The sequence below is a fragment of the Amblyomma maculatum genome, chromosome 1 (genome assembly GCF_055883805.1).
Source record: "Amblyomma maculatum isolate TAMU_Amacu chromosome 1, ASM5588380v1, whole genome shotgun sequence".
In the NCBI taxonomy this organism is placed as follows: domain Eukaryota; kingdom Metazoa; phylum Arthropoda; class Arachnida; order Ixodida; family Ixodidae; genus Amblyomma; species Amblyomma maculatum.
This window is the reverse complement of record NC_139344.1, coordinates 265,163,391-265,235,479: the sequence shown is the minus strand read 5'-3', so window position 1 is coordinate 265,235,479 and position 72,089 is coordinate 265,163,391. Positions and strand designations below refer to the sequence as shown.

Sequence of the window (72,089 nt, the reverse complement as noted above, 5' to 3'; positions counted from 1 at the left end):
GGCCATCAAGCAGCGTAATAGTCTTGAAGCCAGGACGTTTACAGGAGGTAAAATTATACCTTATCAATTGTCGGGAATCACACGCGCGTCCATATTGAGCAGTAAATATTGTGCACAGTGTTAAATGGTGAACATTAATAATGCGTCTCAGCCAGCACAGTCTGAAAATGCGTTCGCCCTCTGCGCAAGAGAATAAGAAAAAAGTTTGAGGGGACAATCAGTTTGTAATCTATTCAGTTTTACAGAAAATGTTTTCCACTGAGAGCGCAAGAGAGGGAATTGGTAAAAAAAAATTAAAAAAAAATGAGTCGACTGCTGACGGTTTGTCGAAACGTTCTAGCCAATGCAGATAGTTAGGAGGGTGCAATAAATGAAATACGTGGTTAAATTAAACATTTTTTAGAACCTACACACCACACTATGAGCATTCACAGGACGTTTTTCGGCTGTCTACAAGCTCGTTGTCCCCAGCGATAGCGGGTACACCGCACCGTGCAGCCGAGTACTAGCGCGCCGAAAGCCGTCAAACCAGAAGGCCCGAAGGCCAGCGATGGCGGAAGGGTCACATGATCAAATATGGCAGCGCCCATGCGCTCGCGCTGTATAAGGTCTATAGATCAACACCGATCTGTGACGTAAGCGCGATGCGGTGGCGCTTCTAACGCTACCGTGATCCGACTGGGGGTGAAAAATAGGCTTACCTCCCATAGGAATACATGGAAGCGAAATATTCTAAAGCAGTTTTCTCATTTCACGGGTCATATGTGATGTCGTTATTCGGTACAAAGCAACCATGAACGCCCTGGAATAGATCGTGGAAGTGGGAAATCTCATTACCGAGGCGAAGTATTTTTAAAACACCGCGAAACGTATGGGGGTGCGAGTTGAGAGGGCGACCCATAGAAATACATGTAAACACAACTTACCGCAACATTTTGCTCGGTTCAGCAGCGTTGAATCCTTCTCATGTTTTGGTGAACGTTTTGCACGACGCCCCGACGACATGATGCATGACCCACTACATTCTCTTGCCAGTAATGCAAGTCTGACGACTTGCGGACCGCTCACAGCACGATAAACTGACCGCGCACAGTTGCAGACGACCACGCACCACCCGCGGTCGCTAGCAGACGCTCCGGAGCTGGAGGCGGCCGCGGCCATCTACGCTGTCGTCTGCTGCAATGCGCGAATCTCGTTCGGTTCATATTGTAGTATGGCGTTTGACAACTGCTTTTTAAGTGTAATTCTGTCTAGGACGTATCACTGGAGCGAGAGTATTATCAAGCTTATTTACCCTATGTGGCAACATATCAGACTGCTAGCAAAACTGTGCGATTCGCTACACCCAGCTTGCTTTTTGGCGGTGTCTGGTCATAACACAGGTTATTCAGGGAGTTTTAAAAGTAGACTGCCTCAGTAATGCCGCACCATACTTTATCATACACTTCTTCAAAGCGCTGGTCAACTTTTAACGACCGGCCACCACTTCTGATGCTCTGCGAAATTAGAAAAATGTTTTGGTAAGCTGTGGTTACATGTATTTCTACTGGTCCCCCACCCAACTCGCACCCTCACATGTTTCGCGGTATTTTAAAAATACTTCGCCTCGGTAATGAGATTTCATGTTTTGACGACCTGTTCTAGGATGTTCACACTTGCTTTGTACCGAATAACGACATCACAGGTGCCCCGTGAAATGAGAAAACTGCTTTGAAATATTTCGGTTCCATGTATTCCTATGGGCGCTAACCCTATTTTTCACCCCCAGTCGGCTGCGGCGCCGCGACCGCCCGCTTTGTTTCTAAACACGGTGTTGGTCTATAGACCAACAAGATCTGTGATGCGGTGGCGCTTCGGTTGCTAGAGTGGTCCGACTGGGGGTGAAAAATAGGCTTAGCTCCCATAGGAATACATGGAAGTGAAAGATTTCAAAGCAGTTTTCTCATTTCACGGGTCATCTGTGATGTCGTTATTCGGTACAGAGCAACCATGAACATCCTAGAACAGATCGCGAAAGTATCAAATCTCATTAACGAGGCGAAGTATTTTTAAAACAATGCGAAACGTATGCAGGTGCGAGTTGGGAGGGCGACCCATAGAAACACATGTAAACACAACTTACCGCAACAATTTACTCGGTTCAGCAGCTTTGAACCCTTCTCATTTTGTGGTGAGCGTCTTGTACGACGCCCCGACGTCATGTTGCATGACACACTACATTCTCTTGCAAGTAATGCATGTCTGACGACTTGTGGGACCGCTCACAGCACGATAAACTGACCGCGCACAGTCGCAGACGACCCGATGACCTTGCATCACCTGCGCTGTGCTGTCACTACCAGACGCTCCGGAGCTGGAGGCGGCCGCGGTGGGTATCGCCAGATACGCTGTCGTCTGCTGCAATGCGTGAATCTCGTTCGGTTCATATTGTCGTATGGCGTTTGACAAGTGCTTTTTAAATGCAATTCTGTCTAGCACGTATCACTGGAGCGACAGTATTATCAAGCTTATTTACCCTATGCGGCAGCATATCAGACTGTAAGCAAAACTGCGCGATTCGCTACACCCAGCTTGCCTTTTGGCGGTGTCTGGATTCAATAACACGGGTTATTCGGGGAGTTTTAAAAGTAGACTGCCTCCGTAATGACGCACCCTACTTTATCACACACTTCTTTAAAGCGCTGGTCAACGTTTAACGACCGGCCACCACTTCTAATGCTCTGCGAAATGAGAAAAATGTTCCGGTAAGTTGTGTTTGCATGTATTTCTACGGGTCGCCCTCCCAACTCGCACCCCAACATGCTTCGCGGTATTTTAAAAATACTTCGCCTCGTTAATGAGATTTCATACTTTCGTTATCTGTTCTAGGATGTTCGTAGTTGCTTTGTACTGAATAACGACATCACAGGTGCCCTGTGAAATGAGAAAACTGCTTAGAAATATTTCGGTTCCATGTATTCCTATCGGCGCTAACCCTATTTTTCACCCCCAGTCGGCTGCGACGCCGCGAGCGCCCCCTTTGTTTGTAAACACGGTGTTTGTCTATATCTATAGGCTTCTAAAGCACCGTCGAGCGGCGCTGCTGCTCCTGACAGGGAGCGCCATCTCTGACAGAACAATCGAAACTCCTTTCGCTCGCTCGCTTCCGCGCACGTGCAGACGTCTCGCGCTGCTTTGTCGCGCGGACAGAAAAGCAGACACTGGATGCCGCCGGCTCAGCTCGCTGCCTTCACGGAGTGCGCCGTGCGCTTTCTCTTGCACGAGCACGCGCCTTGACGCGCCCCCGCAGGCGCACCGCGACATGCCACCTGCATTCCATCTTGATTGGGCAACCTGACGCGTATTTCCATGAAGGATACTTAATTATAGGCGGGAAACTTTTTATTCACGTCTGCACTGTAGAGCAGACGGGGATGAGTAAATATTGATTGTGAATGCGTCCCACGTTAGCAAAACCGTAGGAAGTGTATCTCGAGGTAAGTCCGCTATGTAATTATATTGTCGTATATGATATGTTTAAAAACTGCTAAAGTATAATCAGTACTGTGAAATACAGTGGCCCGCTCGTTGATCATCGTTTTGGCCTTTAGCATGCGATCTATATACGGATTTGTTTTTTATTATTACGACGTTACCAAAGGAAATCTTGCAGTAGAAGAATAAGTATATAGTCCGGTCGAAGGAGGTGTTTCTTCAAAGACAAGAACGCTAGCAATCTCATAAGCACATGCGTGCTCCGTGCGCTGCACGCGACATAACCGGCTCTCTGGCTCGTAAGGCAGGTGAAATCCAAGCTTGTACTACATAGTGTTTTATTTCGGTTCTTATTAAATGATTGTGCTTCATTTATGATAATATTTGGTTTGCACTCACGAACCCTGTGACACGAATGGGGTGCTTCGTGCGAGTAGTGTCAGTCGAGCCATCGCTAGGATCACTTTTGTACTGCACTTCCGACATATCTTCGTTAATAAATAATAATAATAATAGTAATTGGTTCACTTATTGGCCAATTTGCGAAAATTTGTGAAAGCGTCTTAGCAAGGCATGTTTTCAAGTGCCGCCCTCACCCCCGAAAAAAAAAAAAGAAAAAGGCCTCGTTGCTAGATATTTTCTTGGTCAATCTAAAAATGAAAAGGCAGCTGTGGACACTTAGGGCACATTCACACACCAGTCTCGATCGCGGACGTCGCATCTGTTGATTTGGTTGCTTTCAGATCACTCACAAAGCAGAGAGAGAGCACAGAAAATCGGCAAAACTAGACACGCGAGGAGCGAAGAGCAAGATAATCTTCCATCCTCTTCACTTTTTACGCATGGTGTTAAACCACTGTACTTTTTTGATGCCTCTCCAAGCCATCTTTGTCAACTACCAACATTTCTCAGTTTACGAAGAAAGGGGAAATTGGCTCTTTTCGTTTCCACAAAGAACGCGAGACTTCTCAGAACGTTCATGCTGTTGGAAAACAGGTCTTGCGGACACGCTTCCAAAGGAATCTGCAAAGTTTCACACGTGAGCCTCGTCTTTTGGCGCTTAGCCTACTATTTTGGCTTCCCATGGCACAATGCTACTTAGTACATCCGTTTCGCATAAGCGGAAGCGTTTTTGTATCGCCAAATAACCGCCAGGCGCAACGCGATCGCCGCGCGTGCTACGGAGCGTCTGCTCCGGGGAAGCCCCATCGTTTCACATTTCGCCACCACGCCAGGAATGCGGCGCTGCCATCGCGCGGTGAAACTAGAGCTTGGGAGCGGAAACGCATCATGCGCCAGCACGAGGTGCGCTGCTTCCAGTTTTCTGTGGCTTCCCCTCTGGGAAAACCTTTGTTCCTTACCTACCTCTTCCTCCTTTCCGCACTTTTTAGCTACTACTTTTAAATAAATCTCCCGGTCCGGCCCGACCTGACCGACTTTGCCTTCGCTGCCCTTGCCAATACCAGCCTTAGCCACGTGGGCCGCACATGGGCTTTCCAACAGCGGTGTCGACCATTTTTCATTCCATTTCAGGAAGATGTTCCTGTATATAGTTTCCCAATATTGCCTTTACTATTTCCTGCTCTTAAAAAAAAAAAAAAAAAAAGAAATCTTCCGCACGCGACACTAGGATGGCGTTCTCTTGTTCAAACCTGTCTAGACGCTCACTCAGTACGCAGCACCGGCGCAAAAAGTCCGCCTCTTCTACTGATTGAAATAGCGTTTCTTTCAGATTAACCAGCCCCTCACTCTCCTCGTACTTGACCTTCTTTGGGTGGCGCGAGTTGCCTATTGTGCTAGTTGGTTCCTTGTGTCGTAGTGCAAATGGAGTGCGGAAAGTATGACAAAAAAGACACAGGGAAAAGAGCGCTGTTTTTCAACAGTCGGCGCTTTTTTCTCTGTGTCTTTGCGGCTGCACAAGGCATTTAAGGCCTATTACCACTCGAATCCGCGTCAGATTGGAACGACCTATCCCACTCCATCGCTGCCATCACCTGCCCATCATCCTTCAACGCCAACATTGAAATGCGTGTATCACGTGAAAATTTGTGAAAGAAGTGTAACATTTCATGATTATCTACCCCACCCCTCATGTAAGACTCCGAAAGGCGCCTTTAAGGTTAATAAATGAAATGAATAATTCTGCCACGAAATGCTTACACGGATTCAGAAGAAGAGATAACGACTAGCAGACACGCGTTCATATAATTTCTACAAAAGCGGATCACCTGGAAAAAGGTAACTATCTAAAAAAGTAGCACGATAATAAAATAGTTAACGCACGAATGAGCTCCGAGAATTTTAGCTGTTGGAACGAAAGCAGGCCGCTAGGACAATTAGCTAAAATCTATTCCTCAGCCTGCACCTAACCTAACTGGCCTAACTCTAACTCGAAATACAAAACATTAAAAAGGAAGAACTCATCTATTTCTGGTTTTCGCATAGCTCCCGTAGTCGTTGGTCCGTCCGTTTCCGGTCACCACGTGCAATCGAGGAGCGCTGAAACAACCGCCATGCTAACATGCGCGGTCGCATCCGCGGAACAGGAGACAAGTAGCGCACATCGGCATTTCTGAGGTTTCGCATTCAAAATTTCGAAAGAAAAAGCTATTCAACGGCAGTTAGGCCATTAGGTCAGAAATGATCGCCTACTATGCGCCTGATCGGGCTGGCCGAGGACTGCAAGCCTGATTAGAATGTTGAACTTTTGTATTGTTCAGAGAGGTGGTGACGTACCACCGGCCGCGAGGGTGGTGCAGCAAGCAGTGCAGAACACCTTTCGACCTACTTTTTACCCTTCAATGATTTCTAGAGACGGGCCACCGTAACAGTTTGAGCAGTGAAAGGAAGCGAATGTAGCCATTTTATGAGATTTTAGAAGCGATTCTAATCGCGCTACATTTGTTGGGCGCACCGATCATGCATATACTCCGAGCGGCTATTGCGTGGAGTTCTCGCAGCTCTACTGGGATTCTATCAATCAGGTTTCATTATCCATATCGAATTCATTTAGTCTATCCTAGGTCAATGCTGTTCGATAACAAAGCCGCCGCGTTCAAGCGTCCGTAGCACTGCCTATTTCGCGATCTGATTTCAGCATTGACTGTATGACTCAGCCATCGGCTTGCCAGTGCGTGCGGCGAGTGCGTGCGGCGAGTGCGAAGACTGTCGTCGACGGCGGGGCCTGTTATCCTGGAATTTCTGTGACAGACCTCTAGCTGCGTTCTTCTGAAGCTGTCTTCATCATGACGTCCGGTCAGAGGAAACAGAAAATGGACAATTGATCCTCATGGAGTAGTGACCTTATTTAATAATGCCCCATAATGAACTCAGGGAAAGTTGCTTTCATGAATAATTATATTATAGCCCATTTGTTGTCGCAAAATTTGCTTAAGGAACACTGTTAGCCTCATGACCACATTCACATGTATTATCGGTAGCAAAAGCTTGCTGGATTCATGTTATTTCAGAAAAAAAAAGTATTGTAGCGCTGTTTCACTCAATAGTAAGTTGACAACCAATTTATTAGGCGCTGTTATCTTCAAGCGGAGACAAGCACGTTCTTTCGTACCTTCATAAATTTCAGATGGCTGCGCAGAAACAGGTTTTATTCCCCAGACGGCACCTCGTAAATTTTTGCCACAAATAATATAACCCGCTTGTTGCCCAACTGCTGCTCGTAGCACGATATTCAGTTTTTCCTGTCCCTTTTCTATCAATAAAGCGTTTGGAACTCGCACGAAAGGCTGCCAAGGCTTTGAAACGCTTTCGGTTGGTGCTTGAAATTCAGAGGCCGTTCGCCTTCGCCCGATTGAAATAGTTGCAACTGGAACAGCTTACAGCGACACTCACGCATAGCACCGTTGTTAATCTTTTTTATATTCTGTTATCAATCTGTCTTCGCTTGTTATTCTCTTGTTAATTCTAACAACAATATAAAGAAAAAAATTTCCTAGCCGCGGCACTTGCTAACACCTTAGCTGTGAACGGCAGGAATGAAACGAACAGGGAGGAGGCAGAGAGGGAAGGGAAAGTAGGGGGTGAAATGAAGAATGGACAGAGGTAGAGTAGGTAAGAGAGCGTACAAAATATAAAGAACTGCAAAAAATGGCGTACCGCCCGCCTGCTATAGGGGAGAAAACCTGGGCCAGGGGGCGCTGCGTCGCTCTGTGCGTGGAAACTAGCAAAAAACGACTGGAAGATTGGTGGCTTAAAAGCAGAGAAGTGACATAATGTTAGTAATGTAGGAACAAAATTTAATAAATAGAATGGTGGTTTGGTTGACCATTCTGAATCAATAATTGAGGTATAGGGAGAAAAATGAGCATGATAGCTACTGCTACCACCCCGTTTCAAAGGGGACGCTCCTATATTCCATCCATCCATCCGTCAGCACCCTCCATGGAGACCCCGTCAAAACCTCCGGGCAACTATAGCGACTATAGGGAACCCAAGCTCAAGTTTCGCCGCGCGATGGCAGCGCCGTGTTCCTGGCATGGTGGCGAAATGTGAAACGATGGGACGTCGCCGGAGCAGACGCTCCGCTAGCTTCCTGTGCGCGTGCGGCGATTGAGTTGCGCCTGGCGGTTATTTGGCGATACAAAAACGCTTCCGCTGATGCGAAACGGAGGTACTAAGTAGCATTGTGTTATTGGCAGCCACAATAGTAGGCGAAGCGCCAAAAGACGAGGCTCATGTGTGAAACTTTGCAGATTCCTTTGGAAGCGTTTCCACAAAACCTGTTTTCCAACCGCGTGACAGCGTTCTAAGAAGTGTTGCGTTCTTTGTGGAAACGAAAAGAGCTAATTTCCTCCTCCATAAACTCAGAAATGTCGACAGTTGGTAAAGACGGCTTGGAGAGGCATCGAAAGAGTACAGTGGTTTAACACCATGCATACAAAGCGAAGGGGGTGAAGGAATATCCAGCTCTTCGCTACCCGCGTGTCTTGCTTTCTTCTGTGCTCTCTCCCTGCTTTGCGAGTGCTCTGAAAGCAACCAAATCAACAGATATCCAGCGTGCGACGTCCACGATCGAGAATGTTGTGTGAATGTACCCTAAGACCAAGACAATATCTAGGAACGAGACCTTTTTTTTTTTTTTCTTGGAAAGGGGGGAGGGGGGGGGGGACATGCCTTGCTGAGCTGAAACTCTTTTACAGATTTCCGCAAATTAGCCAATAAATGAACCAACATTATTATTATTCATAACGAAAATATGTCGGAAGTGCAATACAAAAGCGATCCTAGTTATGGCTCGATTGACAATACTCGCGCGGAGCACCCTATTCGCGTCACAGGTTTCGTTAATGCAAACCAAATAGAAATGAAGCACAACCATTTAATAAGAACCGAAATAAAACACTATGTAGTACAAGCTTGGATCTCACCTGCCTTCCGAGCCAGCGAGCTGGTTATGTCGCGTGCAGCACACATGTGCTTTTGAGACTGCTAGCGTTCGTGCCTTTGAAGAAACACCTCCTTCGGACTATAACTCATTCTTCTACTGCAAGATTTGCGTTAGCAACGTCGTTATAATAAAAACAAAACCGTATACAGATCTAATGCTACAGGCCAAAACGATGATCAACGAGCGAGCCTCTTTATTTCAGAGTACTGATAATACGTTTGCAGTTTTTAAACATTTTATATACAATAATATAATTACATAGCAGACTTACGTCGAAATACACTTCCTACGTTTTCGCTAACGTGGGAAACGCATTCACAATCAGTATTTACTCATTGCCGTCTGTCGTCTGCTGGGCAGTACAAACGTGAATAAAAGTTTTCTCGCCTATAATTACGCTTCCTCCATGAAAATACGCGGCAGGTTGTCCAATAATCAAGACGGAATGCAGGCGGCATGTCGCGATGCGCCTGCGGGGGCGCGTCAGGGCACGTGCTCGTGCGAGAGAAAGCGCGCGGCGCACGCCGCAAAGGCAGCGAGCCAAGCCGGCGGCGCCCCACTGTGTATTTTTCTGCCACAGATGGCGCTGCCCATCAGGAGCCGCAGCGCCGCCCAGCGATGCTTTGGGAGCCTATAGTGCCTAGGCGCAACGCGGCCGCGTCGTCTGCTCCCCGCCGCGTCGAAAAGCGTGCTGCCGTCTGCTCTGCGCTGCTTTCCAGCACGTGTTTGCGAGCGCGCGCTCGGTTGTTTCTCTCCTCCTCCGGCCACGTTCTGGCCGCCGTCGCGCTCCAATAAAGGGGGATAAAAAGAACTGGAATGAAAAAGTGACGGCGCGCTTCTTCGCAAAACTTGTGTGGAAACGGTAACGGGATGGTTGTCGGCATTTTTTAGGTATCTCATACCGCCCGTATCTTGCACCTCTGTTTGTAACTGGCGGTGCCGCAGCAGCCATCGCGGAACCAAGTCGGCCTCAAGAAAGAGATATACGTCATTAATGCCATCACTTGGCGCTTATCAAGGAAAAACACATACGTCAATCGTTCGATCTATCCTCATACGCGATCCTGCTTCGAGAGCTCAAAACTGCGCGTTCACTAGAGGAGATAACTGGACTAGGAATTGTACAGCGTAGCTGTGGAATTAAGAATACAAAGGTTTCCGTGGAGAGATGTCCCCGCCTGTATGGAAAGTCGTCAGGCATTTCCTCGCTCTTCGTCTCGTGGAGAGAGGAAACTGCCGCAAAAATGGCATGCCTCGGCTTCTCGTCAGTGGCCCAGGTTGTTAAGAAACCCCTCATCGTTAAAGGTAGATTGGTCATTGATTTCGGATGTCAGTGCCGCAGCAGCGAACTCCCCCTGACCGCTGTCAGCAGGAACCAAAGGGTAAGGCGGCATGCTTTGTGTTTTTGTAGGGAACGCGTCCTAAACGCGCCGAAAGCAGGCACCATGGCGCCGGTAGCATCGCCTAAAACGTGTCCCCAAAGAGTTGAATAGGCACCTTTCAAGTGAGCAGTCACAAATTGAAAGGAAGCTCCCCTACCAGCGCCCGGAGCACTCGTCACAGTGTACACGCGTATCAATTCTCAATGAGATGGCTGGACCCTTCATTCTGTGAACAACATGGACAGAGACATCAAGAGGTGCCGCCTCAAGTCCTTCAAAATACCTCTCGCTTGCCTCTGCCGTCGAGCAGCGAATTTGCGTTCATGTTTTTTTTTTTCTGAATGTCTGATCCTGCCAACAAGCGCTCTTTGAAAACAATGTCCGCGACGATCAAATAATCATGATTTCTCGCTTTCGAAGGCACCGATAAAAACGTGCCTCCAGCCAACCTCTATGTCAGCCGGGGCACAGAAAAAAGCAAAAATAAGAAAACCCACTGGCAAAGAGCGCCGGCTTTAAAAAGACGCGCGTCCATCCCCCCTCGTACTCACTCTCCTTCTCCCGCTCCGCGTGCACGTGCGGCTGCCTGTAGCACGCGCTCCCGAGCGAGCGGGCTGCGCAGACTCCGCAGACAGCCGAACCAAAGCTGGAGTTTTCTCCGCGACGCCAGCGCTCGGTTTCCAGCGGAGCGGAGAGGAACTACAAAACCTAAGCGCATCCGCGCCCGCGCTGCGCGCGGCTGTCTGCGGAGTCTGCGCAGCCCGCTCGCTCGGGAGCGCGTGCTACAGGCAGCCGCACGTGCACGCGGAGCGGGAGAAGGAGAGTGAGGACGAGGGGGGATGGTCGTGCGTCTGTGCGCGCAAAGCCGGCGCTCTTTGCCAGTGGTGTTTCTTATTTTTGCTTTTTTCTGTGCCCCGGCTGACATAGAGGTTGGCTGGAGGCACGCTTTTTGTCGGGGCTTTCGAAAGTGAGAAATTATGATTAATTGATCGCCGCGGACATTGTTTTCAAAGAGCGCTTCTTGGCAGGCTCAGACAAAAAACAACAACAACAACATGAACGCGAATTCGGTACTCGAAGGCAGAGGCAAGCGACAGGTATTTTGAAGGACTTGAGGCGGCACCTCTTGATGTCACTTCCATGTTGCTCAGAGAATGAAGGGTCCAGCCTTCTCGTTGAGAATTGATACGCGTGTACACAGCGACGAGTGCTCCGGGCGCTGGTTGGGGAGCTTCCTTTCCATTTGTGACTGCTCACTTGAAAGGGGCCTATTAAACTCTTTGGGGACAGACGTTTTAGGCGATGCTGCCGGCGCCGTGGTGCCTGTTTTCGGCTAGTTTAGGACGCGTTCCCTACAAAGGCACAAAGCATGCCGCCTTGTATACCCTTTGGTTCCTGCTGACAGCGGTCAGGGGGAGTTCGCTGCTGTGGCGCTGCCATCCGAAATCAATGACTTATCTACCTTTAACGATGAGAGGTTTCTTAATGACCTGGATCACTGACGAGAAGCCGAGGCATGCCAATTTTTCTGCAGTTTCCTCTCTCCGCGAGACGAAGAACGAGGAAATGCCTGACGACTTTTCATGCAGGCGGGGACATCTCTCCAAGTAAACCTTTGTCTTCTTAATTCCACAGCTACACTGTGCAATCCCTAGTTCAGTTATCTTTAGCGAATGCGCAGTTTTGAGCTCCCGAAGCAGGATCGCGTATGAGGATAGAACGATTGACGTACGTGTTTTCCCTTTATAAGCGCCGAGTGATGGCATTAATGACATATATCTGTTTCTTGAGGCCGACTTGGTTCCGCGATGGCTGCTGCGGCACCGCCAGTTACAAACAGAGGTGCGAGATACCTAAAAAAAAAAAACCGACAACCATCATTTCAACACGAAAGAGAGAAGAGAGAAAAACACTTTCACGAGTTTTGCGAAGAAGCGCGCCGTCACTTTTTCATTCCAGTTTTTTTTTCCTTGCCCCCTTTGTTAGAGCGCGACGGCGGCCACAATGCGGCCGGAGGAGGAGAGAAACAACCGAGCGCGCGCGCGCAAACACGTGCTGGAAAGCAACGCGGAGCAGACGACAGCATGCTTTTCTATGAGGCGGGGAGCAGACGACGCGGCCGGGCTGCGCGTAGATTTTGACGTGGTCTCCATGGAGGGCGCTGACGCACAGAGCGGCGCAGCGCCCCCTGGCCCAGGTTTTCTCCCCTATTGAGCAGCTTCGACGTTTGTCAGCTATTCAAGGCATTTTTTATGCAAAAGTGTGCGTAGCGCGTGCACTTTCTGCGTATAGTACGCCGTGTCGCCCCGCTGCTAACACCGCGCCTCATATACCGGACAGGAGGAGTAGCGGTTCGCGCTCAGCAGAGTTCAAGGCTATTTTTTCCTCGCCGTGAAAACGGTCTAAAACCTCGATTTAACGAAGATGAGGGGGGCCACGAATTATTTCGTTAAATCGTGAAATTAGTTCAATTGAGAGATGCATTTCTCTGTGATTTGATTTGATAAATTCAATTATGTGGTGGTAGCGGCAACCAGGAAGCTACAGCGGCACCATTTTGACAAAACGTAACTGCTCCGAAAATGAAATTGCGGCCTGCTGAAACAATCTACAGTACTAAGGCGTATGCAAAAATTCTAGAGGGCACTTTGGACCACTAAAGTGGGATGAGGCGAAAGCCATTATAACGCGGTAAATAGTAGCTCTCCACTACAGCCCCTCTATCTCCCTCTCTTCCTTCACTCCCACCGTCCTCCCTTCCTTTACAGCGTGGTACATGTGTCCGCGGAGAACTGTGACAAATACTGCGCCTTTTCCATCCTGTAAATCAATTTGAAATGCCGCCGATGCCTGCTGTACTAACGCCTCCTAGACATATGGGTCTGCTTCTGTTTGCTGTGTGGTGCGGCGTTAGAGGAAACGGCAAATGAAAGGCGCCGCACGGACGCCTGGATCGGACGCCTGGCGGGGTCAGCTTCGTCTATGCATGAACCGTCTGGTGACGTCATGACCTGTCGTGATGGTACATCGCGCGCCCCTTGTCGAACAGAACCAGCATTCCATTGAATGTATCAAAGTTCACCGGCGTTCTATAATTCGTTTACAGGAAATTAAAGGCGCAGTATCTGTCACTCGCGGAATTCCGTTATCATCCTCACGGTAGACAAGGGAAATTGTGATGAACATTTCATGATCCGGGGCGTGGCGCAGTTGGTTAAAGAGCTTGAGGTGCAAGGGATGGAGGCTCGATTCCCGATGGAGGCAAGGTTTATTTATTTACTTTTAACTATCTCCCTCGAAAGTGTGACAGCCTCTGCCGACAGCTTCTGCTGAAAACGATGACAGCTTAAAGGTTTCCGCCTTAAAACAATAGAAATTGTTACCTCAACAAGAAGAACCCCAGGGGAATACAGTTTATCTCCCAGAAAAGATGTCGGGGATCGCTGCTTGCGCGTGCTTTGTAAGCAACGACCGCACTGATTATTCTCAAGTTTGAAATGTGTCCAGCACGTCTTTAGTCCCCTCGTGCGTTCTAGCAAACTACCGCTGCAGACAGAGGGCATCCACCTCCTCACCCGTTATTAGTGAGGTCAGTTTAAAATTACAAATTTCATTTTGCAAGGCGCAGTTTGGTACAAGCGGGAAGTGGGCACATCAGCTGGCCGTGTGACATCACCATGAACCCATTTCTGCTTTTTAATTGGCGCTTGGATCTGCACTGACAGACGGCACAACTGATGAAGCAGTGGCCCGAATTCACTCGATCGACGCACCTGAACGGAGCCTGCGCATTCGAAAAGTTACAACGAGTCGACAACAACGGCTGGACACCGCCCCCTCGCACGTCATCGTCTTCACCCTGCATGCGAAGAAGACCGATCTGGGACTCCTTTAGTGGGCACATCAGCTGGCCATCCGACAACATCATCTGAACCAGTTTCTGCTTTTTACGCAGGTCAGTAATAATGGTTCCAGTCGAACGAATGATCGTTGCTTCGTCCAATTGTTGTGCCCTTATTGTGTGTGTACATTATTTTCGTATACCCGGAATGTTTTTGTTGCTCTTCACATGCTTAGCGGAGATGTCGGGTGTAACCCTGGGCTTGGTAATACAGAAGATCTGCTGCAACAGTTACTCGAACGACAGCATCCATAATCGACTGGATGGAATAGAAGCGAAGCTAAAGTAGGTCGATGAATCCGTGTCAACTATAGAGGAATTAGGCGGTAAAATTACCGGCTTTGAAAACACTATTCAGAGCCTATTAAAAAGAAAAAAAAAAACTGGTCGATCTGAAGGACAGAAGCCATCGCAACAATGTTATTATATATGACATGATTGAAAAAGTCGATCAGACTTCTGAATCACTTTCGGATACAGTAGTACATTTATTTAAGGAAACATTATGTGTAGAGGCCTGTTCGATAGAGAGCATTCACCGAATAGGGCGCCAACAACCAGTAATTCTCGAACTAATTGATCATCACATGTTTCAAAGAGAGAGCATTTCTGTATCTGAGGACTTTTCCACTGGCACGCGAACTATTCGAAAGTATCTCTGGGATAGTACAGCTGAGGAGCGAAAAGAAGGCAAGAAAGTGAAACATCTATACGATAAGATTAAAATAAATTATGTGTTTCAGTGGGATGGTACTCTGAAGAAAATGGTTCCTATAATTTCAAAAATGGACGAAGCGCTAACAAGACTTTCACAAGAAAGGGGACACGGACAAGCGTTCTTGTCTTGTTAGAGCTTCGTCCATTTTTGGAAATGTTGCACCAACTAGCCCAGCAAAAAGTTCTTCTTGTATTCCTATAACTGAATGCCGCAGTCCAAAACGGCCTCAGTGAATAGATGATTGCTCTAAAAGACTTTCCGTTGTACCAACGTCAGTGCCCGAAGCATATTGAAAAAAGTAACTGAATTAGAGAGCATTGTCTTAGCGCATAATCCTCACGTTGTAGTCGTAACGGAAACGTGGTTGTATCCTGATATTCACGACTGTGAAGTAACACCACGTAATTATATTTTCCGGAGCGACAGAGATGGAGGCAGGTATCAAGGTTGCCAAACACTGACGGTTTAGAAAGTGTTGTACTGAAGGTATTCATAGAGAAATTTTATTTAATCATTGGTGGACTTTACCGTCCCCCGAATTCTCATAACACATTCTATAGAAAAGCTTAATGAAAATTTTTAAGCCGAAACGAAATCCGCTCAGCCAATTTGTTGTTTACGGGTGATTGCAACTTTCCGCCAATAAATTGGTTGCCTGATACTCCAGTGACTCGTATTAGTGCCTCCCAACTATTTCTCCACGTAGTGCTCTTTCATCATTTTGCCCAACTAGTCACTGAGCCCACCCGTGTACAAATGATCTGTTTCTTGTTTCTGTCAGCCTCTACGCCGAACGCCTCGTGTGACTGTCTTAGAGGGAATATCAGACCATAAAATGCCAAGCCTAACCATGAAATTACAAACCACATCAAAGATTCAGAAGAGAGAGACAATTATACTGATGTTCTTACGTGCAAGTGATGTCGATATTTTAGACGCTGTTGACAGTTCATTTTCTTCCTTTTTCTGCTTGTACGAATTACAGAGTTCCTCTGTTGAGCATAAGTGCTGCTTCTTCGAAGTTCGGCGATGCATAAATGACTTTGTTTCAGGAAATCAGAAAATTTTTCGTAGTAGCAATCCATGGATGACAAAAGATATTGCGCGTCTGGGGCGTAAACTGAAGAAATTGAGACAGCAGCAGTCAAAACGTCCTGCGTCGGGCGCTGCCGATAATTTCCGAGCTACGCATTTCGTCGCAGAACGCTATCAATAAGGCCAAACGCCAATTTCACAGTGTACGTATGAAGATGTTTCTTCCTTCTTCTCCAAGCAAGTTCTGGCGATGCCTCGCGCCACGATATAAATCGGTTCTTCCCCTTTCTGCAGATAGTGCGGGAATGAGCGACAATTGTTAGAAACAGCGCAGCGCTCAACCGGTACTTCAGCTCGGTATTCACACACGACGACAGCTGCACGCCACAATTTTCATCTTTCGATAATTGCCACCAATCAGTGACATTTATACAACTGAGGAAGGTGTGTTAGCTCATCTGCTTAATTTTAGCACAAAGTGAACAGGGATTGACGAAATACCTAGCACATTTTTAGTACGTATACCGTACTATAAATGAGTGGTGCTCTGAGTGGTGCGCCAAATACTTGACTTTATTATTTAGAAAATCACTAAAATGCTCAGAGTTGCCGAGTGATTGGAAACTCGCAAAAATCACCCCGATTCCGAAAGAGCAAGACAAAACAGCACCTTCTTCTTACCAGCCGATTTTTCTTTTGTGCACTTTAGTAAAATTGCTTGAACACGTAATCTGTAAGCACTTAACGAACTTCTTCGAGGAGGACCATGTCCTTGATAACTGTCAGCATGAGTTACATCGCGCTCTGTCCACAGCACGGTGGTCCTCAGTAACCCAACATATTGTAACTGTTCACGATTTAGCGGCAGCACTAGATGGGAAAGTTGTTATTGTTTTTCTTGAGTTCGAGAAGGCATTCGACTGTGTGTCTCATCTGAAATTATTGCAGAAGTTAAAACTTATACTAAACACGAGTGCCTACTCCCATGGATCGAAGCCTATTTTTCGCAAAGACGACAGCGTGTGGTTTTAATGGTGTTCTTGCTGACGCGGTCCCAGTGGAATCCGGTATTCCGCAGGGCTCAGTCTTGGGTCCTCTTTTCTTTCTAGTGTTTATTAATGTCATAGCTCAAAGCATACACGTTAAAATACGGATATTCGCACACGATTTTATAATTTATCATGAAAGTTCTAGACCTGAAGATCAATTCCTTTTAAGCGATTCTCTATCTACAATAGAAAAATGGTGCTCGAAGTAGCACATGACCGTGAATTCCAATAAGACCGTAACAATGACCATAACACGTAAAACTAATCCTTTAAGTTTCACATATCGCATAGCCAACGAACCTCTTTTGGTTGTATATGCCTTCAAATACCTAGGAATTCATATAAGCTCTGACCTTCGATGGAACGAACACAGATCGTACGTAGAAGAGAAAGCCCTAAGACAACTGCAATATTTAAGAACAGCACTGACATAATATACGCAAGCAATAAAGCTTTTAGATTACAAAACATTTGTTTCGCCCAATATTGGAATATGCTGCGGTAGTGTGGGATCCTTGGAGCGAAACTAACAAACTTAAAATAGAAAATGTACAACGCAAAGCAACCAGGTTTATCTTTAATTGTTGCAATTGAAACATTTCCCCAACAACCCTTGCAAACCGCAGGACTTGAACAGCATGCTATACGTCGTCATCGCGAAAGATTAAAGTTATTCTACTTATTTTACCACAATAAAATAAAAATGAAGGAAGGAATTTTAGTTGTGGCCATATCGCGCCGCCTTACACGCTCCTATAATTCTAAAAAAGAGCTGCCGCGTTCTCGTGCAAAACTAATGTTATTTTTTAAATATTCGTTCCTTCCCTATACTATCGCTGAATGGAATGGTCGACCCGTAGATGTCAACTGCGAATACGTGCATTTATTTCCACAAGCTTTTAATGACGCATAGGGCTCACATGCATCTCTGTTTTGGGCCAAATTGGATGCCTTCGTTTGTTGCCAAGTTATATCTTGTCAATTATCTGCCTTTGTACTCCATATTGTATCGTGTTTTGTGTTCTGGTTTTGACTCTGTTCACTTGGTACTGTTGCATTGTACTTTTGTTTGTTTTTTTTTCATTACGTCTGTCCTCACTCCTGCCTAAAGCCTGTAACACAGGAGGGCAGTATTTGCTAAATAACAATAAATAAAAAGCCACTCCGCGATGTTAATGTTGGCTCGCAATCCATAAAACTTTCGGCTTTCTCCACAAAACAGACCAAAAATTAACATTTTTCGCCCTCGTTTTTGAAAAAAAAAAAAAAAAGGTCATTTAAATAGGGACAGATCATGAAATTGGTTCCGTGATTTCGAGTTATTCAAAGCATCGCACCCTATGGGCGCCTGAGGGGGCATAGGGATATCTTCGTTAAATCGGGAGTTTCCTTTAATCGTATGTCGTTAAATCGAGTTTTGACTGTATATAGTAGTACGACTACTGTTCCCAAAGACGCGGGATCGAATCCCGGCCTCGGCGGCAGCTTTTCGATGGAGGCGAAAGGCAAGGCGCCCGTGTGCTGTGCGATGTCAGTGCACGTTAAAGAACCCCAGGTGGTCGAAATTACCGGAGTCCTCCACTACGGCGTCTCTCATAGCCTGAGTTGCTTTGGGACGTTAAACCCCAGAAACCAACCAACCATACCATCGCTCTGAGCCTGTGTAGCTTGCCTTGTGTGTTCGGGCGTCGTGCATAATACAAGTAATTTCGGAGACAGAAGCACTCAAGACGAACTTTTATTTCTTATTTTTTCCAAACGTGCATATATTGCATTCAAATGTGGGTTCCGCAAAAACAATTTATCTTCACACGATGCAGTTCTGCTATCATTCAACTTCGGCTTTGTGGAAAATTATTACTGACAAATTGCCGCAATTTTGTGAGCCACTAGAAAATTTTGCTTGAGTAACGTTTTCTTTAAACCAGTCAGAATGTTTTAAAAACATGAAGTGCCGCATTTCGAATTGGCTACAGATCGGCTGCAAGAGAAAAGCTTTTTTTGGCTTTCTATTAATGCTTAAGGTGTCCAAACAAAGTGCACCTGTGTGTGCATTAGTCACACACATTTTTAATGCATGGTCTTACGTCATACCTGTGCTCGGCTGATGGACCGTGGATAACTTTTGTGCTTACTTTTCACGCATGCAAGTTTAGTTTTTATTGGTCGGTGGCACGGTCACAGCATTGTGCTGTGTACCGGTGATGCTGCTAAAAAATGCAGTGATGTGCAGTTTTAACGTGTGTCTGATTGAAGAGACGAGTTTTCTGGAATGATAGAAGTCAAAGCATTTCAATCACAGCAATTGAATACATGTCATTTCAGGCTAGTCAGATTCAAACATAGTCTCTAGGATTAATTAGCCGTTTACCTTCTTCTTTATGGAATGTTCTCTATTTTAATGGCTAGTTTCCCATTGTGAAACGCCCTTTGTGGCTAGCAAGGCAGCATAGCCTGTAAGGTGCCTATTACTCAGTATGAAGGGCTCGTCAAAGGAGGTGTCGGTCAGTAATGGTAATTATGCCGCTGAGGTGTCTAGTGTTTGATAGAATCTTTGATGGAATCCTTGCCAGAGTACTCTTTGACAGCAACGACCTTGCTGTTTGGCTTGCGGTTTTTGTAGTAGCAGTACTCGACGGCCAGTGTGATGCAAGCCATGACAACTCCGATGAAGATGACAATAAACACGCCACCTGTTTGGGGAAGTAGGAAGCATTTTCATCATCAATGGGTAATGAATTACATATCCACTCGACCATAAATCAGATGGCATTGACAAAATTCACTTTGGCACATATTATTGCTTTCAGCATTTTTCCTGAATTGCCAGCTGAGCACAGAGCCCACGAAATAAATAATAAAATATAATATTGGACGATAAAGGTTATAATTATCATCATATTGTCACGTAAGTTTAAGTAGATAACTCGAAGCCATAACATTGATTACTACTTAGATTGTTAACAGACAGGAATAACCGAGGAAACTAACTACTTGGGTGTTAACTTTCCATCGAGCCTAACCTTGAATAGCCGTGTAAACTATATAAGAGTAAAAGCTAGCCAAGCACTTATTTTTTTTTTTAGAAGAAACTTCAGGAAAGCATTGCGTGAAGTAAAATACGTTTTATATTTTTATAATGTGCACCCTATCTTAGAATATACAGCTGTGGTATGGAACACTGATTTTATACAGGATAATGTAGCACGACTTGTAACTAACTCATATCACATCAACACTAGAGTCACCATCTAAGAAAATGCTCAGTTGGGACAGGCTTGATATATGTGCGCCGTACTGTAGCTAGGTTTTCACCGTCAAACCAGTTTGACGGTAACCATATCGCCATCAAGCGTACTGCTTTCCTTGAACCACCTACCTTTATATCACAAAGACATGAATATAGCAGAAAATAGATTAAATATCCTGTAGAACAAACGTACACCAGTTGCCTTTCTTTCCCCGTACCATTACTCAGTGGAAGAGACTGCCTCAAGAAGTAGTGTCTACAAATGGCAAGAAATGAATGAATGCGCTAAGACGGCATCTTTGTAATAGCGTGTAGCAAAAACTGCGACCGCCTTTTGCTTTTCGTGGTGTGCATTTATACCTTATTTCGTGCGTTACTTTTCTCTTTTTGAAGTTTCACTCTGTACTGCTCCTTATTATCGAATTTTCTTTCAAGTGCGGTTTCCTGCTTTTCTTGCAAGGATACCTTGCTCCCTTAACTATTCGCGTTTTTTTCCCTCTGTAACACCCTCCTACAACTATGCCTTCGGACGATTTTAGTACGTAAATGAGTGAATAATTTTGTAACATATACATTTGTCCTGAATGCGGCGCTATTTCAGGCGCTGCATGACTTGTCGCAATGCATGCTGAAGTTTGCGCGCCAGTTAAGAGTCTACATGTGTGTAGGCTCTCTACATCCGCAGCAGTGGCTATCAGCACGCCCGTGGCGTTTTCGCGCGAAAAAATACACCTAATGTGTCCCTTCGGAAATCAACCCTGTTCGGGCACCTCTTGATACTCGACAAAATCCAGAGTGCAAGTTTTCACGTACGTCGTCATTAGCTAACTAATCTTAATTCATTAACGGTGCTGATTGGCTAATTACTACTCTCCCCGGTTTCCGTTCCTCGATTATCTGTACATACCAATGTTTCGGATGCTGATTCCGTCGCTCTGCCGCTCGCTATCGTCGCATGTCACACGGGCAGGATTCTTGTTCCACCAGGTCTCTTTGAGGCCCTCCAGGCGACGCTGGTTGAGTAACTTGAGGATTCTGTCGACGTTAAAAAAAAAAAAAAAAAAAAGATGGGGAAGAAAAGGGGGGGGGGGGGGAGTAAGGAAGTAGATTAAGAATTTGGAATCACGAATTACGATGAGGCAAAAAAAAAAAAAACATTCTAGCATTTCCTGCGGCTGCAAAGAGCGCGTCTATTTATCAGTTTGGTCAACAAGAAGCAGTTCTCCGATGTCCTAATGTTGCTTAGTGAACGCGCGTGTTAAAGGCGTGTGTACTGGACGCCTGCGGTTAGTTCCTGACACCAAAGGTTGGCTAATGCCCACGCCCAAACTCCTCCTCGTGGAACTGTTACTTCATTATTAAAAAAAAAAAAAACAGTACATTACTGCGCTTGATTTTCGTTGCGCCTTTCGTCCTTTTGGAATGACATTGGACACAGTCAAGTATACCTAAACAAGTGAAATATTAAAGCCGACAGTTTTTAACTAAAGCCCCAAGTGTGGCGTTTTGTGGCAGCCACTGCTCGGGCTTCTTTGCAGCCAAGGCGTCGGCCAATTCGCTTTGCTTTGAACAATTCAGTTGAAAAACGACCTCCAGTGACGAGCGACAATGCATACGCACGCGCTGGAAAGCTGATCCTTCAGGGGCGAGTTTTGCTGAACGGCCAGAGCCAGAGGCTTTCTGCTGAATTCACTGCCCACGGAGACGAGGTCGCAGTTGGTCATAGTGGCATATTTCACTCTGGTCGAGTCCGCTGCAACGCAAGCACAAGTCACAGGATATTTGTGCAAGATTTCTGCTCAGACAAAGGGGAAACTCAGAGAAGAAGAGAAGGTTGTAGGCACGCCCCGAGACGGTTGACTATTTACTGTATACACCCGCATCATGTGTGCACAACTGTGCAGGGTACACTTCAGTAAAACAAATTTCGCTTTCGAAACCGCTGTGCAATACTTGACGTGGACTCGTGGTAGCAGACATTCGGAAGCGCTGTCATTTTGTCAAAGCCTCTGCTCACAAAGTGATCGCACTCGCCACCTACGGAGACTGGCAATAACCTTTCTACACCACGTCGCTGCTTTCGGAAGTCAGCACAAATGCGCATCCCATGCTTCAATAGACGAGTTACATGAATCTGAGGTCAGCTAAGTCCTTCATTATGGCACATGTAGGCGGTTCGGTGCAGCGCTGCAGACTCCTCCGACAAGCCCTATGAAATACAGGCGCGTAGTGAGCAGCAGCTTGGCGCAGTTGCGCTTCATTCCCAGCCGCGACTGGTACGTGCGGCAGGTGTGAATCAGTAGCTATGAAACGGTGACCTGGTAGAGATGTGCCCAATCTCTTTATCACGGCAGGTGCGTGCTAAAAAGTCGCGCGACATATCTTTGATTTCAGAAGTCTCAAGCACTAGATAAAACATATGTTTGTCCTCCAAACAGGTAGGGCCGCCATCGTGAAGGAGCTTTCTTGAGTGCAAGTCAGCTACTCTACTTGCAGGTTCCCGTGACCCGTTCCGTGTATATAGCTGCCAAATAAACATGGCCGCTGCGGGTAGGTTCTCAGCGACTGTTGTGCAAAGTTACAACTCAAGCATTCTCCATTTCCCTGTTGCCACTTCCAGAGCATTCTCTATTTCTCCTTTCCCGCTCTCCATGCCAGCACTTTTCTGCACTCCCGGCGTATTTTAAAACTGTTCATCGGGCGTTTAGGGCCATGGAATTAGGAGGAGGTTAACGATGTACTGAAAGTACAGAATAGGCAGCTGCAGGCGTGTATATTTTATTCTATTCATTAAATCTGTTCATCCTTCTGAGCGACTTCCCTGGCTTTAGAATACTGATCGGATGATTCCACCTAAACAATAATAAAAAAAAAAAAAACACGAGAAAAATAAACGATGTATTTTAGCAAGGATGGAATCAGAATAATTATTGCTTGTGGTAGTTTTGTGCAGATGAACGAGGGACAAGCTCTCGAGCTCGCAAGGCCATTATTTTGATGCCATTATTTTGGGTCAGAAATATTTGTGAAAAATAATTCTTGCTTGAGCAAGATAAAGTTCCAGAAGCTTTACGATCGAAAATTAATTGAGGATACTCATCATATTTCAGGTGAAAAAATTATAGAACACTGCAGAATCTGCATTGGAGTAATGCGAAAGCACGGATGCTGCTGTTGGTTGCTTCTAGCTGCTTATAATTCATTTCTTCTTTACTCTTTGGTACTTTAAAATTGCGCGCCAATCCCTTCCTATGCCCGTTTTCGGCTCTACTTCCGGTTGCGTGACGTCACCCTAATTGATTGACTTAATTAAATATTTTAGCCTTTGGTACTTTCAAATTGCGTGCCAATCCCTTCATATGCCCTTTTTTGGCTTGACTTCAGGTTGCGTGACGTCACATTCTTGACGTCACCTTAATTGGCTGATTTAATTAACTATTTAGTGCTTGATGCATCTTACTGTACCCTCATTGACTGACTTAATTACCTATTTTAGTATTTGATACATTTAAATTTGGCGCCAAGCCATTGGCTAATGAGACCACTTTCACCTTTACTTTTATATTTTTGCCTCTACTTAATTACTAAAATAGCTTATTGGCCTAATAGTTTTTTCGTACGCAACATTACGTCACCCTCTATCGATTGACACCACTCATTAACCTCTATCTGTTCTCAGTTACAACTGCTGCAGAGAACTTTTACATTTTTTGCCTTTAAATAATTACCTAATTAACTTATTGGCCTCATTTTTTCGGGCACAACATTACATCACCCTCTATCGATTGACACCACTAATTAACCTCTGCCACTTCTCAATTACTCACAACTGCTGCGGACACGATTTTGCGGACACGATTTTGCGGACACGTTTGCGGACGCGGTCTGCGGACAGAAATCTGTGAACATAACGAAGTAATGCTTTCGCATTAATATAATCGATTGCTATACGCAAAGATAACGACATCTTTGCTTATAGCATATCTTTAACAGCCTTCAGTGCATTAATATAATCGATTGCTATACGAAAAGATAACGACATCTTTGCTTATAGCATATCTTTAACAGCCTTCAGTGCATTAATATAATCGATTGCTATACGCAAAGATAACGACATCTTTGCTTATAGCATATCTTTAACAGCCTTCAGTGCATTAATATAATCGATTGCTATACGCAAAGATAACGACATCTTTGCTTATAGCATATCTTTAACAGCCTTCAGTGCATTAATATAATCGATTGCTATACGCAAAGATAACGACATCTTTGCTTATAGCATATCTTTAACAGCCTTCAGTGCATTAATATAATCGATTGCTATACGCAAAGATAACGACATCTTTGCTTATAGCATATCTTTAACAGCCTTCAGTGCATTAATATAATCGATTGCTATACGCAAAGATAACGACATCTTTGCTTATAGCATATCTTTAACAGCCTTCAGTGCGCAAGCACTACGGTCAAACACAACCACGAATCTTGAGTGAATCCACTGCTGTGTTCAGAAAAAAAAAAAAAAGAAAGAAAGAAAGAAGAAATGCCGGAATTTTATATGGGAAGTGAACACGGAACCTCGCACCTATCGCCGAAACCGGCTACCCCGCGTGTTGAACTGCAAACCACTCTCGTGCTCAACCTCCATTAGTGAGTGAAAGCTTTCGCACGTCCTATTCGGTTTAACTATGTTAATACTTATTAATGTTTGTTAATGTTGTTAATGTTTAACTATGTTCATGAAGTAGGAGCCGAGGGGAGGGGAGAGCTCTTCCGGCCGGTAAGGGGACGCCCTTAGGTACGCAATTGGATCAGAGGCGCTCTATCGCTACGTGATTCGAGATGTGTTAATAACTTCGTTCTAGAGACCAATCACTGAGCGGCCTTTTAACCGCAGACTCACCTATGAATGCGAACCCTTCCTGCGAGCCTTTGGACTCTTTGACCCTACGGACACCCTCCTCGAACTCCGTGGGCATGTTGGCCTCTTGCATGGTCCACCAGATCTTTGTGTACTTGTCGCTGACGGGGTAGTCCCACACCGCCAACTTTGCGCGCTCCTCATCGCTCAGGGTGTCGTCTAGTGACATGTTCTTCCAGATACTGAAAAAAGAAGTGTCACACGTATGCTTAGATGCGTAAAGTTACACTAGTTGCATGATTCGTCATGCTTAACCTCCGTCATGACATATACGGGATCACCTGTACCAGTCTTCTGACTAGCATCAGCACTGGTGTAAACCTAATGTGAAAAGCCTGCTTCGGTTTTTAATCATTAGGACCTATTGCCGAGAACTGTAACTATAGAACTGTAAATTCTGCTGAATTAGTTAGTTTTCTAGCGCGTAGTCTGTGCTATGCTGGATAACGTGCTGGCCAGAAAATGAATTCGTGTTCCGTTACCGACTGCAGCCAAATGCAACTCGCAATGCAACTTTTCTGCGCGGCTCATATGCAGAGACTGTCTGTTCGCGTGCTATTCTCTTGCACTATGTCCTCTTCTATGAGCGCGTGAGTCGCGCAAAGTGCTGAGGGCTCACTCGTAGAACTTGGACTCAATGTAGGCCATGCGCTCGAAGTAGGTCATAGACGACGTGTCCTTCTGGGGCGCGTACTTGATCTTGTACTGCTTGGCAAGGTCGTCGAGCGACTCGATGGGCGAGTCGAGTCGCGACACGGTCAGGAAGGCGGCCAAGTTGGCCGTGTATGATGCGATGATGATGAAGCCGAACAGCCACCAAGTGGCCGCAACCAAGCGCCCAGACAGGTTGCGCGGGGCCTCGCCGCCGCCTGCGCATACGCATGCGAGCTTGAGACAACGACGCTCAAGAAGAATACTCTTCTTGTGTGAAGGTTGCTGTGAAGGATGTACAACCTAGTTGTGTCCTTCACTTGAGATGACAAATAAGATGCCAGCGAAGCGTCGCAACCTTTTTTACGCAACCTTATTTTATGTGTAAAAAGCCAAGTCAGCCTCTAACTAACTCGCGGAAGCTTCAGCGTTCACAATGCTCAGCGCAATTTTTCTGAAGCGGACACAATTTATCAAACTGACGAACAACGGACGCAATAGGCAGACGAGTCTCACTAGCTTGCCGCACGCAGCCTCAGGCGTGCGCCAAGTGCTAGCGGTCAACTGCCGGATGGAAGCAAAGACGGCCGTTCAAGTGAACAAAAGAGGCAAACGAAGAGGGTCGTTTTCACATGCACTTTCCGGAGTCGTCTCCTACAGAGGACACTGCGCCGTTATTCTCACCTGCAGCGAGCGCCGTCGCATGTGCGATTTCAATCCGCCTGCAGTACGGAAGTGAGGAACGGAACGCCGAAAGTCTATTGCACCGTAGGCGCGATGTGACACACAGTGAGCGACTTCGCATATTAGAACAGTGCAGTGACTGCCTGTGCATCACTTCTGCCTTGCCTGATTGGCTACCATCTCGGAGGGAGCGGCAGGATCCGAGCGGTTTTATAAACAATGTCAGTTTTTTGCTTGATTGCGTTGCTTGATTGTGTCAGTTTTTTTTTCTAACTGTTGTTGTGCTTATATTTTATGCATGTGCAGTAATAACCGCTTCTAATGGTCTACTCAATGTGTTGGTGTGTTTTGTACCTTGTGCTTTCATGCTTTTTTGAATTTTATGTAAATGTATGCCACTCCTGCTTGGGAACTCAGCCTGCAGTATGTTCAAAATAAAGTAAAATAAATAAATAAAGCCGTTCTGAGCTCTGAGAAACAGATTCCTGCCACACTCTTATCTCTTCACTCTTTATCGCGGTACGAAGTTGACTGTTCGATATTAAATTTTCTTGTTTCGTTTTTCAAATCAAACTCTACTTTTCGCTGGATATGTAGAAGAATAAAGTAAGCCGCCTTCCACGTAGGCGACATTTCGCTGAAGTGCTCGCCGGGAAGAATCGGACGTATGTATTGAAGCATTGAGTAACTTAGGGCTTCGCTTTTTCCTTGACGATCGCGCGCGACTAAGAAGAGGCGGAAATTGACATGGTCAACTCAAGCAGTGAATAAATCACCCGCTGTCGAAATTGAAATCTTAACGCGTGCGTTCTCAGTCGACAACGGAAATAAGCTCGAAATAAAGAGCGTAATGACGACAGCCGATGCCCAGAAAGGCCGCAGCACGCGTTCTACACGCGATACGTGTTCTTTTGTCGGTACGTTTTCTACATGGTAGCTAAATAACAGAACCAGTCTCATGAGCAAATCTGTTATCGCGTGATACGATTAGCGAACAGCACGGCGCTTAACGCATTCCGCTGTTCGAATTCTTCGTCGTCGTGCTCATATCCTGGTGGTAACAAAAACGTTCTAGTCATTCATGATTTTATCACAGACGATTCAGCATGTTTTTATTACGGCGCAGTTAGTAAAAGCACGACTACGAGAAATTCGAGCCGCGGAGCTCGTAGACACCGTTTTGTTTTTTTTTTTTTTTTTCGTCCTTGCAGGCAACATGCAGTCCCGCATACTGACCTTGCGGCGTAAGCGATGTCATGCAGAACCAGAGACATTCCTTAAGATTGAAGTCTCGCTTCTCTTCATCGTCTTTGTATTTCTCTTTGTTGTTTCGGTAGCTGTACGGGCTTAGCCGGTCGAAAAGGTACATGAGAAAGCTGCAGAAAAAGAGTATGGAGTGAAGGACTTGGGTGAGTAGCATACTTCAGCGTATTTTGAAGCAATAACCCCTTAGTGCTCATTGCTGTTACTTTTCACCTAGCTTACTCATAAAATGTTTTGCTGCAAGAATGTAAACAAGCACCTAACTTTAACGACAAGAAAATAAATTTTGCAACGCAGTGACAACAAATGCAGACATAACTGATGCCTGTATTTGGCTCATTCGATGCCAGTGAAGCCTAAGAAGCTTTCGATGGACAAATACACAGTGCAGCAGTATGTACGGGCAGATTGATAGCATGGCTGGGTAATTAGGTGCTTGCTCGTGAGGCGTAACTGACTGGAGTAAGCCTTCGCAGTGTGCTTGTGCGACTACGGGGTGGCCGTGCGGCTGTGCGGAATTGTCGTTAGTGGTGGATGACCTTGTGAAGAAGTATGCGGCGAGAATACATCCCCAGACGTTCCCCTCGAGCACGGTGAGGAACTTGAACAGCGATGACTTGACCTCGGGCTTCTTCATGAGGATCGAGATGCCCACCAAGTCGTAGTAGGGCACCGTAAAGTCGACCACTGTCTCGCGTTCGGCCATGACCGAAATTGGCCCCAGTGCGATGTCCGCGTTCTGCAAGGCATGCAGTCAGCTAAATAATTTTGTTCCTGTACGGCGTAGAAAACCGAGCACAACCCTTTCACGGTGTTCACATGACGGATAAATCTCCTGAAGAAAGCAATTTAAAAAAATGCGATGTGTAATAATTGTTTTCGGTCAGGTAGGTGCTCTCTTGCACTCCAGAAACGATCTCGAATGCAAATGGAATTCTTTGTGTTTCTGCGTATTTACGCAAAATTTGATCACGTAAAAGTCCATATCACATGTCCGATCGGTTTTACGTGAATACGCGTGTACAACGCACTAGTTTTGGGCTCACCGCAAGCTCAACGTTTTACAGTGACATGGGATAAAAGATCACACTGACAGAATGCTCTAAATTCAGCTGCCCTCCCAGAGATTCTTTCGCCGTGTGCAGACATGATTGGCGTTTACCTCACTGATTGCGCTCTACCCTACTTTGCCGTGGATGTTCCTCCCACGACTTACATGTTTCTGCCTAATAACGATCACTTGTTTGGCATTATTTCTAACGCGCATCATGCTTCGTCTCGCCAAAGAGGGTTGGGTTCCCAAAGAGGGATATACCGCCAGAAGTCAACTAAAGGAGATCAAAGTAAGGTAGATCTTCACATTACCTAAAGTAATCCTATCGGAAACGCGTCTCAGTGAAGGTAAACTACAAAAACTGGGCAGCTGGTTTGTCCGCCTACTGAAATCGCCCTAGCCAGGATGCTATATTTATTCCACATTACCTGCCATGCTAACAGCGCTAGGTTTCACCTGCGGGCTACGGATGCATTTTCGCCTCGGAATTTAACAGGCGCGAAATAAATTACGGTATACTGTTTAATTCTATAATTTTATCTTTTTCAACTATATTTGCGCAGCTAGCTCAGCGGTTGCGATTGACAGCATTACACTGACTGCACATGGGTACCTCGTGGAGCATCGATTGACATATAAGTGACTAATGAGTCCCACTCATTTCCCAGTACCTGTTTCGTAAGTTTCAAAGCGCAAGTCTTGCTATGATGGCAGTATAAGTGCCTTTACTGCTGCACACTCGCTTGCGGGCCAGGATGAGCTTCGCTTTCCTATGAAAATCTAACCTCGTTATAAATGCTTCGCCGCATGTTTAGTCTTTATGCGGAGATGCGCTCTTTACAGGCAGTATATATTGCATGTCTTGGTCGCATGCTCTTGCAAAGCGGTAACGACATGCCATAAGATTTAAAGACATTATGAACTCAGCGCAGAATATTCCAAAGATCCGGATATGCTAGTCGTTTCCGTTATGACTTTGCCTAATGGAGCTGAGATAGTCAGTACTCATGTCACTATGTTAATTCATAAAATTCGTCCTGTACCGTTTTTACTTGGGGATTGGTTTTGGCCAAATATGGTAGACTTGAGTGTGATTTGCCGATCTGTGTTTTTATGCCTTTAAAAAAAATGTGAATGTCGGCACTAGTTCAACCAAGCGGAATAATCCTGCGCCATTCGTCACTCGCGGCCAAGTAGTCAAATTTTATTAAAAAAGGCCTTATAGAAACAAGTTTAACACACGCACACGCGACCCCTGCGTAAATAAAGGGTGTCCGCCGTTACGGGCGATAGTGGTGCTGATGAACACTACCAAGGTTTGGTCGCGTACAACAGAAGTATCTCCGAAAATAGAAAACTGGATGGCTGCCGCTGCAGCTCAGTTGGGAAGAGCACCGGACACGAAATTGCGAGGTCGTGGGTTCCCACCTCCCCATCGGCTTGTGATTGGTTTACTTTAAGCCATAATAATTTTAAATATTAAATTTCCTAACAGCACACAAACTGATAAAGAGAGAGAGAGAAAGATAAAATCATACCCCTATGCTGATGCTGCCTAGAATAATGACGAAGGAACTCTTACGAGCAATAAAAGAGCAGCTACTCATTGGCTCAGCCATGCGATTACGAAAGTTAGCTATTGAACCAACACCATGTCCACTTCCACTTATTGATCAATTTAGTTTCGTCTTACTATTGTTAGCCAGTCTGGTTTGCTTAGTTCGCAAAGCGACCGGCCTGGAGAAGTTGTTGTCCCGGGGTCCAGCGTCGCGGACCGGACCGAATTTTTATATAACTATCAAGTTTAAACAAAACCGCCATATTTTTTCTTGGTGTATAGTCTGATGGCTACACTTGGAAGGATGCTGATGAGTAGCTACCCACATATGAGAACTCTAGTTCAACTTGAGGGATGGCTGAAAACATTCGACTTTTCTTAATGTGCCCGTGGATTGTCATTTCCCCTTATTCTGCCTAGGATTCAGCGGAAACAAATCATCGATATCTCACCTTATCTACGAGCTCCCGGATCATTCCGTTCCACTGCTTGGTTGTAGTGTTGATTGAGCCGAACATCTTGTCTTGAACTTCGTAGATCGTGTACTCGAACTTCAGTATCTTCTTAATTTCATCGATAAGATCAATGCAGTAGCCTTCGAACTGCTCCTCTCCGCCGCTCGTATTCTTCTTGACGATGAACGGGGGTTGCTGGACGCAGCGGTGGGGTGACATGCATGAATAGAACGCATTCGTTGCGTATATTCCGCGCAGCACTCACTAACTGTAGCCTGGCTGCTGGTAGAACAGTCGAGTTAACTGGCGCATAACTTTCTCAATTGATCAGTTAGGTGGCAAGTACGATAAGACGAGAGGTGACACATCGCAACCCACGCGAACTCTCAAAATCATCATCAGCCTCTGGTGGTGGTGGTGGTTATGATTATACTAATTGTTCGTGTCTGCTGAGTTACGTTGCTTACAACTGTAAAGGAGGAGGATGATGCCGAAAATACTACGTTGATTCTCAATGAAGCGAGAAAGAATTATGGGATTCATCGGTGACTAATTTGCATAGCTGAACGGAGACGCAAGGGCTAAGCCCGCTATGGCTCGTTGGGAATACGGGCCGTGTTATGCACTCCGATATTTATAAACACGCGCCGCTGTTACTGTGGTGACTGAGTACGTTGTCTAGAAAGAACATTTTGGCTATTATGCAAGTGACTGTATTTGAAAATTTAATTACCACAGCGGTGGCCTGGAGGTATGCGCATCAGCCTCAAATGCGCGAGTACCACCGGTGATCCAATGGATGCGCCCCCCCCCCCCCCCCCTCGTCTCCTGGTAAAGTTCGGCTTGCCTGGGGCGAAATGCTTGGGAGATGGGTCTTTGAGACCACCTTGGGTAGAATAAACTCTAGCTTGTTCTACGACATTTTTTGGCTAGAGATGTGTCATAAAAATTCAACATAATCCCCACTATTAACAGTAAAGCAAGTTTGTCCTGGCGTCACAAACACAGAAAGGGCGAGAGCGGGATGCCGCTTGCATTGCAGACAAAATAACCGCTTTTTATCCGCTTCAGGCGTCTTGCATACTTTCTTCTTCTTTTTTTTTTCAGTCGATTAAGGTATACTCACCACAATAATAGCGTATATATTTAACTATAATAGAAAGATTTAACTTGCCGGAGACGTACTGACGCAGACGCATACCAGTATACCGTACGCCTCCCACGCAGACGCAGTGACAGTGACTGCACTCACTCCTGTCAATGCACGTGCGCAGGAGAGATCCGGCAAACCGTTATACGTCTACGTCAGTGCGTCTCCGGCAAGCTAAATCTCTCTAATAAGTGTCGTTACGTCACTACACGCCACGTCATTAGTGGTGAACGTCGTAGCGTCGTAACGGAGAGCGCAGAACTGCATATCCGACCTTGGCACTGACCACCTTCTGAAGGATTGCAAAACAAAACTATGCCACGGGGAGAGAACGAGAAAGAGGGTAGAGGGGCAGTAAGGAGAGTATGAGAATCAAGCTCCCCTTGACCATGTTTGCGATGGACCAAGTCCCGACGTGTCGTGTCTAAACATCGCCTATCTTTCGTATGATTGAAGAGTCGAAAAGGAGATGAAAAATGCAGCCCCTTGCACAGTGTATCCCACCTGCTTAACCTACCACTTTGTATACAAGAGACACATGCCAGGGCAGAATTTTGATATGGTGGGAGGTTTCTTTTGGCGCCGAGGGCCGAAATGTGGCGCCACAAAAAATAATCACTCGCTTGGATGCCCCGCTGGATTTCCCGTCTTGGGGACGGGATAGCCAGCGTGGATGGCCAGGTGTACTGGCTGGTTTATCTCGCTACCATAGATATTAAGGGAAGATTTTGGTTGCTTTGTGTGGTTCTTTATTGTATCTATATGGCAAACAGAACTTTATTGCGTGGGAAAAGAAAGTAACCCTTGCTTTCACGGTCACGAGCTGCGTAGTGCAGGCAACCACATGCGCTCGTTTAAAGCGACACAACAATGAAACATGGCTACGATTCGAAACATAATGTTCAGATATCAATTAAATCACCCTCAAGTGTTTTTGATTGCGTCAATAAGAGAAACTTAGTTGGCATGGTGTGCGATCGCGCACACACCGGCTAAATGTTACGGTCGCGACGGGGGCAATTGTCAAGAAGTTAAAGTTCCGCGGTTGCATACGTGGCCGTATTTCGATATTAAAATTGCTTCGCGGTGTCCTGTTGGTCAGTCGTGCTGACGCCGCGAAAGTATATGTATGCCTGCTTTTTAAACTGGTTGGCCTATTTTTTTTTTCTCAGTGTGTTTGTACGTCAAATAGAAAACGGCTCGCGATTTGCAGCATTGCTATAGCTGTGTCGCCCCCGGGCTACGATTCCACAGTGAATGTCGTGTAGAAATCGTTAATACGGCGTTCCTCTATCTAGGCAAGTGCGATTGGCCACAATGTTACCGCGTGTAAGAAGGAAAGCGCTGTGGGATTGCGAGGATTACCGACGTCCTGCGGTGTGTTTGAACGGGTTCAAGGGAACTCGCAAACAACGTTTTGCGGTGTTATTTTAGCGTCACTTCTACGAAGTCTTCTCTGGACCAGTTCTACTTACAACAATAGTGGTCACCCGAAACACTGTGACCGCAGCGTATTTTTTTAGATCTTCTCCCGATGGTAGCGAAAGCACACCTTCGGGGTCCTTGTACGTCCAGTTCGCGACCTGGAACGGAAAGACGTTGAAGACGAATTCGCTGCATACTCAACTGAGCATGTCTTATTTCCTGCTTCCAGGAAACGATACAATGCACTGGCGAGGAAAAGAACTAAATTTTTTCACTCCTGTTCATCATTTCTCTCCTGTTGCAATGAAACCTTTCACAAATCTCCAGTGACACAACACGAAAAGATGCACTATAGGGGATAGAAGACGAGTTGCATTTTTCAAGAGCTTCTTTAACAACTTACTTCAAAACTGCCATTTTTTTTGCATTGGCCATGAGATAACAAATGTTAGAAGCGCCTTCAAGCAAATTGAACTTATTTGGAGCAACTGTTTACGACCGGCATGCTTTACCCACGTGAGGTTTCATAAGAAAAAAGATATAGGCGTTTCATTTGAACCGCACAGTCCTACCTTCGTCATGGCTGTCTTTCCTGACCTCCGGATGCCGACTCGGTTTACGGCCATCCGTATCTCCTGATAGCCGTTCTCCTTCTCCCGTATCACCACGGGCCCGAACGGCCCATCGTACTCCATCTGCAAAAAGACGGGCACACATGTGTTATCAAGTTGCTTTTTTTCTCACTACCTCTGCAATGTCTGCTACAGTTCGTAATTTTACGTCTGTTTGACGACAGCAGACAGGAAGAGCGTCAAAAGTTTCGACAGGGGACAAGTTTAGGCTTGATACTTGGCACTGAGAGGGGCGATAGCAAGTGATTTTGATTAGATGTGCACGGTCAGCTAATGATGACAGTACCATATTCCCTGTAGGCAAACAAGTATAAAATGAGACTTGTTCGGAGAATTCTTAACACGCTGTTTCCATTTGGACCAGTACGTTGTTAACAGTTGTCGCTTGAACACCTGACCAAACGCCTCGCAGAGAGGTGCTCGATCCCGAACCTTTTAAGGGACGACCTACGTGTAAAACCTACGTGTATGTCACAGCGCATGAAATGGGACAGGGTGTTAAAACGAAACACTGTTCCCGAAAGTGCGAACCGTCGTACAGGCAATGCTACTACTCAGTTATAGCCGTAACCACTTCCTGGCACAGATGAGCGGAGACTGGAATAGCGCATTTCATTGGCATGCTGCTTTAAAAAAAAATATAATGCGCGCAGCTCGTTTGTTAGTATAACTTGTGTCCGCGACGCTCTAGCACGGACATTTTCAAGAAAGTAAACCTAGTATGAGCTTAACGATTCCGCTTCTTTTCTTAAATATAACCCCACCCAGGCGCTTTAGAACGCGTGTTCTCGCGGTCATCAAATAACCTTATGGCACTCTATTAGCGACGCTTAAAATATGAATAGACGGACAATAAACTTTGTGAGAAATACACTGCACCGAGCAATGACGAACACTTCACGCTCAGACGGATCTGGCCTACACGGACATGTTGTAGTCGCAAGCGTCGGTATCGACAACTCGCTCTTTATACATTTTTGCTACAGACATCAAACAGGATAGTTAAGCGGGCGAGTTGGTGATACATCATCCAAAAAACAGCGCGAACAAACGGTGTTCCTGTGGTTTCTTCCTTTCGTTCCCGTTTGTTCGCGCTGTTTTTTGCATGGAAGACATCAAAAAAGACTGAAAAAAAAAAAAACACGGCACATTGACTGGACACATTTGCAGGCGCTTGCGATGATGATGCAACACAGAAATGACAAGGTAGGAGATAAATAGTCGTCGCATGGCCGCATGAGCATATACAGCGCAATAAAGCCGAATCAGGATGTCACAGCCACCATGGCGGCTTCTCCCCCTTTTGTAGCTACGCATCGTGTGCGCTGCACATGGCGATAGCCATGAGTCAATGTTTGAAAAGGTGTATAAGCTAACATTACTGACACTGCAGCAGTTCATCTTCGGTGATGTTATTCTGTATTATAGACAATTCCATGCGGCCGGCCGGTCAGTTCTCGTGAGCCTAACCTCTAACGCTGCCCCAGAGCTGCTGCCTGTGTGTGAGGGGTCCAATTCTGTACCCCCTTCGTGTGGACATTTTTTGTAACCCTCACTTCATTTCAGAGCTTGTCCTCGGGCGTCTTCATTTATTTCGATGCACTCGGTGCGTTTTTAATTATTATGCAGCTGTTGAAGAGCATCACGGTCCCATCGCACTGGTTCAGCTTGGCATCATGCTCTTTTCATTTAATTTTGCCTTGTCTTGTCACTGTTCTGCGTCTCGTGCGATACTACTTGCCATGAATTTGCTTTCCCGATAATAACTATGAACTGATTCATTCACTCCGTAATTAGTTAACGGCCAGATATCTATGTGGCAAGAAAAGTGCAGAAACAATAGTCATAATTACAAACCAGTTCAGTGTGCCACAGAACACGCAGGATTTGCCGGTTAGAAAACGTGCGCAGTTATCAAACTTAACAGCCAGGTTCAAAATGAGAAGGAGCAACGCGAATCCGTGTTGCGCACGATGCAGCTCACCTGCATGAGCGTTGTTCTGAGCGTGACATTTCGGCGCTCCATGAGCATGGCACTGGTGAGGTTCATGTTGGAGCACGACGGGTACTCGAGGCCTACGGGCAGCTTCCTGCTGGCCCTCTCCTCCGCCGCGGCTCTGATGATCATCCTTGTAACGTCAATATAAAAGGACGCGTCCATCTGCTCCCTGTGTTTGTCGAAATCCTTGTCCTTCTTGGCCTCTGCTAGCTTATCGGGGCTGGCTGCTTCGGGCGTGGCCATGATGAACGTCACGTTGCTGCATTCCGAGCACTTTGGTGTGTAGTTCTCCTACCGGAAAGACGAGAATGAGAGAGAAGCGTGCGCAGTGCCGCTGCTCGTTTTATTCGCCTCCTCATACTGCCACGCATATATATGACTCACATGGAGGCACATGTTTAGTGCCGACAGACGGAACCGTAATGCCCTGCTGATCATTCGAAGGCAAAATGCAAGAACTGCCGAAAATCGTCGCGGTTCTATGTTTACTCGCCGGGCGAAATGCATTTTCATTTTCTGTGTGTGTGCGCGCGCTTCTAGTTCCCGCAACTGTTTAAAAACACGACTATGGAAGCCCCCCTGAGCACGGCATACGCAAAGAAAGCAAACAAAGAAGTGAAGTGCACTGATAAAAGGCACAGGAAAAATGCAGCTTCTCCCAGGAGTTCACTTAGTAGGTATCGTTTTAATCTCGAGTCCTCTGCCAATGATTTCCAATCGATCCTGTTCCAACTGTCGCCACCCTATCAACAATTTTCATCTCCAGTGTGACTCTCTCACACCCTGCTTATGCTTGCTTTCTGTTGAGGTTGCACTAAGGAGACAATCTGTTGTCTGTTGTCTCCATTAAATGATCCACCCACATCTTGTTTCTCTTTCGCATTTAGCTACTATGTCACCGATCGTTACCCCTTCGCTTGCTGCCCTGTCTTGCATTCAGTTTGAAGCCCTTGCGTTGACCGTCGCAAGTTCCAGCCTCATCAATGAGCACAGTCAGAGTACAAAGCTAATGTACTTTCTTTTTGGTCTACATTGCCAAGTTGTGTGATTCTTGATTGAGAGCGCCGTTGCCAAATGCACTTCGCCATTCCTATTCTCCGCTTATTGCTCTCTCCTAGTCTGTATCTGTGGTCACAGTTTGACCACTTTCAATACATATCGCCAACTATTCCCTCCCACGTCTTCAGAATGTTGCTTAGGCTTTCTTCATAATAATTTATAAGCTTACCGTCGTGCTTTCACCGCTCAGATCCTAACTAAGGGACAGCATAATTGAGCAGAAACTGATTAACTTGAAGAAAAAGGTGATGAATCCTCTTACCCTGGAGATCAGGAACCAGGCGAACTGCCAATTGTTCCACTTGTTTCTATGGGCCTGTCACAAAAACACGAACCAGAAATCAATAACGAACAAAGCGAACCCTGAACCTCGTCCAACTGGAAAATAGCCTTTAAAAACATGCACCGGAATTACTGGTGTGTACCTGATGTAACTGCATGCTGAGTGTCACAGACAATTCACAAAATTCGAAATGTTTTACTTGAGGGCGCTGCCTGTTCTTAAAGCTGTTATTTTTAAAGCTAAGACACGAGCCATATTTCGACCACTGTGCACAGTGGCACAAGCGTATATAGGTTCGTGGCGAATAGCAGTTCTATGTCAACTGCGGGGTTGTAGCTATGTTTGGTTTCCTTCGATATGTTACACAAGACTGCTTCTACAAGGCAATAAACATCACCTGACTGGTCAAAATAATTAAAATATTGTTTTTGTATCTGTGTCTAGCACGTTGGTTAAGGACGGCCACAGAAATGTCAAAATGATATATATATAATTTTTTCTAATATTCTGGTGTGGTGGAAAATATATTACCCGTGCCAGAGTCAGATAAGGAATCAAGTGGGTGCACTGAAAAACAAACTGTTCTTTTGCGCCGACTGCAATTTGTTCTTTGCGTCAAAATGTATAATGTCGTGTCTCATCATAGCCGAGCTCGTCTGTTTGAAACAACGACTTTGCGCTTAATACATAGTGACTGACTTGTTGGTTCATCATTCTGAGGACTACAGCGCAGTAGCAACACGGACAGAACAAGAAAGACGCACGCAAAAACGGGCGCTGACTAACAACATCGTTTTCATTGTCTTCAACTGACTTGTATAGACAGCAGCTGTATGACAACACGAGGGGAAAGTAGAAAGAAAAGGAAACGAAGTAGTGACATGATTATCTCGTCGCTACTACCCATTACCTCCAATCATTATCGTGCTCACTGGAGCACAGAAACAGCAGCTCTTTCTTGCTTAGGTGTACAGACGGCACGCTTACACATTTATCGGGGAGCCTTGATACGGCCTGAGCCTCCGCTATCAACCTTGTAGTTGTGTCCCGACACTTGCGCAGAACAGCAGTTTTTTCAAAGTCAGGTAAACAGTCCTTAAACAATTAATACAATAATTAATACAATTATTTTTATGTTGTTAGTCAGGTCCCGTGTTTGCGTCCGTCTCTCTTGTTCTGTCCGTGTTGCTACTACGCTGTACTCCTGAGAATGACTTGGCGCTATATAAAATTAAATTTATCAGCACTGCAATTTTTTTTTAATTCGCAGCAGACCTAGCATCGAATCTCCAAAGCTTTCGATGCGTCAGACAGCCCTGCCTCCGTCTTTTCTGATGTGCCCTTGGTTGTCATGATAAGCCAGCGCACTGCCGCCGGCCAGCTGCGAGCTCATCTAAAGTACAATTACGCGCTAATTGTGCTTAAGTGGGATTAAAACATAGAAAAAATTGCTTATATTTAGACAGAACTGGTAGCACAATTGTATAGGCCCCTATTCCTTGCAAGTACGTCATATGTTGGCTTCCGTTAGCCCTTGGCGTCCAAAAAAAAAAAAAAAAAAGGACCAGGCTTTTTTTTGTTTTTTTTTTTTTTGTTTTTTTTTGTCCTTGTAGGATGTTGTAAAGATTTGGACGAAAGATTCAGTTTATTTGTTTAGCATTCTTCTTTAACGAAAAAAAACTTTTCAACAAGCTGTCGTTGATTTCGGGCACATATACATAAATATGAGTCATTTGTAAGCGCCCTTAATTATGGTTGTATTGACGAACAGCGAAGCCCCCTTGCAGTTTTTGCTACCCAAGTCATTACATAAGTGTTACCGCACTGGCATTTTCCAAGCCACGATGTCATGTGTGTGCATCGCATCAGGGGCTCTCACCAGCTTCAAGGCGCTATTGAGCGTCTCTGCCTGACCGAGGATGAAGAAGTTGGACACGTCCGTCGAGTGGATGAGTTCTGCTTTCCTCTTGAAATCATCCTCGCTGCCGTTTACCTCCCGCATGATGTGACGCGTCGGTATGTTCTCCAGGAGCCGGGCGTACTTGTGGTCGATGACTAGCGCGAGAGAAGCAGAAAAATAGCACTATTCAGGACAGCTTTGAACGGATCGATACAAAGTCTACTACATGTGACACCGTCTTATCTTATCTACCCTATCAGAACACGTGACATTCAAATTAAGCCGACGATGAGAAATGGAGAAAACATATTCATAAAAAACTGAGAACGCACTGGTCAGCCCCTATGAGAAATGAATGCGAGAACGAGCGAAGATCTCTCTGCGTGACACCTTATCGTGAAACACCTTCACCACGCGTTAACTTTTTACGACACTCATCAGCTTTTTTGACCGTCGCGCAGTTGCCGCGGTGCCAAACGCGAAGAAACCACATACACATCCGTCATTCTCGTAATATCCAGTCCTTTTCCAACCTCATCTTTTTCCTTAGCAGCTGTTGAGCACATGCGCCTCCGTTATGTAGCGATAGTGCGCTCGCTACTCCACACAGGAGACCCAAGTGCGATCCTTATATTCTTTCCACTAGTTAGTAGATTTTCTTTATCGCGCAATTAATTCAGCTGAATTTCTCTTATGTTCATTGAACGTTTGTAGTGACGACAAACCTGCACATTACCGGTAAAATCAAGATTAAATCTGATTCGCTGTGCGGTACTGACGTCACAGACTTGTTCGGCCAATTCGCCTCTTTCTCATAGAATGGGAATACTCGTGCTAAACAGGGGTGAGAATGCTCTAGTGTAGAGCTCCGACACTCACACGTGGGTGACTGCACATTTTATGAGAAATATATCAGTGTGCAGAAGAATTAGAGGGACGCTCAAACTTCGCCTTAAGACGTGAGAACGCTTTTAACGCCGCCTTTTAATTCCGTCCATTTTAATATATTTTGTTTAAATTAATTTTGGAGGAGGGAAGGCGCATTATCTGTCTCACTTCTGGCTGGACATCTACACTTACAATGAACGACATACTATCTAAGGTACATATGTCGTTGGTTAAAATCCTTGGCGCAAAGTAGCTTCTAACGTGACTACTAGGTAAGTCCTAAGTGTGAAACGAAATACTATGGCAAAACCCTGAACGCTGCACAAAAAACGGTTCCGTCACAACTTTGCTACGAGATCAAGCGTATATATATTTTTTATTATTTTTTTTTTCGAAACGTTTCTCGACCCGTGTTTTAAGCGATATCTCAATTTTGGAGTACGGCAATGGCTTTTCGACCGAACGAACCCAATACGCGCGTGAGAGAATGGTATATGTCATTAAGCGTTGCCAGAAGCAGTGGCTGCCTTCTTCCTTCTCTAAGCTTGTGTGTATAGACTGCTTCTATAGACTGCTGCTCTGCTGTACAGACTGCTGCTTGCGCGTATATTCTTCGTCAGTTTGACATACAGTACCATCACTACCGTCCAATGTGCTGAAATGGGGCATGTTTTGTGCTCGATTTCTTGATGGCACGTAGTGTGACTCACTGACGCTGGTATCGTAAATGATGCCGGCCGTGTTGAGGTCCATTTGTTTGCACAGATCTCGGATCACCTGCGTGTAGATGTCCCCCGGCGGCGTGATGTGCACGAGGTACTCGCGCTCGAGCGGCGTCAGGCGGTCCCAGCCACTGAGCGTGTAGTCGTTGTGCACGCCGTACGTGAGGCTCAGCGTGGGCAGCCCCATGCGGCGCGCCGTGTCGCGCACCGCCGTCGACAGCTTGTCCACCGTGCTGCCGGGGGTGCGCACCGCGTCGATGAGCACATCAGGCCGCGGGTCGGCGAAGATGGCGTTGCACACTGCGGTAGCCACGCGTGCATATATTAGCATTTGCCAGACATAGTCACGACACCGGTGTATAACCGTATAACCAGCAAACGCGGACAGTGGTGTACGAGGCACCACGAGGCAACTTCAGCCGAATTATGCTCGACAACAACATATTGTTAAACAAACTTGGAAGCAAAAATTCGCGCCTGATGATCCAGATAGATGTGGTCACGTGTACGTATGGTACAGAAAAATTATAAACTGTTTTGACCAAGGTGACCCAAAATACTCCCTTCAAAGCGTAGCATTGCAGAAAAGACAATCCACCTTCTGTTTAATGCGGGTGTCTCGCATGGCAGCATATTTGAGCGGCTACTCTTTATACATTAACGACATTGTCGCGATCAGCCCACACTTGAAATTCGTCAAATATGCCGTTTACACTACCCTGTTTATCAATGCATGCACTAACGAACTAATCCTGTGCATTGGTAACTTCACATCAAAGAATTGCACGACTGGAGCGTAACTAATTCTTTAGTGATCATGTACAAAAAACAAGAAAAACAATCATTTTAACTAAAAGCGCAGTAGCACGCGTGTCGTTTTCACCCCGCCACGGCGGCGCATTGGTTACGGCGCTCGACTACTATTCCCAAGGTGGCAGGATCGAATCCCGACCGCGGCGGCCGCTTTTCGATGGAGGTGAAAAGCAAGGAACTTTGTGTGGTATCAGTGCACGTTAAAGAACCCCGGGTAGTGTAAATTTCCGGAGCCCTCCACTGCGGCGTTTCTCATAGCCTGAGTCGTTTTGGAACTTGGAACACTTGTGATGATCATTCTTGGCCGTCTGCTCTTCTTCCGACCGTCATAGGATGCGGCGCCGCTGCCGCCGTCACTGATATCTGTAACAGCGGCTCCATTCCTGTCAAAGCAGCCACTTACTAACTTTTTGTCACTTACAGCGTCCAGATATGGTGCTTAATAAACTGGACTTGAGCTTGCTGTATATCTTGTGCTCAAGTCATTCGGTCAAATTTCTAAAATATGTATGCTCAGGGGCTGTTAAGAAACAGGGGCATAAAATATCTAAGCAACCTAGATTGTCTCGTTATCACGTAAAACAAGGCTCTGAAGATGTAAGAATCATGGACGAACGCCTCTTTCTACGTCTTATAGACGTTCCTTTCGCATTATCGTACAAAGTGCAGTAAGTTGTAGTTCGTAGCATATGCGCCATCATGATTATACAAATCAGGACGCACTTGTACAGAACACAAAGCAAACGGAGGGAGACACTACCAGCGCTGCAGCGGCAGCAACGGCACATCATATAATGACGCCCGAGAAAAGTGCAGTCGGCCGAGAAAGTGAACAAAAGTGGCAATAATAGAGTGGAACGTTGAGCTAGTTGGTCGAATATCTTGCAAAAAGGCAGCAGAACAGGCAACAAAACAGAAGAAGCACACACAGACACAAGAACAATGCTGCACTGGCAACTATATTAACCTGGACGAGCGAACCTTCTCCCTTCACTTTACCTCTGCAGCTAACTTCTTCCTCAACTTTAACGTCCTGCCGATAAGCGTAAAAAAATATATTTCCTTTTTCAACAGTACCACCGAAGGTGTGCTAACGCATTGGTCACCCGAGTTCCTGATTGCACATGCTCCTAAAATTTCTCTTGTCAACCTGTCCTTATTCCTTCTCAAAACCTGCACATTGTGAAGGTCAGCTGGGCATTTTTGGCCTTTGCAGTGCGCCGCTAGGGTAGTGCTCGACTTCTCCGATATTGCCGCAGCGTGGGCTCTAATTTTGTCGTTAATATATTTCCCTGTTTGTCCAATGTATTGCTTCCCACAATGCAAGGGAATCTGATAGACAATGCCCTGGATACAATAAGAATACTTTGTCCGGTGTTTGGTGCCGTAAAAACAATCCGGATGCCGTTTCTGTGTCGGATCTTCATCCAATTATGGGTTAATCCATGAATGTATGGTACCACTGACCACTTATTCCTATGTAATGTCTTCTTTTGCTCTCCTCCGCTTGTTAGGTAGCACAAGGTTTCCTGCTATGCTGCACAGCAAATACTCTGGGAACCCTGCCTCCAGAAGCCTCTCAGTCTGGCGTAAAAAGCTTTCTCTGATACGGTGGTGGCAGGACTTGTTAAGATCCGACGTCAACGCAGCCCTCGCAACGCCTCTTTTTACTGTTTTTTTAATGCTGGTATGTATATGGAACGAACTCCTCATTCGCCCTAGGCTGGTAACTCCAACTTAAGTGCTCTGGTGAGAATCCAAGGCTCAAATCTTGGAAACGCAAAACGCCATCCTTCGGAAGCTCCCAGGTGAATCTTAGATCAGGGAAGCTTTCTTCAAATGCACCCAAGGAATCATTCACATGCAGTCAAGTGCATGTGCATGATTCCTTTAGAATAAAACAAATATGAGGAGTTAATATCTAAAATCAAGGGATATCAAAAGAAAAGACTATCTGGATTTTCCGACAAAGGCTTTGTAAAGATTGTTCGATATGTTGACGACTTCTTGGTGCTCTATGATCTAAAGGAGGAAAACGCGACAGAACAACTAAGAGACATAGCACTGGGTGCGTTTGAAGAAAGCAAGGCCCGCCATGTGGAAAGATGGCCACAGAAAATGAGGAACAGGACAAAAAATATATTCGGATTGACACCATATTTCTCAGAAAGGTTCCTGCAAACAAAGGAAAATAATAAAGCTGAAAATAAACTTCGGTCAATTTCGCTCCGTTGGAACGAAACCCAGGAAAGCTGAACAAAGGTGGATCTAGTGAATGCAACAGTTAGTAACGGTGACGCTAGGCGACAGTGCCTTTATGACAATTTTCCTTTCCATCGGCCAGAACAGTGCGTCGAAACTACACTAGTAAGAAAATCTTTTTCTGAGCGACACAGTATATATTATGCAGAATGGGCCATAAATTATTTCGCATTCACGGCACGTAAGGAGTTTTAAGTGTCATCTGTGACATCTGAGAATTCAAGAATGTTGTTAAAAATATACCACTTCGTCATTTTTCTAAGTATAACCGCGTTCTCGAGAATTAAAAATAGCTCTTCTGCTTCCTTAGATTTCGATTATCTACAAACAATGTTACAGCAGGCAAAACTAAATACGCCAAAGTGAAAACAAAACTGAATACGCCGAAATAAAAAAATATATATATAGTCAATCTGCAGAAAAGATAACTTGAACCATGAACACTTGTTTATTGCACCTTGAGGTGGTTTAGGTGCAAATACAAATGTAGGCATGTTTAGAAAAAACAATTGTTACTTTATTTTCTGAAATTTTGATCAAGATAATTCTTGTTTAAAGCAAGAAAAAAAAATCATTAGTTAAGCTCTGAGGCCTCAAGTTGCATTGTCTCGTAACTGTTCTTCTACGGAAAGCACGACACCTGACATGAGAGCCGTAATCAGATAACCAATTCATTTTGCTGTCGCTGGCAGTGCTGTATCTTTAGGGCTGGAACTAAAGCGACCGCAGGCATCGCATGACAGAAGGCTGGTGGCATCACGTGATATAAATCTGCCCCTAATGAAGAAACGTAAGAAGCAAGGTTGTATTCGCTTTCGAGTTTCCAACGGTGGATCGATTTTAGCTCTACACAGGCAAGAGAAGAAAAACTAGGGCATTCAAAGTCCTGTCTCGAGTGGGCCACGAGAAGGGGACGACCAGCTAGCATGGAAGACTGAGATATGTCTCTAAGCATCCGTGCCATAAGCCTGCCTATGGCTTGGCTTACTAATGTCTAGCTTTAGCACGCATTGCATCACGCATTGTATCAGCAAATTCCTTGTACTCGACAGACAACAAGCTAAATGGTTCGCAGCTTTTCAGGTCATTGATATCGTATTTCTTATTACGTATGTTGGCACTCTTGCCTGTATCAGTTGCCTTCGGAACTTTGAGGTCAACAGACAATGTGTCTGTTGTTCTGAGTGATAACTTTCTCAGTCCTGGTGACGGAAATTAGAGGAACAGCTCCCCGGTGTGTTCGACTTCTCTGCCATTCAGTGAAACATTTTACTGTTAACTATCTTGTCCTTATTGTCAATGATATCCCCTTGTTTAGCTATTACTGCGTCCTCGCGGTATGCAACCTTGCAAAATGTCACCCAACCATCCTTACTGCATCAAGCATGCAATTCATTGAGCCTTGTTCTTCAAGAATAGAAAACTTTTGTAATTTCACTACAGCTGTGAGCTGAAGGTTGGCAGAAAAAGTTGTCATATGGACGTTGTCATTTATGCATATGCAAAACAAAACTCGAATTCAGCATCACGGACCGGGAAAATTTCGAAATAATCATTTTTTTTACTGCTTAGGTTTTCTGTGCCATCAGCATTACGCAAAGAGTTTTGACCTATACACGTGCTCGAGGCGAAGACGAATGGCGTGCAAAAAAAAAAAATTCTCAAAAATCGAAGATGGAAAGTCTCGTACCGTCGGCAACGGTAGCTTCATCCGGATCCAGCTCGACCAGGGCGTAAGTGACGGTCGCATCGGTAGCTTTTTTGAGCGTCTCGGTGATGAAGATCTTGGCCACATCGTTCTTCTTCTCCACCACAACAACTGCAAACGAAGAGGAATCGGTTATAGCGATGTTCATGCAATGCTGCTTGTCGGCTCCACTCCGTTTGGAGTGGGTCCTGACGTCACCCGAGTGAAATTGACCTCGAAAATTAACGCCAAAGCGACGGAGTGTTATTCCTTTCTGTATCTACCCAGCTTTTGCAATGGCGAAAGCTATCGGCATGCGATACACACACACCGACTACGCTAACGTAGCAAAAATCCTGGCAAGTGCCGAAAAACAGAAGAAAAAATATTTTGAAATAAAAAATCTGTCTTTCGAACCACATTCCACACTATCCGGTCGCGCAGCGGATATTCTTATGCAGGTATAAGTATTCAGTCACACAGGGCTCTGAACAAGGGCTCTTAAAAGTTCATCCAGTAAGGATGAATTGCCTTGCAACACCAAAAGGCGCTAAATTCATTCTCTCTTGTGACGGCTCAAAGGCTTGCATCTTTCGGAACAGAGTCCATGGAGAGACTGAACTTTGTCAAGGCCTGGCGGTTACGGTGACGTCAAAGTCACCGCATGATGAAGACTGGAAGAGTACGGTGAAAACCTGCGCATACATTTATTCTACTTTTAGTAGCCTAATCCGACGTGCGCTATAGAAGCTATGTTTAGACCCCCCCATTGTGACGGCCCCCCCATTGTGACATGTAGTGCGAAGAGAGGATAACCGATGGTCGCTTAGGGTAACAAACTGGATTCCAAGGGAAGGAAAGCGTAGCAGGGGACGGCAGAAAATTAGGTGGGCGGATGAGATTAAGAAGTTCGCAGGGGTCAAGTGGATGCAGCTAGCATAGAACTGGGTGAACCGGGTTAAGTATTGGGTATAGTCAGGCTGATGATGATGATTGTGACGGCCATAACGGCACTCGCAACGCATCCATAGAAATAAAAAATTATGGTGGACACTTAATCTCCGCATTTAAGGGTAGGACTCCATAGCGACCATCCAATATCAGCAAAGCCGTGTGAACTTGCCTGCGTCGTAGCCTATGTGTCGTATGCCTGACTCGGCACCAAAGATCGCTGGAAGGTTGACTCTTTCAAGGCGAAAGCGCAAGCTGTGCGCGGGACCTGTGTCACTTGTCGATCATCCTGATGACGTCATCAGGAAAATGAAAATCTTGTTTTCACCGGGAATCGAACCTCCATCCCTTGGATCCCCAGCCGAGCTCAGGGGGCGTCCCCATGCAGTACATCACGGTTTGACACGCAATGGCACGAGTCTTGCTTTTTTGATCACGATAGCACCTTGTATGCTTAAGTGCAACAAAGTTACGATTTCACTTTTCTGCAGGCATTAAGGATATAGACTCATTTGTGCGGAGCTGCACTTGCCGACTTTCACAAGTTCGACAAGGAGCAGCAAATCACCTCCTGCCCCTGACCCTCCCCTTTTCCGCCAAAATACGCTTGTTAAGTTAACCCACTGCAACGATTCGTTGGAATAGTCCGCTGAACGTTATATTAGCCCAGCGGCCCAACTCTAAATTTGCATGTTAAGACATCCGGGATAAGCCCAGTTTTTTCAAGCAGCATGAGAGCGCCCCATATGAATAGGATCACGAGTACCCATCTTTTGTAACAGATTCGCGCTCATCCATTATGACTCTCTGCCCCTGCACCGAGCTCCAGCAAGTGTAGGTAAAGCAGGTAGAGAAACCTGCATCTCGCCGGCCTCTCAACTGTTTATCTCATAAAGTTCTCTATACTTGATTTCTTCTGCTGACACATTATTCCTTTGTTAGAGAACGCATGCCGTGCCAGTGTTCAAAAAATATTTTTGACCTGGCGCTGAGTGTGGCATGTCGTCTACCCTTCGCTGATCGCTGCTCTTGACGCTCTAAACGAGACAACAGACGCGATCACTGTTACAAATTCAGCTCAATCGCCACTAGCAACTTCGTCCGACTCGCTCCATCCACACTGCGATAGCCGCAACATACATGATTTGCGCTTTGTAGGAACGTGCGAATATTCGAAATTTTCTAATAGCAAATTTAATATCCTCCTCTTTGATTCGCTTAACGAACAGTGCGTTTTCAAAACTATTCGAAATGAATCGAATATATACTCAAAATTTCGAATACTTTAAAAATGATTTACGCGTAGTTCGAACCAGGCTTGGCGTATTTTTTGTTTTGTTTTTTGTTTCAGAAACTAAGCCAGCTCCGACTCCACACAGCATGCTACCGCGATCAGGCCGCGTAGGACGGAGGATTCAGCCCCGTGGCACGGTCCATTCAAGTGGCGGAGTTCATAATGTTCATGCATATGTTCTTCAGGGTTGAACGATGCGCCAGTGCTCAGGTGGGTTTAGCAAACCCTACCTTGGTGCCCGATATCGCAATCCATAACTTATGCGTATCTCTTCTATTGTGGTATGTGGCGCTGGGTTATTCGTTGCCAGCAGAAAAAGGTAATTTTCTAAAGCATGCGACATGACGGCTATAGAGTTAATATGTGGACTTCGTGTTGCGTACCCAATTGTGGGTATTAGTGTTGCGTCTTTTTAAAGCGGTAGTTATAGTTCAGTAAGTTGTATCGCTGTACTCCAGCGCCAACGCTAGCGTCTGGCTGTGTCACATGATGATTTGTTTCGTACAAATATTCGCACAAGTGCCGAATAATTCTAAATATATTTTATTCGTCTCCGGTATGATTTGGGAAAAGTACTATTCGCACACCCTAGCTGCTTCCGATCAGTTGTGCGAAGGCACCGTGGCACGTTGTCATGCCAACTGGCGCGCACAGAAGAAAAATCTTAGGTCTGCAGCAATTTTGTTTAACATCCGATGTTGCGCATAAAAGGCTATTGAAAGCGCGAAGGCAGCAGCGGTATAGCCTAAAGAATTTTATTTTAGCTCGGCGCATTTCAATGATAAGTTTGCAACCACCCAAAAACTCAATAACCTCAAAATATTTGTAGTGAGCACGAAAAACGACAAACGGAGGAGAGATAAGACATCAACTCGCTCAAAAATTGATTGTTTTTTATTTCTACGCCAATAATTACAAGGCAGAAATAAAAAGCAAATATATCAAGCAAAGAAATGGAATGAATAGGTATCAGTGAGCATTCTCGGGCACACACCTGTGAAGCCAACTTATGCTGAGATTAATCCGTCCTCAGAGGGACTGACCATGCTATACCATGCAGCGTTTACTCTTTGCTGTGTAATACGCTTCGATCACAGGTCTTGTTTCTGTGGGCACTTAGAGGACTCGTTTTACCTAAAAAAGTTTCAAAACCGGCACGTATGAGAGTACTCTGTAGACATACGCTATTTCTACTTGTTTGTTACTGTTTTTTTTCATTCCTCACGAAATTCTCTGGCGTGATGTGAAAGGATTCGCCAATATACATCCAACTTTTCCTTTCACTATATGTATGTATGTATGTATGTATGTATGTATGTATGTATGTATGTATGTATGTATGTATGTATGTATGTATGTATGTATGTATGTATGTATGTATGTATGTATGTATGTATGTATGTATGTATGTATGTATATATATATATATATATATATATATATATATATATATATATATATATATATATATATATATATATATATATATATATATAAGTTGGGAGAGAGATTCTCTTGTCTTTTCTGACTGTATTTACCACGTTCCTTTTCTCATTTACATTTCCGGCAGAAAGGCTGAAAACGAAAGAAAGGCAGCCGAATGTTCTAATGCATCGGAACAGTTCTCGTCCCTTCATAGGGCAATGATTGGCAAAAAAAAAAAGAAATAAAACAAAAACTGCAGAGCTTAACGTGAATAAACCTAGTATAAAGATTGACACCACTGTGTGGTTACACATAGTTTGTATTGGCAGATGGTAGGCGTAAATGACACCGCAGTCTACTCGCCATCACCTGTCAGAGGCACACTTGTGAGGGCAGAGCTTTTTTATCATACCAGTTGGGAAACTCTGCTTCATAAAGTGACAAAGAGACTACTTTCAGTACGTACTTTTAGGGGGCTTATTGATTGTGGCGCTATTTACAAGCAGTCAATAAAAGCTGTCTGCTATTGCAATCATTGCATTTTTTGAAAATCGCTTTTTCTTTCTTTTTTTTTCCATCTTGATTATCTGTACAGCTGTTAAATCTAAGAATTTTTGCTACTGCAACTCTTCAACCAATTATATTTTCCAGGTGATTGTGCATTTATCAACAATCTGAAAGTTCGCAACTTAGGCACAGTTTCTGTATTTTTCTGTATATGTGTATTTCTGGAATAAACACCAGTTGCTGGTCGACGCCTGTGTTGTGTTCTTGCTCTGTCCTGTGTTAGCGCTGTTTCCACCATGATTCCTTTAATGGCCGCGGGCGCGGCCACTATCCGCATGCACCCAAATTTTGACCAATCGAGACCGCCGTTTTTTGATACGTGGATCTCACGGGAAGTTTCGCGACTGGCCATATCAAAACTCTGTGTCGTGATGTGCGTTGCCCAACTTGCTAAGAGCGACATAGACATAAAACCCCGCTTTAACCACGCCTGCGTGGCATAGGGGCAGCGTGTCTGATCCAAGGGTACTTGAAGGTTATATTCTGATATCTCTCCCATTTCGAAGGCGAAGCCCAAGTTGGCAACGCATGCCAGTTTGGCGACGCAGGTAATGGCGAGCCGGTTAGATCCCCTGAAGTACCTCTTTCGTACTAAAACTTATTGAGGGAAAGCCCTATGCGAGGCCCTCCTTCAGCGGCCGCATGTCCTCGGTGTGTTGCAAGTGTGTATTTTTTTCTGAAAGGGTCACGGAGCATAAATATAATGTCTGACAATCAGAGCGCCACTTTACCCCAGTCGGTAATTAGTTTCTTCGAATTCGGAGAATTCATGTCATTTGCTCTTTATAAGAGCCCATTTTTATTCATAGAAAAACAAGCCTTATGTCACCATGGCAACAAGTAACAGTTAACATTGAGTCCCAAACACGTTTGCGCAACCTACTCCGTCACAGCGGAAGAAATTGCGTAAATGACCCGTTTTACTCTCAGGCTGATTTAAAATCGTAAATGACACCTCTTATTTCTTTCGCGAGCTGGCACATTCTTGAGGTCTTATATATACTCGTAATTATATTTGTGTTCACGTGAGCACAATGTTTCATCAAAATGAGTAACGTCATACTTATTTGTTGTTGTTGTTGACCAAATAACTTATGGCACATACCTACAGCGGGGGATCGGCCAAGAATTGGGTAGAACAACGCCCGTCTTTTTCTTCGTCTACCTCCTTTCGTGCTCCTGTGGTTCTTGTGAGCAGTTCTTCAACAAAACACTGCACAGACGCCTCATTCTTTGGACCGATTATTTTTTGCATGTTTCTGCTTACGCGATATGCTTTATGAGAAACATGCGCAAGAAATATGTTCCGCTTATTTAACAGTGGCTAACAAATCATCGGCTTTCACGGGGAGAGAATAAAAGCCCGCAGGGCTTATGTTCAAATATGTTCAAATATGTTCAAATATGTTCAAATATGTTCAAATATGTTCGAACTTTTCTTTTTCTCTTACCGAAATGCACAGCGTCCTGGGCCAAAGCGACCACCCACGTGGCAGCCAGAAAGACTGCAATCATTAGTCTTGGTCGGGCTGCCGCCAAGGTCATTTTGCTGCCAGTCTGTCAACCCCTGAGGTCCTTCCAAGCCTGCCAGTGGGAATGACTGCATGAGACACAGATACATGCCTTTAAACAGCACAATCGCAAAGTTGGTAGTGACTTCGAGTCTATTAATGGATCTAGCAAAGTTCTTGTGTCATCAATTTTTTATTCGTGATATTACAAATATTTAGAAGTCCGTTACAAAATGTACAGCCTTGGTCAAAAGTCCTGAAGCCAAAGGATTTTCCTCTCAGCCACAAAATGAAGTCATCACGGTGCCATTAATGGTTAAAGGGCCGTTAAATGCTATGAGATAGTTCCCTGCTGGGATAATAAATCATTTCCTAGCATTTTGAATACCATTTGGCCTTAAGGGATGACGTGATGGCTCCATTTTGCGGCTGAGGCAAAAATCTTTTGGCTTCAGGACTTTTGTCAAAGACTGTACATATCATCTAAATCATACTCCACACTACGACGGCTATAACCAGATCAGCTAGGTTACTTTCGACAAAATATTAGGGTGAGTTGAACGAACCTTGGTTATCGGCTGTTCTTTCTGGCACTCCAAATGCATGGTACGCACCCCAAAAGAGCAAATTAATATGCGTACGGTTTTTGTCTTCGCTTTCAATACACTGAACAGTTGCAAAATGTAACTCCAGCTTTACATTTGAGTCCAGGAGGGTGATTTAATGGATTTTTCTACCTCTCTCTTATGAGTGCACGTCCTGACGAGGTCAAGAGCGCAGCACCACGAGACGTAGTGCCTAACTCATGTCCCATTCGTGGGTGCACACAGTATGTCTAAAGTCGCGTCAACTACGCCAAAGAAACATGTTATCAACGCTAGTATAATAGCAGGAAAATATTTGCACACAATAAGACTCTGAGGCCACAGCCTTATTGTGAACATTTTCAGTTGCTTTTGAAGTTGGTCCTCGTAACACGAGCGCGGATGCGGGCACATGGATAAAATGTGAACGCCACAACCACGAATTTCGTGCACTTTTTTTTTTTTTATTTTAGATCTGGCTTGTTCACAATTCTTCTAGCTTCATTGCATATGCTGGCTCATGCGACAGATATGCTTCTCCCTTCTTTTTAATTGTGGATATTGTGGCGCTTGGAAAAGTGGTGCAAAGTGGCAGTGCTCAATCGTATGGCAGTGCTGAATCCTACTGAAGTTCCCAACACCATTCACATAAAACAAAAACATTTTCACGGGTCATGAGTTTGGCGAACTTGGCGCGGCGCCTTTTTCTCAGCTCTAGGGAGGCATGCGAAACGAACCATTTGTTCGCTCGCAACAAACTTTTCGCCTACCACAGTAAGATTCATTTTAAGCGGCTACAGCTTATTAGCGAACTACCACGCGCCTTACCATGTGGAAGATTGAGCTTTTTTCCGCATCTAAGAATTTCAGGCCATTCTGCATAACTGCGCGACACATTCAGTTTTACTTCGCTTCATTTCCTTGCATCATAGGACAGCTGCTCACCTGGCGGTTCCTACGGTGTTCGTTCCGCAGCGCCTTGCCCTACTCGCCGAAAAGCCTGCTTGAAGCAGTGTGCGCGATCGGCTGGCGCGGGCGGTTCGCCTCGCAGCCAATCAGCGACAAGAGACAAAACGCGCTTTGTATGCCGCCTGAATCGATGCGTGGGACAGAAGCACGGCATCCTCCTCCCTCATTTCCCGCAATTTTTTCCTCCTTGCCTACCAGATTTTCTTTCTTTCGGGGGCTGGCTTTCTGAAAGTCGCAGGTCTTTCCGCGGGGCACTCGAAAGTCAATCAATTGCTTGTCGTTTCTTCTCGACCCCTTCTCCAGATGGCGCCCCTGCGCAGGCCAACAAGCCATTGTGTCGCAGAGTGATCCGGAGAACTAAAATTTTGATTGCACTTCGGTGATTACTGCTTCCAAAAGCACAGAGGAAACTCTGTGGCCAGGGTTACCTCCTTAGAGCACTGCACGAGCTCGGGCAAACGGAAATCTCGGGCTCGGTTTGGCACGGGCCGCGCCGGGCTCGAGCCCGCACACAGACGAGCCTGTGTGGAGCGTATGATTTCTTATATCGTGTGAAACAGCCTTGGGGTTCTTTAATAGCGAACCTAGTGGAGAGAAGGAAACACAGCTTATGATGGGGGCAAGCGGAAGAAAAAACAGTTCCCGTTTTCTTAATTATTAAAGTTTTTGCACGCTATACCTGCACTTTATATTCGTCTCATTTAGTGCATAGCACGCACGAGGCATATGCAAGAACGCCCGTGCTTCTTCCTCCGCGATCCTTTCTTTAGTCTTGTGTATGTTCGTGCTGAATATTTGTGCTGAATGTTTTATGCTGAAACCAACTATTCCATCAGTTAACTCCTCTTCTATGCATGCGCTGTTACCACGAGGAAAAACGTACAGAAATACTTAGGCTTTTTTCGTTGCGCAAGCAATACTACGCCAGGTTTCAACTCGTCGCGTAAATCCGGCCGGTAGCTACGTTTGAACTTTAGAGCGACCGCAGATGGGGCCCCTCTTCAAGCCGTCAGGTAAACCCGGTCGGTAGCCACGCCGCGCAGAAGAAGAAGAAGAAGAAGAAGAAGAAGAAGAAGAAGAAGAAGAAGAAGAAGAAGAAGAAGAAGAAGAAGAAGAAGAAGAAGAAGAAGAAGAAGAAGAAGAAGAAGAAGAAGAAGAAGAAGAAGAAGAAGAAGAAGAAGAAGAAGAAGAAGAAGAAGAAGAAGAAGAAGAAGAAAGAAGAAGAAGAAGAAGAAGAAGAAGAAGAAGAAGAAGAAGAAGAAGAAGAAGAAGAAGAAGAAGAAGAAGAAGAAGAAGAAGAAACTACGTCGGCATTGCTTACGCAACCTACCTGGTTTAACTAAAGCTAAACCCCAGCTAATTGTTTTCTCCATGCCACTTGGAGCTCTTGACGGACATATAAAATCCTCGTTGCTTTTCTTGAAGCGAATAAGGACACCTCCAGCATTTGTAAACTGAGCTTCCGCAGCGTCATTCGCAGTACAAGTATAGCCCAGATGCGCGTGCTTTAGGTTTTGTGGTGCCGCAGATAAAAAAAAAAAACAGGAACGTAGAAAGAAACACACAGAACGAGGACAAAGCTGCAGCTTTGTCCTCGTTCTGTGTGTTTCTCTCTGCGTCCCTGTTCTTTCATCTCAGATCATCATCATCGGCCCGTCTATACCCATTGCAGGGTGAATGTCTGTCCCATTTTGCTTCAATTAACCCGGTCCTGTGCTAGCTGCATTCACTTGTCCGCTGCGAATTTCTTAATCTCATCCACCCATCTAATTTTCTGCCGCCCCCTGCTACGCTTGCCTTCCCTTGGTATCTAATTGGTTACTCTCAGAGACCATCGGTTATACTCTCTTCGAACTACATGTTCTGTCCATGCCTATTTCTTAAATTCGACTAGAATGTCAGTAACTTGAGTTATTTCTCTGACCCACTCTGCTCGCTTCATATCCCTTAATTTTCCGTTCCATGGCCCTCTGCGTTGTCCTCAACTTAAGTAGAGCCCTTTTCGTTAACCTCCATGTTTCAGTCCCATAGTTTAGTACCTGTAGGATGCAACTGTTATACATTTTCCTCTTGAGTGTTACCGGTAAACTGCTAGTTATAGTGTTTGGGTGCCTTCCAAATGGGCTCCATCTCAATCTTATTCTCCTAGTTATCAATGCGAAAGCATTCCTTCGCTATGCTCATAGATTTATGTCCTCAGACCGCGTCCGCAGACCGCGTCCGTAGACCACTTCCGTAGACCGCGTCCGCAGAACGTGTTCGCAAAATCGTGTCTGCAGCAGTTGTGAGTAATTTAGAAGTGGTAGAGGTTAATGAGTGGTGTCAGTCGATAGAGGGTGACGTAATGTTGTGTCCGAAAAAATAATCAGGTCAATCGGCTTGCTTCGTGTATAACAACCTAACCTGGTCTAGCCTAGTTAATTCAGGCTAAAACCTTAAAGGCTATCTGACTTTAGGTGGCCCACCTAGACGAACCAGAGTAGAATGAGAGAATGAAGATGGCTACAGAGTATGTGTAGCCATCTCCCCCCCTTTACAACATGGGTAAAGGGGGGGGGAAGCCTTAGTTCGCAAGCTGAGCCAACGTTTCGACAAGTTGACTTCTCTTCGTCTTGTCGAAATGGTGGTTCGGCTTGCGAATTGAGGCTTACTCTCTACCCTTGTTCGGTGCTCTTTCATACCTGCACGAAGACCTTGTGGAAACATTGCCTAGCGGGCTGGGGCTCCTGCTCAATCCTTGCTCGGTTTTCTCGTATACCGATACGGAGTATTTTTTACGTTTAAAATAAGTATTTTAGAAACTGTGAGAGGTGCGTCTGTGCGGTCTGTGCCAATGGGTTTTACAGCAAGGTTTTACAGTTACGTACGATGTACCGCTTAATGATTATACAAAAAACTAATAAAATTATCTAATCAAGCATCTATTTTTGATATTGAGGGACAATTGCGAAATTGACTGTCGTCAAGAGGAATGCATGAGCTAATGAATGCATCGGCTTATTTCCATCAAGGCGAAGGGGGCTCGAAAAAATGTAGAATCCTTTTATTTGGTATAGAAGAGTAGGAGGCAGTGAGTATTTACATTAAAAAGCACATATGTGATTCAGGAAGGCGCCAATTATACAATATCTATGCATATGCCAATATCTCTCTACAAAAAAACACTTTCAATACCTTCTTTCTCACTTACAAGAGAAATATTGTAATCACTGAGATAGTAAAGTCGGAAGGCAATGCTGAAGCATTATTTGGCCGTATGAAGAACGAGAGAAAGCACGGTCCAAATTCCAGATCATCTCTTGTTACATGTAGTTACATCTCTTCGGCGACTGATTTGCCACTGTGGATATATATATATATATATATATATATATATATATATATATATATATATATATATATATATATATATATATATATATATAGACAAAGAACGGAAAACGCTGCGGCATCGCCATCACCATCGCTTGTCTCCGGCGCCCATCTCTCGCGCTGAAGCTGTGCCCTGCGGCTGGCAATTCGACCCTGCTGTGCCCGAATTACTGGCAGCGCTAGAAGTTCAAACGAACTATTATATCCACATTTCAATATATATATCTTGCTGCCGTGACTCGATGGCCTAGTTTCATCGGAAGGCTGATATGTTGGCGATGTTGGCGCAACTTGCACTGTCACATGCGCCGACTGGCTCACGCGAACGAGAAAACCACCGCAGTCACCGGCCTGCCGCTGCAACGGGACCGTCGAGTCAAGGCTGAAAGCTAAACTTGTTCACTCAATCCACGATTGGGAGCACCACAATCACGGCGCGCGAACGCGCTAGTCACGTGGTAATTTTTGTATTTGGGGAAAAAATATACGCATGAGGCTTTCTTTATCGCAAATAAATGGAAGGGGGGTTTCTGAAGGTGCTCTACAACTCTGCGAATCACATGTATTGGCTAATGTTAATATTTAGTAACGTACAAAAATTATATTAATTACTAATTAATTACTTGCAAAACAAAAAAAAAAATATATGTGATGCGCAAGATAACTTGTAGCTTTATGCAGAGGGTTTCCCTGGCCTACCTAAAAAGTTTTGTTTTCTAACCCTCGGCTAAAGTTAGCTTGGACACCCTGCATATATTGGATGGATTTAGGGGTTTCAACGTCCCAAAACGACTCAGGATATGAGAGAAGCCGTAGCAGAGGGCTCCGGGAATTTCTACCTCCTGGAGTTCTTTAACGTGCACTGACATCGCACAGCACACGGGCGCCTTGCTTTTCGCTTCCATCGAAAAGCGGCCGCTGCGGCCGGGATTCGATTCGCCTTTTGGGTACAGCAGTCGAGCATCATAACCACTGGGCCAGAAATTTCTTGACCAAGCATTTGCTTCTGCCGGTACTTTAGGAGTGCCCTCCTCTGCCCAGTAGAATATTTTGTCACATATTTATTCCATCTTGATTTGTCATTATGCACCATTTAAGCAGCATTACTTAGTTAATTTAAGAAAACTATCAGTCCTATTCAGGGCTAAGATAGGAATGTGTTTCTTAGATCAAAAGTATACTCATAGCAGCAAAATAAAACATTACTCATAAAATACAGTCATGACCAAGAGGGAAAAAAATTGGAGCAGCATACCTACCATCGCTAATCCAGCAATTAAGAAAACAGAGAGAATTACTCACTGCTCTTAGCATATACAATATTACTGGTAAGTTTATTACAATGTCGCTTCGGACATGGAGGACGCCTATAGGAGGTAGGTGGACAGTTCTTCGTGCGATAGCCACTACATCCGGCTCTAGCAACCAACAGGCTCAAAAAAGAGCCTTGTTAGTGCAGTCTCGCGCTCTTTCGATAAAAAAGGAATACTTCATGCAGTATTTTAGCAGTCCTTTTTCTTCTATGGGCTTCGAATTTTCGTTCCGTGTGGGATGTGTACTCTGTTATATACCGTTAGCGTGTCAATCAAGACTAGATCATTTATGATGGAATAAAAAAGCGTGAAGCGCTTTTTTTTTTTTTTTAGCCTGAACTGTACATATTTAAGGAGTCCGCGCAAAACTGACTGCCGGGCCTAGGCCGGGCCAAGTCTTTGTAGCGCGGACCCGGTTCGGACCTGCTTCATGTCAGCGCGAGCTCAGGCCGGGCCCGTCTTCCCGGGCCGGGCCCAGGAAGACGGCTGCCTGCCGAGCAGTCGATTAAAGGTTCTTGTCCAGTGGCTCTAATGAGGCGCTATATGTCCAGGCATTGGCGGTAACACGAAAACAAAAGGATATAAGAGTGCCTTCAAAAATGGCTCAGAAATCTCAAGCTAGCCAAGTTGTTTACTTTATTAGGCACGTGCTCATGTAAACGAGCCGTGTGCCATGCGTTGGAGCGCTCCATAAGACCTGCACTGTAGCAGAGCGCGCTGCAGGGTTTCAGTTATTTGTACAAACCACTGAGTGCAGCTGATCAAACTCTGTCTATAAATGAGCTTTCTCTCATTCGCCATTAAAAAATGGACTATTAGTGGTTTATTCATAAACCACTTTAATGATTTTAGCGGCGAGATTTCTTCATTACCGAAAGAAGCAGTGTACAGCCAGCCAGAGCCCGTGCGGGCCCTCCACTTCAAGTCCGTAACCGGCCTAGGCCCGCAACTTCAAGCCCGAGCCCGGCCCGGGTCCGACAAAACAGCAAATTTCAGGCCCGGCCCGGGCTTTTGGGCCGGCCCGAGCCCGTGCAGTGTGCCACAGCCTTTGTGGAATTAGAGTTGCTGAACTCGCGGCCGTTGATACACAATTGGAGCAGCTTCCGCCAAGCTCCACTGCCTCGGTTTGAAGGAGCACTGAAAAAGGGTATAAGGGGAATCAGTTCGCTGTTGAGCCAACGTTTCGACAAGTGGACTTGTCGAAACGTTGGCTCGACCTGCGAACTGAGGCTTCCCCCCTCTACCCTTGTTCAGTGCTCTTTCATACTGATATTTAAAATTCATACTTATTGGGGTCTGACATTATCATCTACGCCGAGTGAAAGAAGTTATTAATCCTTGAAACCCTAGAATGCTTTTCTTTTTAGAAACATTCAAACTCTTAAAGGTAGGGCAAGAAAATATGACTACTGTGTGAAGAGGGACACGACAAAAGACGCTGCTAACAAATTGTTTATTTTTCGCTCGAAGGTTCATACTTAAAGGCTTGCACATCATGTGCTGGCAACCGGGGACGCCTGCCGTTTTATATATATTTTTTCACAGCCTAACTCTCTTACCTACCCTCACTCTAAAGCAAAACAAGTAGCAAGATAATATTGGGATACGGACAGACGTTTCAAACATTAAGGTATGAGCAGCAGAGAAGGCAAGGAAAAAAAAGCTTTTTCTTCCAGTTTTTTTTTTTTTAACGCCTCTCAAGGAAAGCACACTGTGCAAAGTAGGACTTAATCGATGCATTGCTGATGTACTGTACTTTTTTTGTTTTGTGTGCGTACGTGGTAAACCTCCAGAACGAGTTTGGATATTTTACTTTCACTGCGCTTTTGCCCACAGCTTTTCCTACTTTAATAAGTGACACGCACACGTACTCCATTAGATTCTAAACTAAATTCCCATGCTTACATGGTCGCCATTAGGTTTCTGCACGTTGTATTTGTTTAAAGGAGTATCCGCAGAGCTTAATGCTGCAAGATAAGCTTGCGAATTTAGTTTCGCCTTTAATGGAGTTCGACAGTACGCCATGTTTTAAAGTAGCAAACATTGTAGGCAGAAGAGATAGTAAGACATTCAGACTATTTCTGCATACTTAAAAAAAAAACACACATAAAAACGAGAGAAAATGCGTCAGCAATACATTGATAACATTGTACTCCTCACCAAGCATGCTTTTCCGGAGATAAGTTGTCTTAACAACTTTTAAGACAGCATGAAGAAAACTTGAGTATACGGGATAAGCCTGCAAACTAGTTTGCATGTAGTATAGAGCTCCAGGATCTGCCTCTTTGAAAAAAGCAAAAGTTCTAGGGAGAAGCGCAAGTAAACATCCAGACTATTACTGGAGGCTCACCATGTATATATAATATTGTACAGGTCGAAGAACGCTTTTCTAGAAATATTGTGCCTTAACGACTGTTTAAGGTATCATACGCGAAGCTAAGGCTACAAGATGAGCTGTGAATTTAGTTTCGCGTGCGATATAGTTCGAGAGTATGTCGGACTTTAAAGAAGCAAAAGTTACGGGCAAAGGCGAAAACAAAACATCCAATCTATTGCGGCGTGGTGGTGCAGTGATTAGGGCGTTCGACTATACAGTGCTCAACGATTCGGGATCGAATTCCGGCCTCGGCGGCCGCTTTTCCGTGGAGGCGAAAAGCAAGGCGCCCTTGTTCTGTGCGACGTCAGTGCACGTTAGAGCGCTTAAGGTGGTCGATATTTCCGGACCCCTCCACTACGGCGTCTCTCATAGCCTGAGTCGCTTTGCACGGGACGTTAAACCCCACAAACCGAACCAGACTATTACTGGAGGCTTACCACATACATGTAGAAAGCGGGTCAGTGTATCAGCAATGCACTGATAATGTTTTACTCGGCAGTTAACTTAACGACCGTTTAAGAAAGTGTGCGCTAAACTGAGGCTGCATGATAAGCTTGAGAATTTACCTTCGCATGTACTCCGGAGCGCGCATTTCTAGAGATAATTTGTCTTAAGGCTACATGTTATAAGGTTACGAATTTAGTTTCGCGTATAATACAACGCGAATGTGTGCCACGCTTTGAACAACGAAGGTTCCGAGCAGAAGCGCAGGTAAAAAATAATTCTGACTGGAAGCTTACCACGCTAGGAAAAAAAAAATAAAAAAACGGGGCTTTGCACGAGCGATGCATCGATAATGCATCGGTGTGCATCATTAAAAGAAAGCTGAAGTGTTTTTTTTTATTGTACAATATACAATAATTCGAATGTACGAAGTTTATAGATAAAGCATGCGAGCTTATTTAGCGCTAGCATTTGAAATGACGATGTCATCACAGATTAAAAGTTTTTTTTCCTCAATGCGCCCGAGTAGTGCAGAGAAACTCGTAATTACGTCATTCTTGCCGAATGTATATATTTACTTTCGCTTCGCACAGAGGCTGTCGTGCGTCGGCCGATACTGCCAATTAAACTCACCATAAAGTATACTGTCGGAAGCATTGGTTCTCTCAATTCAAGCAACTGTTTCTTCTGAAACTTAGCTGGGTTATTCGTGACGTCATTGTTGCTGTCCCGTTCCGGTGCAGTGCACTGCGGAGATGTCTGCACGCCTACGTTACTTTATTTGGCGATTACATAGGCAATTCAAATGCTAGCATAAAAGTCTTCGCATTCTTCACTGCCAAGTTTCATACATTTGTATCCTTTAAGCTTGTCGAAATCTGAAACCTCTTCAGCTGCCCTTTTAACGTACTCGGTGGAGCAAGCTTTTCTAAAGATGTGTTCAAAAAAGAACCTAGAAAAAAACATTTATTCCGTGCCTGTTCTGCTGTACTCCATTTCAATCCTAACTCGTTACTTATTTTGATATACAGTGATCGTAGATAAGAGAGTGATGGCTATGAAACTGCATGAAAACGGCTGGCGTCACCCGGTTTTAGGCACATATTGTGAAATCCTGCAAACACTAAAATTACAATAAAAAATAAACCAGCCCTCTGTAGCATTCTTCTTTTTTTGTTGTTGTTGTTTTTTTGTCATGCCGCCCTTTCGCGCTGTTTTCCTCCTTTTTACTATACCTTTATTTTCGAAACGTGAGTCATCAACTAGTCCCGCTCAAAGTTTTACTGAACCATTCAGATCCCTCGAAGCGTAGATGTTACTCGACGGGTATAGAAAAAAGGGTACAGTGCTGCAAAGGACACTGAGATGCGTTTACAAATTAGGTAAAACTATATTAAAGGTGGGAAGCTAGGAAGAGGATTCATCAAAATGCGGCTTAGAAACAAACCTATCAGAGAAAAAGAGCGGCATGAGGCATTTATAAACTAATACTAAACGCTGCAGCGCTCTAACTTACTATGTCCTCCCCTTTGACTCTAGACTTTTCCTTTACCACTCATTTTTCCTGCCCACTGTACTCCACTGTTTTCTTTTTTTTTTTTTTGTAGGGATGACAGCATATCTTAAATTTGTATATATATATATATATATATATATATATATATATATATATATATATATATATATATATATATATATATATATATATATATATATATATGGTTGGTTTGGTTTGTGGGGTTTAACGTCCCAAAGCAACTCAGGCTATGAGAGACGCCGTAGTGGAGGACTCCAAAAATTTCGACCACCTGGGGTTCTTTAACGTGCACTGACATCGCACAGCACACGGGCGCCTTGCTTTTCGCCTCCATCGAAAAGCAGCCGCCGAGGCCGGGATTCGATCCCGCGTCCTTGGGATATATATATATATATATATATAATCTGTAGATGCTCGTAGTTAATTTCCGTAACCGCCTCGGTGATGACGACACTTGTGTGTTTTTTTTTTTTTGTTTGTTTGTTTTTTTGGCCTTTCACCACCGAAGGCAAGCTCCACTTTCATTGAGAGCAACTGGGCTGTTGCTAGAATGCTGTGATCTGCCGACAGAAGTTGCTTTATTTGTCCTCAGTGCCCCTTTAGGAGAGAGAGAGAGAGAGAGAGAGGCTTAAGAGCCTAAATGGGCACGTAGGAAAAATAAAGCAACTTCTGTCGGCAGATCACCGTATTCTAGCAGCAGACCCGTTGCTCTCGAAGAAAGCGGAGCTTTTCTTCGGTGGTAAAAGGCAAAAACAAAAAAGCAAACAAGTGTCGTCATCACCGAGACGATTACGGAAATAAACTGCATGCGTTCACAGAATTGTTTATGGTGCTGTTCTCATAAGCTACGCTACACCGCCATTCGCCTTGAAACGTTGATCATCGAGTCTTGTTTGGCGTCGACGTCACAAGTTGAAGTCGAGTGGTGGGAAATTTTCCTCAGCGATAAATTCGTCTTCTGCTGGCGGACAAAAATCAGTATACCCAATGGCAGCCATAGAACATATTTTTGCTCGAATAAAAATTGAATAAATTCATCTTTAGTGCTCCTTGAACTTGGTAAGCGTGGATCATTATTATGAATTCTGCTGATATAAAGCCCTAATGAAAGATGAATGGCGAAATTACTCCCTCTAGGAATTGAATAACAAGGAGCAATTTTCAGTCAAAAGATGCGCAGCATTTGAAACTAAGGGAGATTCCTTCATCGAAAACTTATTTTGAGATGTAGCTGCAATGAAGGGTAATTCGAACGCTGCTAAAGTAACCTTCGTGAGAATGGTATACTGCACGAATATATCGGAAACCTTTCTGTGTTTTGCACCTGGTGTCGGGTATATTCTATAAAATGTGTGAGCGTATCTAGATATGCATGTGAGCATAGTTTGTATCCGAGTAATAAGGATTTAGTTGGAACTTTTGTCAGAAGAAAAATTAAGCAGTGTTGTTATTTACTGGTTGACTGCGTGTCTTCGCTTCCGAAGGCCACACCTGTACGTTACAGGAGACACTATAGAATGCCAGATTGGTTTGCTGACATCGGGTTTGTTAACCCTGTGCGAAGCGTACTTAACAAGCGCCACACTCTTTCATCCCTAATTGATACATTTCCCGCAAACATTACTGCTTTGACCGAAACCTTTTCACAATGAATTATCCTTTTCAATCTACCGTTATGACAGAACAGCGCATCGAGGTGGCGTGTCCTACTTGCTATATCGAAAACCATATTATACTCGTGTATTCATATTAAAGGGGATTCGCAAATATGCTCTCAGTCTCCAAAAAGTAATCTTAGGAGTCTATTAACGTACACGCTCATCGTCACCTGTTTTTTTCTATCGAAATTCACGGCGTAATTAGCATTGTTCGTAAGCGCTTTTTTTCTGCACCCTTATTTCTTCTCGGTGATTTTAATTTCCCTGATAATGCATGGAGCTCACCGCTACCTTAATTGTCACCATTTACGTCGGATGCCAATGAATATTAAACTTGTGTTCCCCATTCTCTCTATCGCAGTTAATTTCACAACCTACTACAATAACACGTAACTGTTGGAGCACTTTTGACTTTATTTTGACCAGACATTCGTACTACGCATCTCCTTGCCCATATCTACCGTGCACAAGGGATCACTGCATGCTACATTCTTTATTATCGCTTAAGTGTCAGAGGTAACCAAACATGTTAAATCATGCAATGTTTAAAAGAACTAATTTTGACGCTATAAATGATGAGCTTTCTGCATTTATGTATTTTTGCTTTCGAAATTTTGATGGCCGTTTTGTTGAAGCTGATTTTAAAATTTTGCAATCAAATTTCATGTACTCATTGAAAAATAAATTCCTACCTTCAGCATTGCTTCAAACTTCTAGGCTCATGATATAACTCACACATCAGACTGCTAACAACAACAAAAAAAAAAGTCTTTATTTCTCCGCTAAACTTTCACCTTCTTACACCCGTTGGTCCGCATACAAAAGCGCTTCGGAAACTTACATCGCCGCATTAATAGTTTTTTTTTTTTTTTTTTCGAAGAGTTTGTCACAAGGCATAAGTTGAGAAAGGGGGAATGGGATGCAGGAGATAGAAACTTAAAAGAAGGAGTGAAGTCCAGTTGTGCTTATGTATTCGAGAAGGTTGGCAGTATAGCAATTGTCCATTGTCCATTTCTCATAATCACTATCGCGATTCCACCGCAGGCCCACCTTCATGATTATCCGTTGCCTAATGTGCGTCGTTGATGGAGACGTCCACAACAAGTGACGCACATCGCAGACGTCAGGTGGAGTCTCACAGTGAGGGCACCTCTCAGTCACTGGTAGATCTTTTTCCCGCCATCGATGTCGAACAGATGGGGTCAGAGCCGCCCCTGCCCGGATCCGGCGCACTGTCACCTCCTCCTGCCGAGTAAGACTACGGGGGAGAGGGTGCGAACACGGAGGAATGAGAGCGCGTGTTCGCTGGCGCAGAACTTGCGAATCGGAAACGTGGGACAGGAACGGATCTGAGGGAAGAGGGGAAGGTGGTGGATCGCCTGATGTGTTTATATGCGTCATAGCATCTGCTTGTATATTATGTGGATCGCGAGCATGGCCGCGAATCCAGTGTATGCAAATAGGACATGGGTACTTTGAACATAGCAAATGTATGGACTGTGTTATTTGGAATGTGCGTCGAACGGCCTTAAGCTGTTTAAGGGCAGTGAGAAATTCTGTGTAAAGATGAACTGCATTGAATGTAGGAACTGGTGGAAGGGAATGTATGGCATTGTAAATTGCTTGAAGTTCCAGTGCCAGAGGGGTGCACGTATCCGCGGTATATGTCACGTGAGTGTTGAGATGCGGATGAGAGGGACTATACACAGAAGTAACTCCTCGCTCTGCAGTATGTGATGCATCGGTATATAATATGCACCCTTCAGGCAGATGTGCGGATGATACCGACGGGGAAGCAGTGGGGCGATTGTCCGTGAGCTGACAGTACGACCATGGAGGTAGTGTATTTAAATGATGTAGTTGTAAAGACTGTTTGCGAGCTCTGTTTGCCATCCGCTGATCAACGAGTTCAGTGAGCGTATTTAGCTGGGCATACTCCTGAAGTACTGGTATGGGTGTTAGGCGGGGAAGATATGTTATTGCACGCATAGCCTCACGATTTATGGCCTCAAGGGAGTCCCACTGTCTGCGGGTGAGACGTTGAAACTGTGCCTGGTATATTATACGTGGCTGGAGGACAGAGCGAACAAGCTGGCGGGCCGTGTGAGCACGCGCGCCGCCAGAGCGCATAGCTGTGCGACGAATGAGACCTAAAGTAGCGTGAGCGGTCTTACGGATGGCTGTCAGCCACGGGGTGCCAGTCCCAGAAGAATGAAGAAGAAGACCAAGAATTCGAACGGTTTGTACCAGAGGAATTGGGGTATTATCTATCATAAAATTTATAGTGGGAGCTTTCCGAAAACCAGCTTTATTTCCAATTCGAATGAAACAGGATTTTGTATGCGAAAGAGTTAGGCCCAAAGGAGGGAGGCGAAATGTCAATACATCCAGCGCAAACTGGAGGGCCGCCTGATGGACAGGCGTATCTGGGTGACAGCACCATAAGGTTATATCATCGGCATACGCAAGCACGCGTATAGAAGGGATGGCCTCTAGGGCTCGAACAAGTGGAATGAAGGCCACATTAAATAATGCAGGGGCAAGAACGGAGCCCTGGGGCACTCCTCTGTTTGAGGGGAAGTGACCAAAGGGCTTTCCATGGACACGCACACTGAATATTCTGTGTTAGAAAGGCGTGAATGGCGAGGAGAAACCTGTGAGGAAGACCAAAAGTTTGTAGGGAGGCAAGAATGGCTGAGTGAAGGATGTTATCATATGCCTTTGTTATGCCTGTAGCGATCACAGTTCTAACAAGATGACTGTGCGGAGAGTGGTGAAGTACGTCAGCAGCCAAAGTAGCAAGACCGTCCTCCGTTCCTATTTGCGGGCGGAAGCCAATTTGGGATTCTGGATAACAATCATGGGGTTCCAACCACCACGATAAGCGAGTGGCGAGAATGTTTTCGTAAAGCTTGCAGATTGTTGGCGTCAGGGAAATTGGACGAAGGGCCGAGAGAGATACTGTAGGATGACCTGACTTCGGTATTGGAACAACAATAGAATGCTTCCACTCGTCCGGCATGACACCAGAATGCCACACGTCATTGAATGCATCAAGCAGGGCCTGCAAAGCAGTCCCTTCCAAGTTGCGGAATAAGGAGTTAGGTATGCCGTCGTGCCCGGGAGCAGAGTTAGATTTGAGGCGTTCAATGGAGGCCAGCAGCTCTGCCATGGTTAGGTCAGAAGTAATCGCATCGGGGGGTTCGGTAACCGGTAAGCAAGGTGGAGAAGTTAAGGTGGAATCATAGTGGGGAAAAAACTGTCTGGCCGCCTGTTTTGCAAATGTGTCCTCATCTACATTCATCGCAAGGCGAATGCTCTCTGTGTAATCAGAAACTTGAGAAGAGCGCTCCATGGCGTGAAACACTCTCCAAAGTTGTCGATTACTCTGCTTGGAGGACAGGCGCTCACACCATAAAGCCCAACGTTGCCTTCCTAGACGCTTTTCATACCGCCTCGCACGCGCGGTAGCCCGGTGAAGAGCGGGGATAGCCGATGGATCATCGGGGTTACGAGCAGCATAATGATCTGCCTGGCGACGCAGAGCCCAAAGATTCAGGAGGTGGATGTCCGGGTTTGGCTCGTCTTCATTTACAGTGGTAGTAATCGTGTGGGACGCAAGAACAGCAGAGAGAGTAGACAATACTGATGATGGGGTGAAATCAGATAAGCGATTGTCTGCGCGTACAGAGTCCCATGATGTTATTCGTACGCTACGGCGTATTTTACGTATCCGCGAAGGAGTGAGAGAGATAAAGATAGGACTGTGATCACTACCCCAGGTATCTGGTTCAACAGCCCAACGAGGGCTACCAGGGCCTAACCACCAAGTCAAATCAGGTGAATAAGACCCACCTCGTGGACGGGTAGATGTATGCGGGTGGTTTAAAAGATGAAAAGAATTATCTGAAAAGCTTCCCTGGATGTGTGCACCCCTGGGAGAATCCGATGGGTAACCCCACGAGGTGTGTGCGCCGTTGAAGTCTCCACCGACTAGAATAGAGATACCCGAGTAGGTAGAACGCAGAAAACGTACCCATCCAATATTAGGAGATGCGGAACCAGGACGGCCATAAAAGGAAACTAGTATAAGTGGCGTGCGTACAGGCCTAACTAGGAGTGCTACCACCTCTTGGCGTGTGTTACACCAGCGTGAAAGGTCGATCGGTGTGTGGGGAACTGAAGTGTGAATATAAATTGCAGATTTACCTGGGCTGAGGGAAGAGGTGATACAACGGCGATCAGGAATGGAAGGTGAATGGTAAGCGCAGAATCCTGAAAGGCGAGGAAGTGAGTTATGCTCTTGAAGTAAGAAGGCCCACGCCTTTAGCTTTTTGTCGCGAAGACGTATGTTCACTTCAGAGGCCTTATTCGCAAAGCCTCGACAATTGCACTGCACCACCAGAGACAGTGCATTATCCATTGCGAGGCCGAAGAGCTTCTACAATGAGGGAGGTCACCTGCGCCATAAGGGCTAATATTTTATCCACTTTCGGGGTATTCGGGGTTAACGTGTTGTCTGCACGGGATTGTGGTTTGATGCTTATTGGAGGTGATTCATTTGAAATCTTATCACGAGGTATTATAGTTCTTCGAGAGAGGTGAGAGCGACGCTGTTCTCGGAGCTGGGTGAGTTCGTCTAGACGTTGGCGAGCCTCTGCAATGGCATTGTCTAAAACAGCGTCTTCATCTGCGGCATCCACATGTGATTGGTGCACTGGCCATTTTGGTGTACCATTTGATCCACGAGGGTGGGTCGCTTGTGCGTATGAACCATGCTGAGAAGACGTATGATGAGCAGGTGGGGCAAGTACAGGAAGTGCAGGGAAGTCGGTTTCATCACATGTAAGAGCAGCGAAGCGATTACTTGTAGGAATATCTGCTTTTCCAGGCGACTTGCGCGACGGCCTCGTTCGCTTCTTCTTTGGACAAGCGGGGGAGCGCATGTCATGGTCCGCCGATTTGCATAGGACACAAAGCGCTCTTGGTTCATTCATGTCGGCCACAGCTGCCGGATTAGGGCAGTTATTTTGCATGTGCCCTTCTTTATGGCAGTGATAACAAAATATACGACGAGGTCGGAAGGGCTGTGGTTTGATAATCGCCCCATAATAGGTTAGGTACTCAGGCAAAGTCAGTGGGCCTTGTAGGGTAAGTAGGTATGAACCCCGGCGCCCCAGAGGCCGTGCTTGCAACACTGCGTGAGTTGAGCAGCGAATGTTTGCTCGCACCTCCTCAAAAGGACTTCTGCTGTCAACATGGTAAACGACGCAGCGGAGGGTGTCAGGGCCGGAGGCAAAATATATTCGCACTGGGACATGCTCATTCGCATCCAGGGGAATTTGAGTAACTGCACACATTTTCTGGGCGTCCACCAAGGATGGCAAGTTCACCGTAATCGTGTTCGATGGGCGATGGACGACAAATCCACAGTAGTTAGTAGAACCTAGAACTTGGTCAATTGTGACTTGGACACACCGGGGAGGGATAGTCGTCATATCAAAGCGCAATGTAGGCTTGATGGTGACGCGGAACGAGTTAGCAGCAAGTGGAAGCGAGGCTCGACTCACTGGCGGCATCTGTGGTGGTGTCAGGGGCTGACACGCTGTAGTTGGCCTTGGAAGGGAAGACTGAATCGGTGCGACGGGCACAGTTCCTTGAGGGAGGGTTACAGGCACAGAGGCGGCGGAGCAATCCATGGCACAAGCCGAACTCGTTCCATCCGAAGACGAAGCAGACTGGGGGCATGTAGGCGTTGATGATTGCGTGGACGTGGATGTTGCGCCAGGTTGTAACACAGCGGAAATCCGCACAGCTGTCGTCGGCAGAGCAGAATCCATGCAGGCGCGTAGCCCAGCCTCGCTCGGCAACGCCAAGCTAAGCCTAACCTGCGCCTGAGGGATCCGGTTGGACTTTCTTACTTGAGAAATAGGGCCCACCGAGGCGGAAATCGCTCCACAGGGGCGTCTTCATCATTCGTTCTTACGGAGGGTACTGTCCTACCCACACAAAACGACAGTAAATAGGCGAAACAAGATAAAAACACAGAGCTCTAAGCGCACACGTATCAGCTCAGGCGTATCAGCTCAGAGAAAAGGAGGTGCTGAACCACCTGACTGGGTCTTGACATCGCCTGGGTACAGCAGCAGGAGCGGTATTGCATCATACAAGAAAACACTATCTATATTTCTTTCCTAACACTCTCTGATCCATGCTCGAAACAAATTCTGGAAAATTTTGGCGTACTATTCACCCGCCGACAGATAACCAGATCACGCTGGAAGACTTATCCTGTAACTCGATTCACAAAAGTCGGTGTGCGATCCTTCTTAATAATGCATTCATGCAAAACTTCTCTCCATTTTCAGAAGTTCCTCTCCCTCCGATAAACAATTACAATCACGTCACGATACACAGAATAACTGTTGATGTTCAAGGTATTGCTGCGATAATCGATAATCTTCCCGTTCACTCATCTGCTGGTGTCAACGGTATAACATTAATGTAAAAAAATAGATGTCGTTATACTTCAGCTATCCTAAGAAGAATTTTCCAGCAATCACTCGATTCATCTCAAGCCCCTACTGCCTAGAAAATAGGCAGGTGGTTCAATTGTCTTAGATGCTAATGCACAGACATGCTTTGTATGCTGCATCCTTGTACGGGCCCCAGGCACCCTCTAGCTGTTTCTCAAAAGCTTTTTCGTCTGGGGACTCCCAAAGACATGTTGGAAATAAATGATGATGATGAATTATACCAATCCGGCGTTAAAACTAATCGTGCGAACTACCTGCTCATTTCTCTCACCAGCACTTGCGCAAGCTATTCGAACATTTCAGCTCTTCGCAATTAGTTAATTTTCTGGAATCGAACCAATTTTTTACCCCCGCTCAGCATGGATTTTGAAAATCATATTCGTGTGAAACGCAGCAAATATCCCTCACACATAAACCACATCTCATCTTAGATCGTTCGTCACGTGCTGATTGTATTTTTTTGGACTACTCGAAAGCATTCGACAAGCTCCTACTCCACAAGCTAAAACAATTTAGTATTGTCTGCAGTCTTCCTAAATGGATCGGGTGTTTTCTTACTAATTGCGCACGATTAGTAACAACGAACGGTCACAACTCGCCGCTTACACATGTGTGCTTTGGTGTGTCACAAGGCATCTTTCGTTCTTTTATTGCTCATTTCCTTCCTGATCTCCCGTCTGCAATACACTCTAATATTATTTTTTTCTGTTGATTGCGTTATTTCTCGCAATATATCTAATAACGATGGCCATTCTATTTTGCAGTCAGCCATAGAGAATTGCGGCAATGCATGGCAAATGGAAATGGAAATAAATACTAATAAGCGTAAAGTCATGTGTGCGTATCGGATAGATTCCGTCTCGTGCCTTACTACTTAAATAACATTGTTTTAGAGTCCGTTAGCTCTTACAAATACATCGATGCTTATTTAATAATGAACTTTACCTGGACGAGGCACATTGCTTATGTTATCGACAGTGCTGACCGCATGCTGGGTTACCTTCGCCGTAATTTCTGAGCCGGTCCATATTCTGTCCATATTCGGTCCATATTCTTGATTGCTGTATGTGAGACCCTCCTCCAGAAGTTCAAGCGTGGAACAGGAAAGAGCGGCTGTAATCGGGAAAAGACCGAAAAACCTTTGGTTGTGCCGTACATACATAAGACCACTCACAACTTAAAAAAAGTGGCCAACAGGCACGGTGTGCCGGTTGTGTTTTCGGCACCCAGTAAGCTGGGAGGGCTATGCCCCCGCATCTGTGGCCAGAAAAAGAGTGGGTGCCAAATTAATCATAAACGTCGGTATGTGACCTGTTCCCCGGGAGTGGTCTACGCTATTCCCTTGACGTGCGGGAAGGTGTATGTCGGCCAAACTGGCCGTTGCATCAATGATCGATTAGGGGACCATTCAAGAAATGTTAAGAATTTTAAAGACAAGTACGCACATTTAGTTGCGCATATTAGTGATTGCAGTGGTTGCGTGGCCCGATTTAATGAGACGAAGATTCTCGGCAAGAGCATTGATAAGACAGCACGTCTCAGCTTGGAAGCCTTTCATATCACGAAATATGGCAACAGATGCATTAGCAAGCCTTCGATATCTCTCTTAAACGCTGAGGTTTGTTTTTTAGATGCGACTAATATGTTCACCCCTTGAGCATCTTGCTTTTTTTGGTTTTTCGAGTTTTTCCCAGTGTCTCTTGCTCGCACGTGCGTTACTGAAACCTCTTATCTCATGTAAGCTGCTGTATATATAGGTGTTACCTTGCTCCAATAATAATCAGGTGACAGTCGGCGCTTGTGTCTCGTCTCTTGTCTTTAGTGGTTGTGTGTGTTTGCGCTCTTTCATAGTTTTCCAAATATGTACCAACTCGCCCAAAAAGAAGTGTTAATGAACCGGTCCATATTCATTTACCCTTTTGCTCTTTA

At 45.2% G+C, this 72,089-nt stretch overlaps 1 protein-coding gene across 1 annotated transcript; it reads right to left on the bottom strand.

Annotated features, from left to right (window-relative positions):
• Positions 1–19,118: 19,118 nt before the first annotated feature.
• On the bottom strand, positions 19,119–51,404 carry Ir25a (ionotropic receptor 25a). The gene is made up of 16 exons (XM_084587031.1): positions 51,311–51,404; positions 45,626–45,754; positions 40,849–41,160; positions 39,230–39,405; positions 37,330–37,383; positions 35,994–36,299; positions 33,950–34,072; positions 33,428–33,535; positions 30,800–30,997; positions 28,275–28,474; positions 27,709–27,848; positions 25,757–26,006; positions 25,120–25,319; positions 21,837–21,969; positions 21,124–21,251; positions 19,119–19,659 (listed from the first exon to the last, which is right to left on the bottom strand). Exons 1-16 carry the CDS (start codon positions 51,402–51,404, stop codon positions 19,502–19,504), a joined length of 2,709 nt encoding a protein of 902 aa, XP_084443157.1. The 3' UTR covers positions 19,119–19,501.
• Between the last annotated feature and the right edge of the window lie 20,685 nt (positions 51,405–72,089).

What these genes read in the sequence shown, in the direction of transcription:
- Ir25a (XM_084587031.1), bottom strand. Translation starts at nt 51,404, where the DNA reads ATGACCTTGGCGGCAGCCCGACCAAGACTAATGATTGCAGTCTTTCTG. An exon ending in GAAAGACAGCCATGACGAAG is followed by an intron (nt 33,536 to 33,949) that starts GTAGGACTGTGC and finishes TTTCCGTTCCAG; the next exon opens with GTCGCGAACTGGACGTACAA. An exon ending in GACATCGCTTACGCCGCAAG is followed by an intron (nt 26,007 to 27,708) that starts GTCAGTATGCGG and finishes GCGTATGCGCAG; the next exon opens with GCGGCGGCGAGGCCCCGCGC.